Source organism: Struthio camelus, chromosome 4 (assembly GCF_040807025.1).
Source record: "Struthio camelus isolate bStrCam1 chromosome 4, bStrCam1.hap1, whole genome shotgun sequence".
NCBI lineage: Eukaryota > Metazoa > Chordata > Aves > Struthioniformes > Struthionidae > Struthio > Struthio camelus.
Genome location: NC_090945.1, coordinates 86914891 through 86971205, shown reverse-complemented (window position 1 = coordinate 86971205; position 56315 = coordinate 86914891). Strand labels below are relative to the sequence as shown.

The following is a 56315-nucleotide window of genomic DNA, read 5'->3' as shown; positions in this document are numbered from 1 at the left end:
CTGCACCCCGACCCTACCCCACCCCTATCTCTACCCTTACTCCTGCCCCTGCCCCTAGTCCTACCCCTACCCTGCCCACAACCCCAGTCCTCACCCTACCCCTACCTCTAGCCCTACTCCTGACCCTACCCCTACCCAACTGCTTCCCCTACACCTACCCTTACCCCTAAACTTACCCTTACCCTTACCCCCACCCCTAACCCCTACCCCTTACCCCCTACCCTTACCCCCTACTCTTACCCCTACCCCCTACCCTTACCCCCTACCCTTACCCCCTACCCTGCCCCCTACCCTTACCCCCACCCCTTACCCCCTACCCTTACCCCTACCCTTACCCCCTACCCTTACCCCTACCCCTTACCCCTACCCTTACCCCCATCCCTTACCCCTACCCTTACCCCTACCCTTACCCCCTACCCCTTACCCCTACCCTTACCCCCTACCCTTACCCCCTACCCCTTACCCCTACCCTTACCCCCATCCCTTACCCCCTACCCCTTACCCCTACCCTTACCCCCTACCCCTTACCCCTACCCTTACCCCCATCCCTTACCCCTACCCCTTACCCCCTACCCTTACCCCTACCCCTAACCCCTCCCCGCACCCCCGGGGCACCCCCCGCTGCCCTCCCGCCCCGCTGCCAAGGTGAGGGACGCAGCCGGCGCTGCCTCTCGCGCTATTTACAGTCAACACGGGCTGCCCGAGGGGCGCCGGAGCCGGAGCCGGCCGGCCGGGGCCGGGTACAGCTGCAGCTGCAGGTGCAGGTACAGCTGCAGGTGCAGGTACAGCTGCAGGTACAGGTACAGGTGCAGGTACAGGTACAGGTGCAGGTACAGGCAGAGGTACAGAAGCGCTGCGGCGCCGAGCCGAGCCGGGCCGAGCCGAGCCGGGCCGAGCCGAGCCGGGCCGGGCCGAGCCGAGCCGAGCGGAGCCGGGCCGAGCCGAGCCGAGCCGAGCCGAGCCGAGCCGAGCGGAGCCGAGCCGAGCGGAGCCGAGCCGAGCCGAGCCGAGCCGAGCCGAGCGGAGCCGAGCCGGGCCGAGCCGGGCCGAGCCGAGCGGAGCCGAGCCGAGCGGAGCCGAGCCGGGCCATGGCTGCGAGGGCCGCGGCCCGCCAGCACCTGCACGCCGTCACCCGCGGCTACGGCGGCAGCGCCCGGCTCAGTGAGTGCGGCGGGCACGGAACGGGACGGGACGGGACGGGACGGGACGGGACGGGACGGGGCAGCGGGGGCCGGGAGCGCCGGGCCGCCTCCTGCCCGGCGGCGGCTGCAGCCCCGAGCAGGGCAGCGGGGGCCGTCGGGGGCCGGGGGGCAGCTCCAGCCCCGAGCGGGCAGCGGGGGCCGTCGGGGGCCGGGGGGCAGCTCCAGCCCCGAGCGGGCAGCGGGGGCCGTCGGGGGCCGGGGGGCGGCTGCAGCCCCGAGCGGGCAGTGGGGGCCGTCGGGGGCCGGGGGGCGGCTCCAGCCCCGAGCGGGCAGCGGGGGCCGTCGGGGGCCGGGGGGCAGCTCCAGCCCCGAGCGGGCAGCGGGGGCCGTCGGGGGCCGGGGGGCGGCTGCAGCCCCGAGCGGGCAGTGGGGGCTGTCGGGGGGCAGCTGCAGCCCCGAGCAGGGCAGCGGGGGCTGTCGGGGGGCAGCTGCAGCCCCGAGCGGGCAGTGGGGGCTGTCGGGGGGCAGCTGCAGCCCCGAGCAGGGCAGCGGGGGCTGTCGGGGGGCAGCTGCAGCCCCGAGCGGGCAGTGGGGGCTGTCGGGGGGCAGCTGCAGCCCCGAGCAGGGCAGCGGGGGCTGTCGGGGGGCAGCTGCAGCCCCGAGCGGGCAGCGGGGGCTGTCGGGGGGCAGCGGCTCCGAGCAGGGCAGCGGGGGCCGTTTGGGGCCGTCGGGGGGCGGCTGCAGCCCCGAGCAGGGCAGCGGGGGCCGTCGGGGGGCAGCTGCAGCCCCGAGCAGGGCAGCGGGGGCTGTCGGGGGGCAGCTGCAGCCCCGAGCGGGCAGCGGGGGCTGTCGGGGGGCAGCGGCTCCGAGCAGGGCAGCGGGGGCCGTTTGGGGCCGTCGGGGGGCGGCTGCAGCCCCGAGCAGGGTAGCGGGGGCCGTCGGGGGGCAGCGGCTCCGAGCAGGGCAGCGGGGGCCGTTTGGGGCCGTCGGGGGGCGGCTGCAGCCCCGAGCAGGGTAGCGGGGGCCGTCGGGGGGCGGCTGCAGCCCCGAGCAGGGCAGCGGGGGCCGTCAGGGGCCGTCGGGGGGCAGCTGCAGCCCCGAGCAGGGCAGTGGGGGCCGTCGGGGGGCGGCTGCAGCCCCGAGCAGGGCAGCGGGGGCTGTCGGGGGGCGGCTGCAGCCCCGAGCAGGGCAGCGGGGGCCGTCAGGGGCCGGGGGGCAGCTGCAGCCCCGAGCAGGGCAGCGGGGGCTGTCGGGGGGCAGCTGCAGCCCCGAGCAGGGCAGTGGGGGCTGTCGGGGGGCGGCTGCAGCCCCGAGCAGGGCAGCGGGGGCTGTCGGGGGGCGGCTGCAGCCCCGAGCAGGGCAGTGGGGGCCGTCAGGGGCCGGGGGGCAGCTGCAGCCCCGAGCAGGGCAGCAGGGGCCGTCGGGGGCCGGGGGGCGGTTGCAGCCCCGAGCGTGCAGCACAGGGGCTGAGATGCACCTTCTCTGAGCATAACTTACAAGGGCTGGGGCGGGGAGGTGCCGCTCTCGGGGACGTTGTGGGGACCGTCCTGCAAGACCAGGACCTTCCAGCCGCCTCCGGGTGCCCGCGCGGAGCGTGGCCGTGGGAGGGGGCTGGGACGGCGCTGAGCGAGGTCTCTGCCTCCGAGAGCTGCGGGGCTCGCGCTGCCCCTGGGCTTTGGCGTACCGGCGCGGGTGCTGGTGCTTGGGTCTGTCCAGCAGACGTCCGCCTGTCTGCAGAGCTGGGATTGCCCATGTGGGGGTCTCCTCCTGCGCCAGTGCACTCAGCCAGCGGGTGCTGGCCGGCCCGTTTGCACCCTGACGCCCTGCTCGGGGCGGTCTGGGGCTGCATCCCACCAGCGCAGAGGGGCTCGGGGGGAGCCGTGACCCACAGGCACCCCGAGGTCCACGCAGGACGGGTCGGAAGCGTCAAGGACACAGGCTGCAGTGTTTCTGCCATGGCAGCAAGGTCAGGAAGGCTCCAGAGAGCTTTGCTCGGTGCCCTCGGCCCCAATCCGGACGGCTCCGGGCAGGCGCAGTCCCTGCTGCGCCCTCTCGGCGAGGCTGAGCCGAGCCGGCTGCACCCGGGCGGGCGCCGCTGCCCTTGTTTGCTGTCAACACGTGGAGCGGGGAGCAGCTCGGGCCGAGCTGGGCCGAGCCGGCTGCGGGCTCGTGGCTCCGCATTGCTCCCATCCCCGTTGCACTCCTAAAGTGCAGACTTCTGCGCCGGCCGGGAGGAAGAGGGGGGCAGGGGCCGAAGGCCGGCGGGGCGGCAGGGTTAGGCACCCTGGGGCAAGGCTGCTCGGGAGCAGGCTGCAAATGGCCCTGCTGTGCCCCGGCACGGAGGGGCTCCGGCTCCCATCTGCAGCCCCCCGCGGTCCTGCCCGAGCTCCCAGCCGGACCCCTCTCACCTCAACAGCCTGGAGGTGGCTGCTGCTACCTTCGTGGCTTTTCAAGGAAAAAACGCTCCTCTTCCTGTCTGTCCTGACTGCTGCCAAGTACCAGCCCTGTTTTTTAAAGAGGGAGCTGCATTTTGCCCCAAATCACTTGACTCCAGGCACTGGAGGTGCAGCAGCACGTGTGCCGGGAGCGTGTCCGGGCTCCCAGGGGTGTTGCACGTGTCCCGTTGCGCCGTGCAGCTCCGTGCACCGGGGGGAAGGAGGAGACATCGGAGAGGTGGGTCCCGGAGCAGGAGGGAGCGCTTGGGGCTGCCCAGAAAACACGCTGCAGCGGAAGGGCGAGGGAGGAGGAGGAGGAGGAGGAAGGCTCGCAGCGGCGCGGGAGACCTGCCTGGGTGCTGGGAAAGGGGGGGCCCGGGTCGGTGCGCGCTAATGCATGCAACTGGGTCAGCGCAGCCCCGCGGCAGCGCCGCGGCCGCTTCCCGCCACGCGCTCCCCAGCCGCGCGGGGCGCCCGGCTTCGCGGCGTGCCTCCGCTCCAGGGCCGCCATGCGGCCGCGGGCTGGGGCAGGAGACGGGAGGGCAGAGCAGCGAGGAGCGGCCGGAGCTGCCGCCGGCCGCTCTGCTGGGGCCGGCTCTCCTGAGAGGCGGCAGAGGTATTAGCAGCTGCTCCCGAGCGCTGCAAATCCATTAGCACGAGCGAGTGGAAGAAGCACTTATCACCTTCTGGCCTTTGGCTTGACCCATCTTGACGGGGGGAAAAAAGCAGCCCAGCAAACAACGCAGCCCAGCAAAGCGCCGGCTCCCCGCGCCGCCCGAGCCCAAAGTCGCGGCAAGCCGCTGGCGCCGGGAGCAGCGGTGCTTTCCTTCGGCCGCGGCGCTGGGCTGGGACGGGCACGGGGAAGGTGCCCTTTTGGGCTGCGGCGGGTGGGATTTGGGACACGGCATCGGCTCCTGCCGCCACGGGAAGCGGGAGGGGGAACCCGGAGCCCCCTGCGGCACCGGGCGCCCGGCCCGGAGGCCGAGCCGCGGGTCGGAGGAGCAAGGCGTTTTCATCTCTCCATCGCCTTGTACCGCCCTCCCTTTGCGCTACGCCGCCCGGCCGCTCGGACTCGATTTAAAACCGAAGAGAGCTTGCCGGGAGCGCGACGCTGCGTCCCAGCTAGGCAGAGCCACCGTGGACGCGTCCAAATTTCGCTCCCCGAAAGCCTCAAAGGGTATTGCCGGGAGCTGAGCCCCGGGGCTGCCGGTGCCCTCCCGAAACGCCGCCGGGGAGGGAGGCAGCAATGCCCCAAGGCGCTGGCGAGCGGGGCTGCGCGGCTGCAGCGGTCTGCGAGCCCGTCGTACCCCTTTCCGAAATGCCGTCGGCCAGCCGTGAGCACGTCTGTCATTTCGGATAAATCAGTTTGGGCCGTTATCAAAGAAACTAAGATACCGTAGCAGAATTGCCCAAAAAAGGACGGCAAATTGCCATAGAGCTTAAAGCACCTGGAAGCTTAAGAATGACATAATGCAGCTCCTGAGGGTGCGAAGCGGGAGGGAGGCCTGCGGCGCGGGAACCGGCTGCCGCCTGCCTTTGCAAGGGGCTTCGGGGGGCTGAACCGGCGTCCCGGCCGGGCTGCTGGGCAGCAGAAAGCATCTCTAAAGCCCATCTATAAAGCCGCTTTCACCGCGGGCGTTGCATCCGTCCCGCCGGCGCAGCCACGCCGCCGTTCCCGGGCGGCTCGGGGGGAATCCCGAGGCCGGCAGCGATGCGCCCGCAGCCGAGCGGCGGGTTACTATTATCCCTTTTCACGGCGACTGAAGGCCCTGGGCTCAGCTGGTGCCTGCTCCACCAGCCCGCCGGGAAAGGGTCCTGCAGGCCTGCTCCTTGCCACCGCCCCCGCCAGCCGAGGGCCCGGGCCCTGTTTTGTCTGATAGAAAATGTGACAGCAAGCCCAGCATTTCTTTTTTTTCTTTCTTTCTTTCTTTCTTTCTTTTTTTTTTTTCCTTTCCCTCCTCCTCCTCCTCCTCCTCCTCCGGGCTGGCTTGTTTGGTTCACGCTTGGCTGCTGCTGCCATTCTTTGCCCTCCCTCACATGACCGTGCAGGTGTGTATGGGAACCCTCGGCCGCCGGCCCTAATTAGTGGCATAGTGTGTGGCCCCCCGCCGGGCTTTTCACGGGCTCCGGCGGGCTTGGCCGGCCCCGTGCGTTTGACAGCGCTGCACAAACTGACGCGTCGCACAATGGGCAGGTTGCGGCGGGGGGAAAAGCCGGTCGCTTAGGGACTGTCGGAAAAGTTTGAGGAAAGCGCCAGTGGGGACGCCGCTCCGCCGGCCGCGGGCGAGACCCCTCCGCGGGGCGAGCCGGGGATGCTCCGGAGCCCGGCTCATCCTTCCCGGGCGGATGGCGTGCGGCGCAGGGTGGGTTTTGCCCCCGCTGAAGTTAAGCGGGGATCTGGGCTCACCCCTTTGCAGGAGGAGGTGGTGATGGCCAGAGCTTCGAGACCTCAAGGAGGCATTTCCAGGCTGGTCCGTCCCTGCAGCGCTGTCGTCTTCCCCCTCTCCGGATCTGCTGCTCAGGTCCTGCCGCGGGTCCCTGGGGCGGCAGGATGCTGGCGATTGCTTTTCCCGAACGGCAGATGGGGAAACTGAGGCAAGCGCCGAAGAAGCAGCTTGGCCACCCTCGTGGGGAGCAGGGCTCAAACGCACGTCTCCGGTGCCGGTGTCTGAAGGGGGAAGGCAGAGCTCTGGCCGCTGAGCCAGGTTTTGTGCTCCAAGAAGTCTCCATCAGGGCATCAGCACCGGATTTGCACCCTGTCTGGGATCCGGCCTGCGTCGTGGCCGGTGTTGCAAGGTGATTCAGAGCATTTTGTTTAATCGCGTCTGGGCTGGAATGTGACGAAAGAGGTAGTTCTTGGTCCGGGTGCCTCCCCAACAGCGGCGCCCAGGGACTGCACAGCTGCCGACAGGACACTGCCAAAACAACAAAAAGGCCAGAAGCACCCATAGCCACCCCGACCGGGGTGCACAGATGGACCACAACCTTCCCTGGGCTGGAGGCGTTCAGCACGTCCAGACCCATCGAGGCAATGGCCCACCTAGTCCGGGACTCTGTCCTCGGCGCGGCAGAGACGTGGCGAGGTCTGCAGGAGCTCCTGGTCCTTTCCGGAGGCCGTGTCTCTGTGCCTCCCGCTGCAGACACCCAAGCCGGGTGCCTGGGGAGGTCCCAGCCAGCTGGCATGCCCCGCTGGGCAGGTCCACCTTGGTCACTAGGTCAGCACGTGCCCTCTCTGGTACCTAAGGGTGTACGAGCACGGCAGTTGGGTTGGGTCTCGGCATCGCCGGCAGATCGGCAGAAGCGAATCCCGACGGCATGGCAGAGAGCTGCCTGGGCTCCTGGTGTCCGCAGGTGGGACCAGAGCCATCCCTGGGACCGCTGAGACTGCCTTTTCTAGAGTTTCACACGAGGCTGAGAACGTGAGAAGGTTCAGAGCGTAAGAGGCTCTGAACGTGCTTGTGAGCGCTGAGGCCGCACTTCGGCGCAGGTGACTAGGGGACATGGAGCGCCTCATGGGCGGTGAGGGGCCCATGGAGCTGCAGATCTTGTCCTGGAGGCCAAACCAGACCATCACGGAGCGTGCTATGGTGACAGTCTGCTGGCTTTGGCCCTGAAATTTGTCTCAACCCAAACTCGGTCATTGCAGAGACTGTAATTTCCTTGGTGTCCCTTTGACATCCTCCACGCTGCGGCCAGGGTTAGAAGAGGAACCTTCCCCCTTGGTGACGCTATGTGAAAATGGCATCTCAGAAACAAGACGGACAGAAATGCCATCCGGCTGCAAGTTGGACGCGGCACCAGAGTTTGCTTTGCACTTCTCTGCGGCTTGCTCATCCCTGCTTGGCCTCCTCTGAGCTCGTGAGCTTTTGGGAGAGAACTTGCCCCCAGCTGGAGTTAGTCGTCCTGGGTGCTGAGAGCTGGGGTGCTGAGTTCCTCCTCGATTTCCTCCTTGCCAATCAAGGCAGGAGAGGTTATTTTGGGCCTTTTTGCTCCTTGCCTTCTAAGGCAGCGCTCACTGCTGTCCATCCCCATCTGGAGCACGTGGCTGCTCGAGGTTCAGGCTCCGTGAGCAGGTCTCTGCTGGGTGCTCGCTACTGGGATGTGGAGGAGGCAAGTGTCCCTCTCTCTGTGCCTACAAGGAGGAGAAGCATATCCTCCGGGGCAGAGGCGAGGAAGGTTTCGGGATATACTTATCCCCTCAACTGCTAGAGTTGCAAAAAAAGTAGCTCTTGGGTCAGCACCTTCTTGAGGTCCAAAAGCAGCAGGTCCTGCCGGCGTCCGCCGGTCCGACTCCTGCCGCGAGCAGCCGAGCGCCGCCGCCGTCCCTCCCTTCCGGCCGAGCCGTCGTCCCCACCGCCGGCCGGCCGGCGGCCGCGGGAGGAGGCACCGTCCGTGGTGGGAGTCAGGCACTTTGCAGCAGAGCCCTAAGAGCCCGTCCCGGCCGGAGGAGCCACCTTAGCCATGCCGGGCAAGGGGGGAAGAGGGCCGGGGCGGATGATTGGAAACAATTAGTGCTTCGGTGTCGTTGGGTCGTGTCGTCTTTGTCAACATGGCCAATTTCCTCCGCCTGCGCCCTCCCCCTCCGGTGCCCTCCTCCGCGGCGGGAGTTAATAGTGCGTGAGCGTCAGGGCTAATGGAGATTGCATGTGACAGGAGCTGTGAATTTGGGGATGGGGGTGTGGAAAAGGCCAGGTTGAAAGACTTTCTTTTCTCTTTCCCTCTCCCTCTGTGCTCCGGCCTCCCCCACGGGGCAGGCGGTGCCCCTCCACCTTTCTCCTCCCAGCCCACCCACCCCGCCGGGGTTGGGTTTTTCATAACAGCTCAACATCTTAATTATCTGAATTAGTGTTTTCCGGTAGCGAGGGGCTCACCCTCCCCTGCTCCCGCGCCGGCTCTCCCCTTCCCTCTCCTCCTCCTCTCCGCGGTTTCCCTTCCTCCCTGCGTCCCTCCGCTCCCTATTTCCTAGTAACCCGGCGGAAGAGTTTCGCCATCGCCCCGGCACCCTTTTGGTGGGCCATCGCTTGCTGTTGGGGTTTATTTATTTTTGTGTGCCGGTAGGGCCCTTGCATCGCGGCGCGGGGCCGCGGAGTCGGGAGGTGGCTGCGGGAACGGGGCCGGAGCGGCGCGACGGGGTCCCGCGTGCATGGCGGTGGGGGTCCCGCGCGCGCCCCGGCTCCCCGCGTCTCGCCTGGCCGCTCCGCGCGGCCGGGGCGCAGCGGGGCGGCAGGTGCCCCGGTTGCAGCCAGGACATGGGCACAAGGCAACACGGAGCCTCTGGGCTTGCCGGCGCGCCCCGCGCGCGAGCCCTCTTCACCCTTCCCCGCAGCACGATGCGCTGCAGGACGCCCGAGCCAGGGGATTGCCGTTGAATTTCTGGGGAGGGGAAAAAAAAAGCAAAAAAAAAACCCAAAACCCCAAGAAGCAAGAAAGTGGCACCAAGTGACAAATCTCCGCTCGCTCTCTGGTGCCGCAGGAACCGGAGCTGGGTTCCCAGGAACATTTTTCTGTTAATTCAAAGCCTTTACGTGAGCTGAGCTTTTTCGTGGGTTTGTTTATCTTCGACCCTGAAAGGCAAAGCGGACCGAAAGGAAATTCCCAAGGATGGCTGGTGAAGCAAAGCCCATACGAGAGATTTGCAGCTGACTTTTCAGTGGAAACTGTGAAGAGCAGAGGATTGTGGGGCTTTTTTTTTCAGCGCTTTCTGTCTCCACGTACCACCGCCCGTTCCTGCCTCCCCCTCGGCAGGCATGCCTTGCTATCCGCCCTTCCCTCCGTCCGTCCTTGGGAGGCCAACCCGCCGGCCCTTGCCTGAGACACCCAAGGCGCTCGTCTGCCTCTGAACGCGTTTTACGGTTTAAAGTTCAGCACGTCGTTTCTTATGATCTGCTTCCCTCGTGGTATTTTCATGCATTTTCCTTGTGCTTGTCTACTACTGACCCGCTATGCAAGTCATGTCCTCCTGGGACATGTCCTTTAAGCTACTTCTCTCTCCTCTGTCAGAGTCTGTTTGCAGGACTGTATCTCTCCGTACGTGCATGGGTTTTATCCCTGTCATCATGCTGTCTGGGTGTCTGGGGTCTAGTGAAGTTCCTTGTACGTGTCTCGGGAGCGTCAACCTCTTCTAGGGTCAACATTTTGCTGGGCAGAGATTTTGTGTTGGATTAGCCTCGCGGTAGATGTTTTCCTTTCCTTGGATGCTGGGTTGGAGTTCATGGGACGAAGGGAGCGTCAGGGCTGAGAACTGCTTTTGGGGGTACAGAGGAGTAAAGCTTTGTAGTGTTTCCTGGGGTAGTCCCTCTCTGCTCTGTCCCGGTCCCCTTTGGCTGGTGGAGACCCAGCGTTTGAGGAGAGCAAGCCCAGGACCCCCTCCCTGGAGCTGGAGGACTGCAGCCCAGAGGTGGGAGTTGAGACCCTTGGGTTAAATTTCTCCCTCTGTCCTGGGGATGTTGGTGTCCTTCTGAGAGCATCTCTCCGAGTTAACCTTTGCTTTTTGTCTGTTTGGATGACTGGTGCTTTGGGACCATCACCCAACAAGCAGTCCCAAAAACAAAGGCGTGATGAAGAGAGGAAGGACAGCGACAGTGCACCGAAGGGCAGCTCGGCTGCAAATAAAGACGAGCGTGATGAGAGCATGAGATGTTCTCCTGGAACATCATCTCCAGGAAACCCAGCGCTGAGACTCCCTGTGAGTCCGGGCAAGGGTGGCTTCGTTGCCTCAGTTTCCCCATGAGAAAGTGATGGGAACAACGCTTCCCCTGAATGATGGTTGGAGGGCAAATATATATAAGATAGATAGAGAGCCTGGTGGACGATTCAGTGCCACAACCGCAGGGGACCGGGTGGGCGCTGCAGGGGCAGCGTTACCGGACCCCGGATATCTTTGGTGGGAGAAGACGGGCCGGTGCGGTGGGAGGGAAGCAGGAGGGTCCCGCAGGAGCTGGCAGCTGTCACTGCTGGGACGGAGACCACCTTGCTCGGGGGGGAGGGACGACCCTGCGTCCCCTGTGGGTGGTTTCCGAACAGTTGGGGCTGGGGAGGAAAAGAAGGGCGAGAAGAAAAGAGCCCAACAAAACCTCCCAGGGGAAGGGAAGCGGGCGAAGCGGCCGCGGATATTTGTGAAGAAGTTGGAAAGGGGAAATAAAAGGCCGAATGGTCACTTTGGGAAGAAAGGAGACAAAAGGCGGGGAGACTGGCGGCTTAGCGCCAGCTCCCCCGGCGTGCCAGCCCCCCCAGGCTGCTGAGTGGGCGGCCGGGCGGCAGAGCGGGAACCGGCGTAATTGGGGGACAGAGGGAAGGCTAATTGCCAAAATGGCAGGGATTAACGGGAAGGTGAGCATCTCGCCGAGGCGCCTCGGCGGGCGCGTGGACCCGCGGTCCCAGCGCCGCGCGGGGACGGCGTGCGGGCGAGGGAAGGCGGACGCGTGCCCGGGGCCAGGTTTGCCGGGGAAGCGTCCAGGTTCCTGGTCCCGCTGCCCAAGGCGACCCCGGTCACCTGCTCCTGCTGCTTGCTGCAAGTCAAGGGCGGTGGCCACCGAAGGGCGAAGAGGAGCCCGTTTCGCGGAAAGGAAAGTCCACGGGTCTGGCCCGGCCCCGCTTGCTGAACCCAGGCCCGTGCAGAAAGCCAGTGTGGACGCTGCGGCGCGGGTACCCGCTGCCCGCGGCGGGGACCACCCATCCCCGCAGCCGCCGGGGGGAGGCCCGCGAGCTCGCCAGCTGGCCGGGCCTCTCCAATCCTATTAGGATCATGAGTAAATCAGAGAACTCGGTGTGAGAAGAGAGGGCAGAGGGATGAAAGGGCCCTCCGGGGTCAGCAAAGCCAGGCCCTGCCATGGCAGGCGTTGCAGCGTTTGACACATTGGTAAAATGATCAAGGAGCAACTTAAAACCAGATCGGTTCCTCAGCACCTGCACTTTGCCTGGGAAGCGCGTTGCTGACCCTTGCTCTCCGGAGCCTTAGAAACCTTCCTCTGCTAATTTGGACTTGCAAACCCGTTTATTTCCATTTGTTTTCCCTGTGTTTAACTTCACAGGTGGCTTCCCTGCCTGGGGTTTATCCCTGATACCCTTATAGTCACTTCGGAGCAATCGTGTCCCCTGGGAACCTCATTTTCTTGGCTAAACCCACGAGGGGCTCACAGATGTGCTCACCGCCCCGGCGGCCCTTCTCTGCCCCTCCTCGTTTGCCCTCATCCTCCTCAAACGAGCGGGCGCAGAGCAGCACCTCCGTTGCAGACGCAGGCAGCGTTGACACCCACCGGCAGAGGAGGTCTAGGTGGTAGGACCACGTCTGCCTCGGTCGTGGTGGCCCCACGTGGCCCCACGTCATTCCCTTCCTGGGGACGGGGGGGACGCCAGGCTCGGCCCCCGTTCGCGTGGTTCCTGGCAGGGGACGTGGCCTTGCCTGGGGTGGCCTAAGGGCAAGGCGGGATTGTCTTGCCCATGCCGGGATTTTCCTGGGGCTGGGGAGCGACCCGCGTGGCTGCCTCCCTTGGCGTGATGGTTTGGACGCAGGCTGCTGCCGGATGCAAAACCCGAGGTTGCTGGCTGCAGGCCCGGAGATGTCCCGGCTGCTTTTGCAGCGAGGACAGCGCTGGCTCGCTCTCCCGGCAAGCGCCGGTCCTGGGGCGGGCTGCAAACGCTCCTTCTCCTCCCCTGGTGGCTCTGCTCTGCTTGGCTTTTGCCACCACTAGAAACGAGATCCTCGTTAGTGAAGGCTGAACGACAGCCTGACAGCTCCGGCCGGCCGTCTGCCGCAGCACGGCCGGCCGGCCGGCCGGGACGGCGGAGCGACGCCGCGGCTGGCGAGCGCCCCTGGGGAGGCAGCGGGTGGGGAGAAGGTGAGGACCTGCCTCGCGCCCACCACGTCCCGCCCGGGGCCCGGGGCCGGTGTCCTTGTCTCCCCCAGCTTCTGCCCCGTGACCTTGTCCTTCAAAGGGGGAAACGTTTGTCCCAAACCAGGGGACGACAGAGAATGTGCTGGCTCTGATGTCCCGGAAGCTGTTTGGGGAGGAGGTGTGGACGGGGAGAAGCCTGACGTGAGGCTGAGATGGTGACAGCAGAACAGTCAGCCGGTCGCGCTGGGGGTCAGACGTGGGCAGAAGGATGCTTTCGGAGCACACCTTTCCATGGGGCATAAAACCGAAGAGAGACGCGTCTTTGGGTAGCAATTCTCGCTACATAAAACCAAGAGTGCATTATGGGGAGAGACGGGAAGGCCCCCAGCTCTGCAGCGCGTCAGGACGGCCCAACTTCGCTTTGCTCCAAATAATGAAACCATAGTTTGAAAAGGGTGCAAAGCCAAGCCTTGCTGAAGCGCTGCCCTGCGTTTCCTTCTGGGAAAGGAGCCAGGTACCTGCAGGAGCTGCCGAAGTGGCTGTGAGGTCAAGTGGCTCTAATATCGCCTCTTACGGTAGTTGAGTTATATTATGTTGTATTGCGTTGTATAATATATATTTTTACATTATATTGTATTGTATGATATTATATGGTATTGGATGGCAGAGGCAACCAGAATGACATTATGTGTTATCAGTGGGACCTTCCCCGGGCACAGAGGGTGCGTGAGGCCATCTCCAGCGACGGGGGGAGACTTGGGGTTTCACTCCACAGGGCTGGAAGGGCAAAAGGGGTTGCAGCTCTCCCGGGTAGCTATGAGGTTTTGGAATTTTGTTCCTGCCCCACATCCAAAGGGTCTCCAGACTTTTCTGGGGAAAACAAGACCTTCCCTGTCACCCAGTAGCCTGGAGCCTCATGGCTGCAGTCTCTGCTAGGACCTCAGGAGGTCAAGACGGTGCTCAGAGGTGGTGAGAAGCTCATGGGTCCTCCAGGCAGAGCTGGGACCTGCTGCGTGACCGCCCTTCTGAACCTGCTGCTGGGGCCGGTGGGCTTCTCCCAGCTCCGTCCTTGGCCCAGGGGATGCTCAGATCCTCCTTCGTTGCTGGGACCCCTCTGCCCACCCCGTGCCCGTCCCTGGTCCCCGCCACCGGACCCAGCTCCAAAGGGCTGGGGTAGAGCCACGGGGGGCAGGCGCCATCTCGACTTTGCATCCTGCTCTTCGCCTTGGTTACCCCGCCGGCCGCTCTGCTCGGCGCTTGGCGGGGGGACGGTGCAAAACGATGTCTGGGTCCGAATCAGGTCCCCCCGCACGCGTGCGGATTTGTTCCCGCGGCAGGAGCAAGGCAGGGAGGAGGTTTCCCTTTTGGGGGTGGAAAGATGGCGGAGAGGGGGCAGGTTGCAAGCCGCGGGGATGCGGGGGCGGCGGGAGCCTCCGCTGCCGGCCGGCCGAGCCCTTTGAGGCCAGCGGCGCGGGTTGTGACCTTTACGGAAACGGTGGCCGTGCGTGTCAGGCCGAATGGAGAGGCTGCTGCGAGGCGGGGGCGGCAGGGACGGCGGGGATGCAGGGACGGCGGGGAGGGAAGGATGATGGGGACACAGGGACGGCGGGGACGCAGGGATGATGGGGACACAGGGACGGCGGGGACTCGGGGACGGCGGGGATGCAGGGATGATGGGGACACGGGGACGGCGGGGACTCGGGGACGGCAGGGATGCAGGGATGATGGGGACATGGGGACGGCGGGGACTCGGGGACGGCGGGGATGAAGGGATGATGGGGACACGGGGACGGTGGGGATGCAGGGATGGTGGGGATGCGGGGATGATGGGGACATGGGGACTGCGGGGATGATGGGGACACGGGGACTGCGGGGATGCAGGGACAGCAGGGATGCAGGGATGATGGGGACACGGAGACGGCGGGGATGCAGGGACAGCAGGGATGCAGGGATGATGGGGACACGGGGACTGCGGGGATGCAGGGACAGCAGGGATGCAGGGATGATGGGGACACAGGGACGGCGGGGACTCAGGGGCAGCAGGGATGATGGGGACACGGGGACTGCGGGGATGCAGGGATGGTGGGGATGCGGGGATGATGGGGATGGCGGGGTGGCGGGGACACAGGGATGGCGGGGAAGCATGGATGATGGGGACACAGGGATGATGGGGACACGGGGACAGTGGGGATGCAGGGATGATGGGGACGGCGGGGACTGCACGAGCGCCTGGGCTGCGCCAGAGGCCAGGCAGACGAGCGGGTCGAGCGGGTCGAGTGGGGACACCCAGTGCCGCTGGCAGCTCCGGCCGCGCGTCCCTTTCCCCCTCTCCGGGGGCTGCGGCCCCGCTCGCCCCGAGCCGCGATACAGCTTTTGGGTTTTTTTAATAGAAATAGGTGTAATAGAAACCTGTGGCTGGAAAGGGAAAATATTGACTCAGGCAAAAATCTTTAAATCTTCTGGCGAGGAGCCGGTGACGCGGAGGCTTTCGGTGCTCATCGAGGCCGGCTGTTAGTACCGAGTCACTTCTGACTTAACGTGTCGTTTTTGTGCTGATCCTGCAGCAGGTGCAAAAATGAAACGAAAGAAACCTGCGGTTGAAATGCTCCAGGATGACAAGTTTCATTTTCTTTTATCCCAAAAATGTCCTCCCCCCCGACCCCGGCACCCGCTTCCGTTTGAATGTTCCTGATTCCTCTTCTCTCTGCAAAATTTGTATTTTTTCCAGCGTACCGGACGGTGTGCGGCGTCAACGGGCCCCTCGTGGTGCTGGACAACGTCAAGGTAAGAGGTGCTGGACCCAGCCCGGCTGCCGCCGAGGGCCGGGCCGGGGCGAGGGGCAGTGCATCCCTCGTCCCCTGGGCCCCGTCCCCTCCTCTCGGGGGTACGTGAGCCGGCGCCGAGCTCCCTCCTCCGGACAGACGCTGCAGCAGAGCCTCGGCCGAGCAGCAGCAGCGCAGCGCCCGGATCCTGCGCCGCGTGGCGTGCGGGGCTCGGGCCCGCACCGAGCAGCAGTGTCTGCGCAGGACCGTGCACGTGTGCACTCACGGTGTGCGCATGCACCCGAACGTGTGTGTGAGGGCATGTATGCACGCGAGAGCATGCCCGAGTGCGTGCATGGGAGTGTGTGCGTGCATATGTGCATGCACACATGTGTCTGTGTGCGTAGATGCATGCACACACGTGTCTGTGTGTGCATATATGCATACATGGGCGTGTCTGTGTGCATATGTGCATGCACATGCGTGTCTGTATGTGCATGCACATGCATATGCATGTACATATGTGCATGTACATGCGTACCTGTGTGTACATGCATGCCCATGTGTCTATTTGCATATGTGCATGCACACACGTGTCTCTGTGTGTGTATTTGCATGCACAAGTGTGTCTGTGCGTGCATGCATGCATACATGGGCATGTCTGTGTGTGCATACATACCTGCACATGCATGCCTGTGTACATATGCGCATGCACATGCGTGCATGTGTGTACATGCATGCTCATGTGTGTCTGTATACATGCAAGCACGCACGTGTCTCTGTGTGTGTATGTGCATGCACATGCGTGTCTGTGTGCCTACGTGCATGCACACGCGTGTCTGTGTGCATGCATGTACATGTGCATGTGAGTTTGTCTGCGTTCCCTGCCGGCTCGTGCCTGCCGGCGCGGGGCTGCACCCCGGTGACCCTTTGGCAGGCTTTTGGCCAGCGTCTTGGCCCGGCAGCGGTTGCTGCGCGTGGGCGACCGCTGCCCTGGCTCTGCCACGCTGCCCCAAGCCGAACCGCCTGCCCGAGGAAGCACGTTCGAGAGCGGCGCCCGGGGCTGCCCAGGCGCCTGCGTCGGCAGGAAAGCAGCAAACGCCGTCGGCGCTCTGCCGAGGGACCCGTAGCTGAGCCGGCCACTGCCCCCTTTGCGTAGCCCCTGCCGTGCCAGTCCCCGCGGGATGGAAATTAATATGCTCCGTTAAAGGACTCGATCCTGCAGGCGTTTTCTGCGCTTCGGTGTCCTTTCTGCAAAAGTCTCTAGTGCAGAATGGCGGTCCAAAGTTCACAGCACTGGAGGCCGTCCCGGAGGCTGAGAACGAGCCGGGCTTTGTGGGGCAGAAGAGGAGGCAGCCGTTGGCGGGGGGCCCAGAGCGCCCGGAGCGGGGTGCTGCACTGGAGCAGGGTGCTGCAGCGGAGCAAGGCTCCATGCCAGAGCAAGGTGCTGCACTGAAGTGGGGCACCGCACTGGAGCAGGGTGCTGCAGTGGAGCAGGGTGCTACACCAGAGCAGGGCTCTGTGCCGGAGCAAGGTGCTGCACAGGAGCAGGACACCACACCAGAGCAGGGTGCTGCACCGGAGCAGTGCACCACACCAGAGCAGGGTGCTGCAGTGGAGCGGGGTGCTGCACCGGAGCAGGATGCTACACCAGAGCAGGGTGCTACACCAGAGCAAGGCTTCATGCTGGAGCAGGGTGTTGTACAGGAGCAGGGTGCTGTACAGGAGCAGGGTGCTGCACCAGAGCAAGGCTCCATGCCAGAGCAAGGTGCTGCACTGGAGCAGGGCACTGCAGTGGAGCAGGGCGCTGCACTGGAGCAGGGCGCTGCAGTGGAGCAGGGCTCTGTGCCGGAGCAGGGTGCTGCACCAGAGCAGGGTGCTGCACTAGAGCAAGGCTCTGCGCTGGGGCAGGGGGCTGCACTGGAGCAGGGCACCACACCAGAGCAGGGTGCTGCACCAGAGCAAGGCTCCATGCCAGAGCAAGGTGCTGCACTGGAGCAGGACACCGCACTGGAGCAGGGCGCTGCACCAGAGCAGGGTGCTGCACCAGAGAAGGGCTCCGTGCTGGAGCAGGGTGCTGCTGGAGCAAGGTGCTGCACAGGGTGCTGCACAGGAGCAGGGTGCTGCACCAGAGCAGGGCTCCGTGCCGGGGTGCCGGCCCCAGGGGTCATTCAGAGACCCCAAAGCAGGATGTGAGCCTGCTCCTCCACCACCCTCTTGGGTCCCTGTTGCCGGAGAGGGCTGAGCCCCGCGCTGCCACGCACGCTCCCGCGGCATCGCCCTGCGAGGCGGGGGGAGCGCCCCTTGCATCGCCCCGCCGCCCCGAGCGCCCTGCGCAGCGCCCGGCAAACAGCGCGGGCGGGATGCGGGAGCGAGGGCAAATCCGGGGTGGAGGTTGGGTGGGGGGAAAGCAAAGACCCCCCCCCTCCCGCCTCCACCGCCGCGACGTGACCCTCCGCTTCTGCTCGTCCTTCCAGTTTGCCCAGTACGCCGAGATCGTGAACTTCACGCTGCCCAACGGCGGCAGCCGCAGCGGCCAGGTGCTGGAGGTGGCGGGCTCCAAAGCCGTGGTGCAGGTGAGCGGGGCAGCGCCGAGCGGGGATGCCCCGGCCCCCTGCGCCCGCCGGCCGCCGTGCACCCGGGCGGCTGCCCGGGGACCTCACCGGCGAGCCGCCAGACTTCACTCCTTTAATGCCTCCTGGAGCTTTGCAGCGCCCTTTTAATCCTATTAGCGAGTCAGCCTCGGGGAAGGGGGGGGGGGGGATTGTTTTTTTAAAAAAGGCCAAAAAACAACAAAAAAAGAGTTCTTTTGCAGAAGCGGCGCGGGCGAGGGCAGCGGCGCGCCCACGGCCTCCCACGCCCCCTTCCTCCGCCGCCCGGCCCGTCTCCGAGGGGCCGCCCCGATCCAATTAAAGCAGCGGTCTGGAGGTTAATTAATGCAAACGGTGTCAAATATTACACCGGCCAGAATGCCGGTGGCTCCCCTTCTCTGCTAGATGCACCGCCCCGATGGGGACTTGCTGCGGGGCTGCGCACAGCCCTGACGCTGCCCGACTGTTGCATTCGTTGCATGAATGAGAGCGCTGTTTTAGCCCCCGCCCTGCACCCCATCCACCTCGCCCTTTCTGGTGGGGCTTTGCGGGCTCTTCCCGGGAGGCTTCGCCCGAGCCGTGGGCTGGCTCCGAGGTGGTGGCTGCTCTCGGCTGGCAGAGGGGCGAAAGGAGACCCGCAGGGCCGGTCGGGCAGCCGCCGCGGCCCGACAGCTCCGGCAGCAGCCGGCATGAAAAGCGCCGCACCGGGGCCGGGGCCGGCAGCGATGCTGCCTTCCGCTGAGCTCCTTTGAACCCGCCGTTAATCCTCACTAATTGCCACTAACTAGCCTCTTGCCCCCGGTCTCTGCAGGTGTTTGAGGGAACATCTGGGATCGATGCCAAGAAAACCTCCTGCGAGTTTACCGGGGACATCCTCCGGACGCCGGTGTCCGAAGACATGCTCGGTAAGCCCAGCCCTGCTCCCCCTCGCCCCCCGCCGCCCCCCGGCCAGCGGAGAACGGACACATCTCGGTGCACTGACTGTGCAGCCAGGCGCTGGCGGCAGGAGGCAGCCGGGGACGGCGAGGAGCCTGAGCCCGGCGCTCTGCGCAGGGCCTGGCGCCGCCTGAGCCCGGTGCCACCCTGGCTCGGGGGCACCTTGCACCGCGGGACTCCCATTTCCCAGGCACTTTGCTTTATGGACTGGTTTCGTGCCCCGGGCTTCGCCGGATCGCCTTCGAAGCTGGCGATCCCGCGCGTGGGCCGCTCGCTGCCGGTCGATGCCGAGCCTTGGGCTGAGCGACCCGCAGGTGCTGCTCCCGGGGTCGGCCTGCCTGCGCGGCAGCCCGGCAGCCCCGGGCGACGGCTGGTGCCTTGGGTGCTCTCGAGAGGTCTGCGGGGACCTGGGTGCTCCTGAGTGTGTCCAGCTCGCTCCTGGCTGGCACCGGCAAGGCTGCAGGTTCCCATGGCATCCCCGGGTGCCAGGTCCTCTCGTTTGCACCCAGCGATGCCCAGGGTGGTACCTGCTTGTCTCCACCTGGCAATGCCCAAGGTGGCACCCAGTGATGCCCAGTGCGGTACCTGCTTGTCTGCACCCAGCAATGCCCAAGGTGGCACCTGGTGATGCCCAGGGTGGTACCTGCTCACCTGCACCCAGTGATGCCCATTGTGGTACCCACTTGTCTGCACCTGGCAGTGCTGAGGTGGCACCCAGTAATGCCCAGGGTAGTACCTGCTCATCTGCACCTGGCAATGCCCAAGGTGGCACGTGGTGATGCCCAGGGTGGTACCTGCTTGTCTGCACCTGGCAATGCCCAGGGTGGCACCCGGTGATGCCCAGGGTGGCACCCAGTGATGCCCAGTGCAGTACCTGCTCGTCTGCACCCAGCAATGCCCAGGGCAGTACCCGGTGATGCCCAGGGCGGTACCTGCTCATCTGCACCCAGTGATGCCCAGTGTGGTTGGTATCTGATTGTCTGCACCCAGCAATGCCTGGGGTGGCACCCAGTGATGCCCAGTGCAGTACCTGCTTGTCTGCACCTGGCAATGCCCAGGGTGGCACCTGGCGATGCCCATTGTGGTACCTGCTCATCTGCACCCGGTGATGCCCAGTGCGGCACCTGGCGATGCCCCAGTGCGGCACCCAGAGATGCCCAGTGCAGGACCTGCAGCAGTTGGGATATCCCGCGGCCACCCTTGGGTGCTCGCTATTCCTAGGGTTTGCCCCCTGGCCTGGGCACGCTCGGGGGAAAGGGGCTGCCCAGCCGCTGGGAAGCGCGGGGAGAGCGGCCCCGGCGGCCGGTGACGAGCTGCCTGCCCGCTTTGCAGGTCGGGTCTTCAACGGGTCTGCGAAGCCCATTGACAACGGCCCCCCGGTGATGCCTGAGGACTTCCTCGACATTAACGGTGAGCTCGGGCCCGCCGGCTCCGGGCCTGCGGGTCGCCGCTTGCTTTTTGGTGCAAGCCGTGCGTGTCCCCGGGGCAGCGACGCTGAGCCCAGCGCCCGGCGCCCACCCCGGCGGCGAGCCGGCGGACCGAGCTCAGCGCCGCAGGGACTTTGCAGCGTCTTTCGGCGGCCGCGGGCCGTACCCGGGCGTCTCGGGGGCCACGGGAGCCGGAAGGGGGGCCGGGGGCCCGAAGGCTCCTCCCAGCTCCGGGCCCGGCCGGCGCAGCCCGCCGGCGTACCCCCGGCCAGGCGGCGGGCGCGGGCTGCGGGCTCGGCCCCGACCCCTTCGGGTGCCCCGGGGTGGCGACAGCGGCGCGGGGATGCCGTCCGGCTGACCCGCGCCCGCTGACCGCGCAGGGATGTGGCTGGACGGCCGGACGTTGGTGCCAAAAAAGTGTTTTCTTGCTTATCTGCGTGAGTTGGGGGCTCTTTTGCCCCAAAGCGCGTTGGCAGCGGCCTCACTCGCCCGCCGCGTTGCAGGGCAGCCCATCAACCCCCACGGCCGCATCTACCCCGAGGAGATGATCCAGACGGGCATCTCGCCCATCGACGTGATGAACAGCATCGCCCGGGGGCAGAAGATCCCCATCTTCTCCGCCGCCGGCCTGCCGCACAACGAGGTGGGTGGGCGCCGGGGCCGCGCCGGGCGCGAGGACGCGGCACCGCGCTGCACCCGTCGCTGTCCCCGTCCCCGCTGCAGATCGCCGCTCAGATCTGCCGGCAAGCCGGCCTGGTGAAGAAGTCCAAGGACGTGATGGACTACCACGAGGACAACTTCGCCATCGTCTTCGCCGCCATGGGGGTGAGCGCGCGGCGGGGATGGCGCAGCCGGGGCGAAGCCCCAGGAGCCCAAGTCCGCCGGCTGCGGGGACGGGGGGCAGGCAGCCGGCCCGGCTGCCCGTGCCTCGGTTTCCCCCGCGTCCGGCCGCTGACGGAGCTGTCCTCCGCCGGGCACAGGTGAACATGGAAACGGCCCGCTTCTTCAAGTCGGACTTCGAGGAGAACGGCTCCATGGAGAACGTGTGCCTCTTCCTCAACCTGGCCAACGACCCCACGTGAGTCGGGCACGCTGCCTTCCTCCTCCTCCTCCTCCTCCTCCTCCTCCCTGCCCAGTGCTGCTGGGACACAGGGCTGGTGCATGGTGCCACGAGCAGGTTCGGGGGGTCCCGCCGTGCGCGGGGACCCCCGAGGCTGCGGGCTGCAGCAGCGCCGGGAGCCCTCCCCATCCGGCGCGGTGCTGAGCGCCTCCGGCTCCGCCGAGCCCCCTCCCGCAGCTGGGGGCCCACGTGCGGGTGCGTGCACACGCGTGGGTGCGTGCACGCGCTCCCAGGGCGGTGGGTTTTGGAGGGGGGGGCAGGGGGGGTTCAGCCCCGCCGCAGGGCTGCAGCACCGTGCCGCCACGCCGAGCCCTGCGAACGGCGCGGGGGCCACGGCGTTTGGGCGCCGCCGCCTCGGCCGACGCTGCCCGCCGCCTCGCCGGCAGCATCGAGCGCATCATCACGCCCCGGCTGGCGCTGACCGCCGCCGAGTTCCTGGCCTACCAGTGCGAGAAGCACGTGCTGGTCATCCTGACCGACATGAGCTCCTACGCCGAGGCCCTGCGCGAGGTCAGTGCGTGTCCCCCCCCGCCACCGCCCCGGCCGCCGCGCCAGGGGCTCCGCTCCCCGCGGATGTCCCCCTGCGCCGGCGCTGCAGCCCGGAGCAGGCACGGCCCGCGGCCCCCCCCCCCCCCCATCGCCCTGGTCCCGCAGGTCTCGGCGGCCAGAGAGGAGGTACCCGGGCGCCGCGGCTTCCCCGGCTACATGTACACCGACCTGGCCACCATCTACGAGCGGGCCGGGCGCGTGGAGGGCAGGAACGGCTCCATCACGCAGATCCCCATCCTGACCATGCCCAACGACGGTGAGCAGCGCCGCGGGACGGGGGCGCTGCCCGGGTGCGAGCCGGCAAACGCGTCGGCTCGTCACGAGGGAGTTTCGGGAGATCTTTCATGGTTTTATCTGAGAAGCTTTATAGAGAAAATGTGCCGGCTTGTTTTGTTCCCCCCCCCCCCCCAGCAGCTCCTTTGCACCCCCGCCAATGAAGCGGTGCGCTGGGTTTGGTGTTACACGGGGCTGAAGAATGTGCTTTGGGTGACCTCAAACCGGGGCTGCATGGGTGCATGCATGGGTGTGCGGGCATGTGCGCGTGCATGTGTGCTCAGGTGTGTGCAGGCACGGCTGCAGGGGCGTGTGCGTGCATGTGTGTGCGTGCAGGCATGTGCAGGCATGTATGTGTGCATGCGTGTGTGCAGGCAAGTGTGCATGCGTGTGCGCTCAAGTGTGTGCAGGCATGGCTAGGCAGGCATGTGCGTGCATGTGTGTGCAGGCATGTGTGTGCAGGCATGTGTGCACGCATGGCTAGGCAGGCATGTGCATGCATGTCTGTGCAGGCATGTGTGTGCAGGCATGTGTGCGCAGGCATGTGTGCAGGCATGTGTGCATGCATGTGTGCTCAGGTGTGTGCAGGCGTGGCTGCACAGGCATGTGCATGCATGTGTGTGCATGCATGTGTGTGCATGCATGTGTGTGCAGGCATATGTGTGCGTGCATGTGTGCTCAGGTGTGTGCAGGCATGGCTGCACAGGCATGTGTTTGCATGTGTGTGCATACATGTGTGTATGTGCATGCCTGTATGCATGCATGTGTGCAGGCATGTGTGCGTGCATGTGCACGTGCATGTGTGGCTCAAGTGTGTGCACGTGTGGCTAGACAGGCGTGCGCATGCATATGTGTGCATGCATGTGTGCAGGCATGTGTGCAGGCATGTGCACGTGTGTGTGTCCATGTGTGTGTGCAGGCATGGCTGGGCAGGCGTGTGGCTGCATGTGTGTGCATGCATGCATGTGCCGGCATGTGTGTGTGTGTGAGTGCATGTGTGCATGGGTAGGTGCATGCATGTGTGTGCAGGCGTGTGCATGGGTGTGGATATGGGTGGGTGCACATGCATGTGTGTATGGGTGGGTGCATGCACGTGTGTGCAGGCACGTGTGCATGGGTGGGCGCATGCATGTGCGTGCATGCATGTGCATGTGTGTGCATGCGTGTACACATGGGTGCGTGCATGCGTGTATGTGCAGGCATGTGCGCAGGCATGTGTGCATGAGTGCATGCATGCGTGTGTGTGTGTGTGTGTGTGTGTGTGCATGCCTGTGTGCACGGGTTTGTGCCTGTGTGTGTGTGTGTGTGTGTGTGTGTGTGTGTGTGTGCGCACACCTGTGCACGCATTTGTGCGTGCAGGTGCACGCGGGGTGGGGTGTGTGTCTGCACAGGTGTGTGCATGCATGTGTGCACGGGTTTGTGCCTCTGTGTGTGTGTGTGTGTGTGTGTGTGTGTGTGTGTGTGTGTGTGTGTGTGTGTGCGCACACACCTGTGCACACATTTGTGCATGCAGGTGCACGCGGGGTGGGGTGTGTGTGTCTGCACAGGTGTGTGCATGCATGTGTGCACAGGGGTGTGCATGCCTGCAGGCACAAGAGTGTGTGTTTGCACACACATCTGTGCACACATATGTGCATGGGGGGGGTGTGCACGGGTGTGTGTGTATGTGTGTGCGTGCGCATGCATGTGTGCGCAGGTGTGTGCATGTCTGTGTGCGCATGCCTGTGTGTGTGTGTGTGTGTGTGTGTCTGTGTGTGCACACACATCTGTGCACACATAGGGGTGCGTGCGGGGTGTGTGTGTGTGTGTGTATGTGTTTGCACAGGTGCATGCACGCATGCGTGCACAGGTGTGTGCGTGCCTGTGTGCCTATGTGGGTGCCTGTGTGTGTGCACACACATCTGTGCGTGCATGTGTGCATGGAGGTGCGCACCGCGGGGGTGTGTGTGTGCACACGCATGCGCAGGCGTGTGCATGCCTGCGTGTGCCGGTGTTTGCACAGGTGTGTGCATGCATGTGCAAGCTGGCACGCGTGTTTGTGTGCACGCACAGTGCGTGTGCACGCTCACGTGCAACTCCGAAGCAGGAATTGGTTTGCCCCGTGGCCGGGGGGGGGGAATCGCTCCTCCCCATCTGCAGACCGGCTGCGCTTTCCCGGGGCTGCGCTGCTCCGTCCGCCCCCGTGTCGGGGGCCCGCTGGCCGCCGCCGCCGTGCCCCACGGAGGAGCAGCCGGGCGAGCTCACGCCACCCTGCCTTCCCCCCCCCAACCAGATATCACCCACCCCATCCCCGACCTGACCGGCTTCATCACCGAGGGGCAGATCTACGTGGACCGGCAGCTGCACAACAGGCAGGTCCGTCCCCGCCGGCGGTGCCTTCGCCGAGGGATGCTGTCCCCAGGCTTGGGGGGGGGGGGGGGCTTCGCCGGCGGGCTCAGACGCAGCCCCCCCCGGCCGGGCCCCGTGAACCTGCCCGTGCCCTGCAGATCTACCCCCCCATAAACGTGCTGCCCTCGCTGTCCCGCCTGATGAAGTCGGCCATCGGCGAGGGCATGACCAGGAAGGACCATGGCGACGTTTCCAACCAGCTGGTGAGGACCGAGCGGGAGGGTCGGGCGAAGCGCTGCCCAGTCGCTCCGGGGGGAGCAGGGGGCAAGCAGGACCTCGGCGAGGCGCCGGTGCCGGCCGCGCTCAGCAGCATCTCGGCCCCCCGGGGAGAGAAACGGGGCTTGCGGCGCCGCTTTTTGGGCACCTCCTCGAGGAGGAGCCGGCGTAAGGAGCCGGCGCCGCGGGCAGCCCCGGGCACGGTTTGGGGGGGGGTCCCGGTCTGACGGCCGCCCGCCCGCCCTGCAGTACGCCTGCTACGCCATCGGGAAGGACGTGCAGGCGATGAAGGCCGTGGTGGGCGAGGAGGCGCTCTCGGCCGACGACCTGCTCTACCTGGAGTTCCTGCAGAAGTTCGAGAAGCACTTCGTCGCCCAGGGTGAGGGGCGGCGGGCAGCACCCCCGGCCGCCCGTGCCCACCGGCCGCCCTCGCCTGCAGCGCTCTCTGCCCCCCTCGCAGGCCCCTACGAGAACCGCACCGTCTTCGAGTCCCTGGACGTCGGCTGGCAGCTGCTGCGCATCTTCCCCAAGCAGCTGCTGAAACGCATCCCCGAGAGCATCCTGGCCGAGTACTACCCGCGCGAGGCCAAGGCGCCGGCCCCGCGGCCGGCCGGCCCCGCGCTGTGACGCCGCCGGCGCGGGCACCGGCAGGTCGGAGCAAGCCGCTGCCGCCTCCCGCAAACCTCGGGCCGCTCGTCCCCTTCCCTGATCCCCCCGCAATCCCCCCTGATCCTGCCCCCTCGGCAGGCCGCCGAGGGAGGAGGGTTTCCGCAGCTTTACCCCGCGTTTCGTGCTGCTCCTGCCACCTGCGTCCCCGCTCTGCGGGAAGCCTTGTTCGCCCCGCGGGGACCTGGCCCGGTGCGGTGACCCCGCCGGCTGCAGCGCGGGAAACCCGCTCCGCTCCGTCCTGGGCGCCGCCTGCCTCTGCCCGCGCATCCCGAAACGGCGAGAAACCCTAATAAAGACAGCGTGCTGTGCAGCGCTCGCGCACCGCCGACGTCGCCGGCCGCGGCTCCCTGCCTGGCGGCGGCCGGAGTTTCACTTCCCCGGGTTGGGGGGGTTGGGGGGGGGCGGAAAGCCGAGCGCCGGGGAGGAAGGCAGGCGGCTCGGCCGAGCCGTCGGCACCCGGCGCCATGGACTGGGCTGGCGAAAGCGGGAGGCCGCTGGCAGGTAGGACCCCCCCCCGCCCTCCGCCAGCAGGCGCGCTCCGGGTGGTCGCGGGCTCGGCGGGCTTCGGGCGCCGCCGCGGCGGAGGGTGCGAGCGGGCGGCCGCGCTGCCGGCGACACGGCTCGTGCCCGGCCAGGAGGCACCCGGCAAACCCCGCGGCACGTTGTGCCCGTATAATCCCAGCGTAGCCGCGCCGGGCTCGAGGGAGGGCCGAGAGGGTCTGTGGCCGTCACCGTGGCCTCTGGGCGCCCCGAGCGTGACCGGGGCGGTGTTGCCAGCCCAGAACTGGGGCAGAACCGTGGCGGTGGGGGGTATTTTTTCTCCGTGCCCGGGGTGGTCGCCCCGAGAGGGGAAGGAAGGGTGAGTCGTAAGGCGGCGCGCGCCTCCGTCCGGCTGTGCCCGCGCCCGCTGCTCCGCGCTGCAGGACTGCACAGCCCAGCCACCAGCCGTGGCGGAAAGCTTTTGCTGGCTTCGATGCGCTCGTACAGCTTTAAAGCGACAAACCCCGCTTCTCCCCCTTCCCCGACGGTGCTTTGGAGGCTGTTAACACAGCTAGAAGCATGAAATTTGGCTGCGACGTTAAGCCGCGCGGCTATGCGGTGCCCCCGGAGCTGCCGAGCTGTGTCCCCTTTTGCATATTTACCAGATAAAGTAATTTAAAAAAAAACAAAAAACCCAAAAAACCCCCATCGCTGAGCCCGCGCAGCGGAGCAGACGGCGCTTGCAAGCCCCGACCTGCCCTGGGTCACGTCCTCGGCTGCGGCCAAGGCAGCTGGTGCCGTCCGAGCGGTGCGGGCACCCCGGCACCCGCTGCCCTTTGCGCCGCAACGGGGCGCGCGCAGGTCCTGCGGGGACCGCTGGCTCCGGCGGGCGGTTTAGGGTCTCGGCAGCGGAGGGGTTGGATTAAAAACGGGGGAGATTTAGATTCCAGAGCGCATTCCCCACCAGATTAGACCTGTTATGGAAAGGGTCAGGGGCAGGTGCCGAATTCCTGCCCTGCCACCCGACAGGGCCCCGGCGCGCCGCGGCCCGTGTCCCCGCGGGAGGGGGGCAGGTCCGGGAGATGGGAGCTAAAGGCGCAATCCAGAGCGTTGCTGGGCCTGCGTCGCCCCTCCGGGAGCCCAGCGGTGCTCCCCGTTTCGCGCTCTGCCCCCGGGAACTGCCCCAAAGCTTGAAGGGAGCCGGGGGGCGCGACCTCCTGCCCGTAACTCCTCACCCTCTCCTGGCCTCCTCCTCCTCGGGACCGTGGCCCCAAGGCAGGGCTTGCTCGGAGCGGGGAGCTGGTGGTGCTGGGGCAGCGAGAGAGAGGAGCCCTGGGGCCTCTCTGGCTCCCTGGATAATCCCGGTCTCCTGCTGTCTCAGCCGCAGCTTCCCACCACTGCTTGAACCTTCGGGGCTTCCTAAAGCTCCTCCTTTCGAGGCAGCCAGCGAGGCTGATTTAATGGTGGTGAGTCCACCACATCCTTAGGACAGTGATTCCAAGAGCTGCTAGGAAAAAAAATGTGTTATTTCATGTGAGAGTCGCTCTCGTTTTAGCTCCTCATCGCTGGAGCTTTTCCCCCTTTCCTGGTAGGTCAGAGGCATCTGCTCTCAGAGCCCTCTCCCCATGCGGGGACTCACGGTTGGTGGTGGTCACTCCAAAAACGGCCATGATGAGGGTCCCGTAACCTCCAACAGCGGGTAACGGCCGAGGCCCAGCAAGGGCAGATACACAGCGGCACATCTCCAGCCTCCAGCAAGCTGCAGGGCAAGGGCTTCTCAGGGCAGCAGTGGTGGCTTTGTCTTTCATGGTCTGTGGTGGCCTTTTTCTCCACAAACCTGTGTGATGGCTCTTGGGACAAAGCTCCCCCCGCTTCCCACGGCAGTGAGCACCGGAGCATGACCACACACTGTCTGACGCGTGTCGCCTTCTGCTCACGTTGGTCCTGCCATGCAAATATGTCACTTGACGCAGGTCCTGGGGGAAATCTCCCATCGTTGAGTAAACCCGCCTCTTACTCCTGTCCTTCATCTCGTGTCTGTCCCCAGTTATTTGTCTCCTCGAGGACCTCACCCCATGGCAGCTTAGGTTTTAAAGAGCTCTTAGCGAGGGACCACCCTAAGTCAGCGGCTCCGAGCCACCATGAACAGCTCGGCGATTTCATCCCTGAGCGGAGCCAGGACCTTACTAGGCCTGGCGATTTCCTGCAGTTCTCCGTGTCCGTCTGCTCTGCAACGATCTCCTCCACGGGTGCTTCCACTTCAGACAGATCTGCCGCTGCATCCTCCGTGAAGAGCCGTCCTGAGAGCCTGAGGGGAACGCGTCCAGGAAAATCCACATAGCTTTTTTCTGCTATGCTCTTATTTTCTGTGAGCACCCATCTTCTCTGAGCAACCCTTTTACTCCAGATCGCCTTTGGTCCCATGTCCAAGTAGCCTTTTTTTAAAGATGAACTTTTTATTGCCAGTTCTTGTTTTTGCAAGGTGTTCTGCAAAGTCCTTTTTTTTGGTCCTACTTTATTGATTTCACGTTCCCGTCGGTTTTCTTTACGAGGACACGACCTCCGCGGTCTCAAAAGCGTGGTGTAACATCTACGGGGCCTCCCTTCTCCCGCTGTTTAATCACGCTGGATTTGGGCAGCTGGTTTCTTTTCCTCTCGTCAGCAGAGCTGACAGCCGGCAGCGTCCCCGGCCGCCCTGTTTGCACAGCGGGTGAGGTTTTCTGAAGAGGGAAGAAACGGTGGAAAAGGCAGGAAACCAGTCACACACAAGTCATGAGACCGGGCGAGACATGGGACATTTGTGGTCTTGGCTCTGTGCTTTTCTTAAGCGGTAAAAACTGGCTCCTTCTGCCGTTGCTTGCCCAGGTAGACACCTTCGGCGCCCAGCGGGCCCCCGGGCCGCCTGGCAGAGACCCGACAGGGCAAAGAAATCCCACCCTGATGCGCTGTGTACTGTGGTTTTTCCCAATCTCTGCTCTTCAAGCTGCTCCAGGCTGGCAGCGGAGTTTGAGGCTGGTTTAAGGGGCATCTGCAATTCTCCGTCCTCCGGCACTGCTGGGAGCTGGGGATTTCGGGAACCGTGAGCGAGCGCTGCAACGACCCGACCCCGCGCGAGCTGCCAGCGCCCGGCGCCGGCTGCACGGTGCCACCGCCTCGGCGCCTGCGGCAGCTCCGGCTCTCGCTTGCTTAACCAAGGCGGGCTCCCAGCCGAGCCCCTTTGGGTGGCAGCCGTGCCTGGAGGCCACGCTGCTCCAGGCCGGGCTTGTTCAGAGCTGTCTGCCGACCCGCCGCGTGCATCGGGCCGCTCTCACGTTTGGCCTCCGGAGGTGCTGAGCATCCTCAGCCCCCTCAGGTCACGGTGTCCGGCTGCGCTCAGCACCTTCCCCGCTTGCAGAGTGGGGCAAAGCGCTGCCGGCTAGGAGGAGGCTGAGAACAGCGAGTGCAAACGCGTGCAAGTGTCCCCCGGGTTTCTGCCTGCCGTAGCAGCTTTCTCTTGTGCTTTCGGTTCCCCCGCAGCCATCCTGGAGTCCGAAAGTAGTGAGGGAGAGGAGGAAGAAGAGGAGGAGGAAGAAGAGGAGGAGGAAGAGGAGGAGGAGGAAGAGGAGGAGGAGGAAGAGGAGGAGGAGGCAGAAGGGGCTATGGTACAGGTATCTCTCTCGGGCTCACTTTCTGTTTTACTTCCTCCTCTTGCCAGCGTGACTCAGAGCTGCCACGACGCGGGTCCCCCATCCCCGCGCCCCCCCCGCCAGCCAGGGTCCCGCGCGCTCCGCACCGACCTGGGGCCGGCTCCGGCCGCGGCCCCGTGACGCGGCCGCGCTGATCTCAGCGGGCGTTGCAGCCACAGTCAGCATCGCATGAGGAGGTCTCCCGCCCCGCGTCCATCGCAGCCTGCCCGTTACGCAGAGCCCTCGGGATCCGGCGCTGCCGGCCGGAGGGGACCGCTGGCTGGCGGCCCCGCGGGAGCCGACACCGGCTCTGGGCCTGGAGGTCTCTCTCGGAGGACTTCTACCGCCGAGAGCCCGACTGCTTCAGCGGAGACTGCTCAAAAGCAGCGTTTCACCCCTCCAGCCCTTTCCAACCCCCCCCGCTCCCGCAGGGCCACATCCAACTTTCGCCACCATCCCAGGTAGTTTCAGTTCGCTAAGGAGCTCAGCGTTTCCTTGTCTCTGATGGCCTCATGCGGTTAGCGCAGCTGCCGAGCGTCCCCACCGGGGCTGGCAGCGCCCCAGCAGCTGCGGAAACATCCTGGGCTCTCTGAGCTGCCCCGGCGCGGTGCAAATGAGACGTTGGGCAACACTTGTCTCCCCCAGCAGCAACTGACCCTGATCCAGGAGATGGACGAAGCAAAGGAGAAGCTGTCTGAGTTTGAGCAAGGTGAGTCCTTCCTCTGCTGTCCATCTTCGGTGTGCAGCTCGGCACCGGGCGCCGGGAGGTCCTAGTTCTGATTTGGGTGCTGGGTTCCACCTCCATCTCAGAGCAGAAGAAACAAATTCAGTCAAGGCTCTACCCAGCTCACCGGGGAGCCCCAGCAGGAAAGGTCTGGTAGATGTGTCAGTCAGCCTCCAGCCGGGGCCCTGCAGAAGGATGGGACCAGCTCTGGCCCGGGACCCCCCAGAGCCTCCTCATGCCAAGCACAACGAATTCAGCCGGCCCCGCGGGGCCCCTAGAAGTCGTTCCCTTGGGGAGCTGGCATTCAAAGCTGGCTAAACTCTTCCGAAAAGCGTCATTCCCCATAGGGCATGAAGGGTAAGAGCAGGCTCAAGCCGGCTCTGGCCCCTGGGCGAGTCCCACTCGACCCAGTCGAGCTGCGCCTGGCAGAGCAGGACGGCTGCCGTGAAACCCGTGAGGTTTCCTCTCCCATCCTTGTCTCCTACCCCCTTGCCCCCGCCATGAGCCTTAGCTGGAGCAGCTGGGCTACGCCGCAGCGCCTTCCTTCCTCCCAGGCACCCAGGACCGTGCAGCGAACGGCCTTTCCGTGCAAGGGTGTAGACACCATCCGCTAGTGCCTGGGTGGGAGCGCGGGCAGGGGTGCAGGCAGCGGCCGGGCTGGGACGCACGCTGGGAGGCCGAGGACGGAGCAGGTGCCCGAGTCCGACCTCCTTCGTTGACAGCATCGCAGGCGCTGCTGGCCGAGCTCTCGGCGCTGGAGACAGAGTTCGAGATCGAGAAAACGTGTCGCCAGCAAGCCGAAGCGTACGCAGCCCAGGTAAGGCCGGGCAGCGCCCGCCGCGCGGTGGCACGCCTGGGACCAAGCACCCCCGCGAACGGGGTGAAGCAGCTTCTCACGCACACGCTCCTCGGGTTTGCTTTGCTTTGCTTTTTCTTTTTTTTGTTTTTCTGCGACAAGTTTCTACTGAAATCGGCAAAACAGCTAGCGAGTGCCAAGCGCTGATTGGGAAGCGCTGCCACCCCTCCGGGAGCAGGGGCTGGGGGCCGAGCAGCGCGGGGCCCTGCCACGGCGGGCTGCACGCTTCCCTTCCTCCCTGCCGTCACCCCCAAACGGGAGCCACTCAAGGCAAACGCAACAGGGAAGCGTTTTCCCACCGAGCCAAGCCGAACTCGTTGCCCCAGGGCAAGGAGAGGACCGGGCCAGTGCAGCTCTTCGCTCTGCGATTTGACCGGCGGGAAGAGATGTTTCTTTGTCCTTGAAAACCATCGGTGACCAGGGCTCCTCGCTGGCTTTTTCCGGCAGTTCGGGGTGTAGCGGCTGGTGCAGCGCTGCCCGGGCGCCCGTGCTCAACCCGCCTTGCTGCGAGCGCCCTGAGCGCGTCTCCTCCTTCGGGCTCCATCTCTGCCCTTCCGCCGTGCGCGAGCCCCCCGCTGCCTTTTTCCCTTTCCCCTGCTGCATCCAGCTTGTTTGGCATTAGGAGCTCGAAACTTGAGGCTGCCGCGTGTCCCTGCCGGAGGGGACCCCTCCGTGCCCGGCAGCCCGAGACCAGGAGCGAGCAGCGGGTCAGGAGCGCATCAGTCCAGGCGTGGGGAAAAACAACCCGTTGGTCTTAGAGGCTGAGCCTGAGGGCGCTGCGCCGGGGTAGATGCGGTGTCACCTGCCGCCCACGTGCCCTCGATGACGGTCCGGGCTCCGTCTCGCCCCCCCAGGTGAAACGGGAGAACACGAAACTCAAGCGGCTCAGCCTGGCCCTGCTGCCCACCGTGGGCCAGCTCCCCGAGGAGGTGGCCAACGCGGCCAACGAGGAGGAGCCCGGCCCCGACCCTGCCCAGCACTGCGGGCAGCAGCTCCGAGGTGAGATGAGCTGGGGCTCCCAGCCCGGCCTCAGCCTTGCTGGCACCAGGGGACGTCCCAGGAACGCCGGGCAAGGCGCTTGCAGGGCTGCGCTGCCCGGGTGGCATCCCCGGCTGCCGGCGCTGAGCTCTGATTTTTGCCTCTCTACCTCTAGTTGATCCCATTTTGGGCAGGTTTCCAAAGCCTGAGTTCGGCCCTAGATGATCAGGAGAGAGTCCCTACTCTGCACACTCTCAGCACATGCATGACGGTTCAGGCGGTTCCACTTCATGACGTGCTCAAATTAGCTAATTAATAGTAATTATGACAGACCCTATACTGATTCTAAATTAACAACCGCTGAGCAGAGAGTGAGCTCAGCAAATCCAAGAGAAAACCAGACCCCTGCCGAAGCCGGTCCGTGCAAGGGCAGGAGCCCGTCCTCTCCCGGGCAGCCAAGCCACCGCGCTGGCCCTCAGCTTGCCGCAACGCCCTGGCCCCTCTGCCTTGGCCCGGTGCCACCTAAAGTTGCTCAGTTCGGTCCTACAGTTTCACTTTGTGTCCTGGCCGAAAGGACAAAAAGAAAATGATACTAGGAAAAAAGATGAAATGAAAATGCTGCTGCCCGAACTTCTTCTTTTCCATCCTCTTTCTCCATACTCGGAGTTTCTGCTGCCTCAGCCGTTTGCCGCTGACTTGCCCATCGTTACGGCTCGGAGCCGGAGCTGGGCTGGGGCGTCGCGCCGCTCCAGCGGTAGCGCCGGTCCTGGGGATGCCTCGTCCCTTAGGGACTGCTGGGGAGCTTCCTACAGGGAGCAGGGACCCTGGGGAGCTGCTGGGGAGGCCTGTGAAGCAGTGCAGGGGCTGGCAGGGTCTTCTTCCAGAAGCAATCCAGAGTAACCCTGCTGCAGGTGGTCCCCAAAACCAGGTGCAGGTCCCTCCCCTGGTGGCGAGAGGTCCAGCTCCCCGTGGGAGCTGGCTCCAGAGCCAGCCTGCTCCGACGGTGAAAAGCCATCTTTGCACTTCCAGCCTCGGTCAGACCAGCACTGCTGGTCCACAAACCACTGCAAAATTTGGCATGATTTCTACCAGGTTAATGTCCCCCTGGATCTGCTCCTAGAACCTGCTTCCAACAAGGTCACTAGCGACAGGGCCAGGAAGGTCCAGGGACACCCAGCTGGGCATGGGGCTTGCTACAGCTCCCGCTAGCCTGCACTAAGCCCCTGGATTTGGGAGGCTGCAGCAGGGCCGTGGTGCTGAGGGGGCTGCAGGAGAGCTGCCGACGTGCCCTGAGGGTCCACCAAGCCCAGACCCCCAAGCTGGTGCCTGCAGGGAAGGACTGTCCCCTCGGCCCTGTCTGCTCCACCGCAGGAGCGGCGGCAGGGGAGAGGGCTGCCTTCCCCTTTTCTCACTCTCTTTCTCCTCCTTTGGCTCCAAGACCTGCAAGAGAGGATCTCCTGGCTGCTGGCGGAGAAGAAGGATCTCGCCGCTGAGGTTCAGGAGCTGCAGAGGCGGAACCGAGAGCTGCAGGAGCAGGTACCACCCGGCAGCCCCCTTCCCGCTCCCGGCCACCCCGGGATGCCCACGGCCTCGCCAGGGCTCGGCTCCGGGACGCCCCGGCCGAGCGCACCCATCTCCTGGGCAGCCTTTGCTCAGAGCCGGTCCCCTCCTTGCCAGCTCCTGGCCACCCGAGCTGTGCACAGTCATTTCTGGGGACCAAGGACCCCTCTCTCGGCAGCCCCTTCCCATCAGGCAGCCGCTGGGGGGGCCGGGCTGGGCACGGTGGGAGGTGCTGGGCTGCGCCCGGCGCTAGGAGCGTGTCCTGCCCGCAGCTGGAGCGGGAAAGCGCGGAGCAGCAGGCGCTGCGGGCGGCCCTGGACAGGAACCAGCGGGCTCTGAAGTCATTCAAGAGAGGTGAGTTGGAGCAAGGCCCCCCTGCCCCGGCCGGCGTGCCGAGCTGCCTCGGGGGGAGCCCCGGAGGGAGCTGGCTGGCTGCCTCCCAGCGCAGCCCAGTGCAGCCCAGCGCAGCCCAGCGCAGCGGAGCAGGCTGCAGCCCGAAAGCCAGAGGCAACCTGCAGCGCCGGGAGCTGGAGCTGGACCCGGGGCTGCGGCTCCTCCATCCGCCGGGGCACTGGCTGCCGGCCGGGCCCCGCTGAGCCCCCTCTGCCCTCCCCGCCAGTGTCCCAGATCGTCACCCAGGATTACTGCCAGGCGGTGCAGCAGCTGGAGCTGGAGCAGGACCTGCGGCTGCACGCCGAGGCCTTTGCCCACAAGGTACGGCCCCTGCCCGCACGGCTCTCTGGGCAGCCGTGAGCAGAGATGAGTGGGGGGCACAAGCGGGTTTTTTTAGCCCCCAAGAGGATGGGGAGGCTCCTGGGGGGGGGGGGGGTGGTCCCTGCCCGCAGCACCCAAGAGACGAGAGCTGGCTCCCCTGCTGCACGGAGCCTCATGAGCTGCCTCGTAGTGCATCCCTGCCCGCATCCCTGCCTGCATCCCTGCCTGCATCCCTGCTCGCATCCCTGCTCGCATCCCTGCCCGCATCCCTGCCTGCATCCCTGCTCGCACCCCTGCCTGCACCCCTGCCTGCTTCCCTGCCCGCATCCCTGCTCGCACCCCTGCCTGCACCCCTGCTCGCATCCCTGCCTGCACCCCTGCCCGCATCCCTGCCTGCATCCCTGCTCGCATCCCTGCTCGCATCCCTGCTCGCATCCCTGCCTGCATCCCTGCCTGCATCCCTGCTCACATCCCTGCTCGCATCCCTGCCTGCATCCCTGCTCGCATCCCTGCTCGCATCCCTGCCCGCATCCCTGCCCGCATCCCTGCTCCCACCCCTGCCTGCATCCCTGCCCGCATCCCTGCCTGCACCCCTGCTCGCACCCCTGCCTGCACCCCTGCTCGCACCCCTGCCTGCATCCCTGCTCGCATCCCTGCCTGCACCCCTGCCCGCATCCCTGCCCGCATCCCTGCCTGCACCCCTGCCTGCATCCCTACCTGCACCTCTGCTCGCACCCCTGCCTGCATCCCTGCCTGCATCCCTGCCCGCATCCCTGCCTGCATCCCTGCCTGCACCTCTGCTCACACCCCTGCCTGCACCCCTGCCCGCCTCCCTGCCCACATCCCTGCCTGCACCTCTGCTCGCACCTCTGCCTGCATCCCTGCTCGCATCCCTGCCTGCATCCCTGCCCGCATCCCTGCCCAGCCCCAGCCCCGCCGCTGGTGCTGCCCACGTCCCCGTGACCCCTGTGCCATCGTGATCCTCGGCTCGTCCCCGGAGCAGCTCCCGGCGGGCCATCCTGGGCGCCGTGCCTCCTCCCCTCTTTGCCCAGGAGCAATGCACAGCGGGATGGTTTTAGCAGCTGGCAGGTGAGAGAGGGAGCAACCAGCCTCGGGCCATGCTGCGAGCTGGCATCGGAGCCAGGCCTGCAGCCCCCAGCTCCTCCGGACGGTGCCCTGCTGCCGAGAGCCGGTCCCCTCGCTCCCCCGGCGCAGAGTCAGGGACAATTCACCAGCGCAAAGGGACGTTTTACCCCATGGGTCGGGTGGAGGGGAGCCAGCCGGCCGGGATGAGACGGTGCGGGTTGGTCCCCGTCTAACCCCCGGCGCCCTGGGCAGATGCTGGTGGAGAAGAAGGAAGCCAACAGGCAGAGCGCGATCCTGATGCAGAGCGTGGGGCCCAACGCCCAGCTCCTCCGGGCCCTGGAGGACGTGGGCAACCTCACCCGCATGCTGGAGGAAGCCAAGCAGGAGCACCGGCAGCAGGTAAGGGCGGGGGGGGGTCCTGCCGCCTGCGTACCCTGACGGTCCCTGTAACAATCTCATTCGGGGCTCGGGCTGCTCCCCGCAAGCCCGTTTCCTCCAGCATCCCTCGGGCAAGCTGTGCAGCAAACACCCATCGGATAATTCCCCTAATTCGAGGTGTCTCGCGGGTGGCTGGCTGCAAGCACGACCGCTGCAGTCCCTCCGTGGCTGGCTCGGGAGCCGCGTCCCCGGCAGGGAAGGGGTCCAGCTCCTGGAGCCCCCACGGGCGCCCGGCTCTCCCTGCCTCTGCCCCGCGTGCGCCTGTGCCTGCAGGTGAAGAGGCTGGAAGAGCAGCTGGGGACGAGACCGGAGCAGGAGGAGCTGGACCTGGCCCGCGCTGCTCTCGCCGTGGCCGAAGAGGAGAAGGTGCAGCTGAAGCAGCAGCTGCAGGAGGCCCAGAAGCAGCTTGCGGAGCTGGAGGAAAAAGGTGACCGGATGCTCGTGGTGCCGCCAGCCCCCGGCTGCCTGCCCGGGTCGGGGGGCAGCTCTGCGGGGGGTGGTGGGGGCCAGCGCCCCTCGCCAGCCCCCCGCCACCCTCTCCGCCTCCCTTGCAGTGCACTCACTGGAGGGGACGCTGGCCAGAGACCTGCCGCCGCAGACCGACCCCCTGGAGCCGGCTGCGCCGCCGCCGCCGCCGCCACCGCCGCCGCCACCACCGCCGCCGCCGCTGCCACCGCCAGGACCAGCTGCCCCCGTGGAGTAAGCGCCGGCGGGGCCGGTGCCCCCGGTCGCCCCTGCAGCCAGCCCGGGAGCTGCCGGAGCAGCGGAGGGGCCGGGGGACGCCGTGGGGAATCAGCCTGGGGAAGGGATGCAGTTTAGCCGCAAGGTTAAACACCCTGTGCACCCAAAACAGGCCGGTGCTGCCACGGGTCCAGCTCCGAGCAGGGTGGGGGGGGCCTGGGGGTGCCCAGCCGGCTCCTCGCCGCGGAGGCCGTGCGGACGGCAGGATGTGAGCTGGCAGCACTTTGCTTATTGCTTTTTGGCTGCTCCGCGGCGGGCTGGAGGCGACGGGGCCGGGAGCCGCCGGCGGTCGGGCGCTCACGCTCCTCTCTGCCTTCCAGTCCCCTCTCGGCCATCCGGCAGCGGAAGGGGCTGGCGAACGGGAAACGCGGTGAGTCCTCCCGGCCGAGGGGGCCCCGGCGCAGTGGCATCCTCGTCCGCAGCGCCGGCGGGCTGAGACCCGGCCCCGTAAGCGGTGGGCAGATGCCTCGAGGCAAGGTTCCTCGCCCAGGCGGGGTGCGGGTGCAGCGGGCTTCGGGCTTGGGAGCGGGCAGGGTGCTGGGCTCAGCCCCACGCTTCCCTAGGCAGGGTGCTCTGGGTCCCAGCACCCCCACAACCCCGTCGAGATACCTGCCACCGGGATCGTATCTCGCCCCCCACCCCCTGAGCAGGAGCCCTGAGCCCTGTCACGAGGTGCGTGGGGTCTCAGCGGGGCACCCACGACCCCGCTCAGAGCACCCGCTCGCCTCCCTCCCGCTGTGCAGGCGATCGGGGCGCTGACGATGCTAAAGCTCGAGCCGTGCAGGAGATGATGGACCGCATAAAGAGCGGGGTGGTCCTGAGGCCTGCGAAGGAGCGGGCGCCCCTGGGCCAGGTAGGTAGGGGCCGGGGCTTGGCCCCCTCCAGACACCCCCCCGTCCCACGGGGGAACGTCTTCCCGGCGAGCCCCGGCGCTCAGCTGGGTTGGGGGACCGGCTGCTCCCGGCAGCCCCGGGAAGCATCCAGCTCCCTGCGCACCCTTTTAGGGTCTGATGTCGAGGGAGAGGGGAGCCAGGACGGGGGTTTCGGGGTCTTGCACCTTGCCGGCTGGGTTTATGGGGCAGGTACTTCCGAGCGGTGGCAGCGTTGCCTGGCCCAGGGGACGGGGACCACGGCGGGAGGCAGGTGGGAAGGGGACCCCAGGGGACGGCAGGACGCGGCTGCATCTCCTCCCCGTCCTCCGCAGGGTCCGTCCGCAGCAGCCGGCAAGCGGAAGAGCGCCGCGATGGAGCTGCGGGGCGTTTTGGTGAGCGTCGCTGTCCCCGGCCCCGGGGGGCAAAACCGGCACAAATGGGACACCCCCTTCCCTGTCCCCGCGCTGCACGCCTTCGCGCTGGGTCCTTCCCTCGGAGGGTGCAGAGCTGAGCAGCGGGCGCCCGAGCCGAGCCGGTGCGGGAGACGCGCAGCAGGCGCTTGGCGCTGCCTGGCATCTTCCTTCGCGCCGCGCTCCGGCGCGGGCAGGACTCCCCAGACTGACTTTTGCAGCGTGCAAAGGTCTCGCCGCCTTCGCAACCGTTTGCAGCAGCACGGGGCTGCGTTAGGTCTGCCCGGACTCGGATGCGCCGCAGCCGGTGGGCATCACCCCAGCAGCCGCCGGTGACGCTCCCGCCGCGGTACCGGGTGGCTCGCGGTATTTGCCCCTTGGAGTCCCTGGGGCGGCCTGGATATATCGACATCAGCGTCTCGGCTGTTATTTCCTAGGGCGCCATGAGGAAGAGCAGCAGGACGCCGAGCTGGCGGAAGAGCAGCCTGAAGGGCAGGGACAGCCAGCTGGACGCCATCCTGCAGCGGCGACGCAAGGCGCTGGACTCCTCCGCGTCCGCCCCGGCCTCGCTGCCCGGCTCCGAGCCGGCCGCCGCCGCCAGGAGCCCGGCGCGGGCTCCGGGTGCAGGGAGCCCTTCTCACCCTGGTACGGGGTCGGTGCAGAGGGGACGTGGCGGGGGGAGGCTCGGTCTGGACCGTCAGGGTCTGGATGAACCTCCGGATCATCCCTTTGGGAAGAGCTGCCTCGGTTTTGGTCCGCGCGGGGCCGGCCAGGGCGGCTCAGAGCCCTCCCGACGCGTCGCCGCTCCCCGTACGCCCCACGAGACCGGCGGGTGCCCGCTCCGGTGAGCCGACGTGCTCTCAGCCCTGGGTGCACCCCTGGGTGCCGGCTGCACCCAGCCCGCCGCGTCCCACCAGGGATGCGGTTCAGCTGCCCCGGCAGCGCTACCCACCCCCGGGGATGCTCCAGCCGCCCGTTGGTCCCGTGTCACCTCTGCCAGCCCCGTGCCTATGTCCGGGGCCCCCCGGGGAAGAGCACGGGCCACTTAGAGGTGGCCCAGGCTTCGTGTTGCGAGCTCTCCCACCCGTTCTGAGCGTGAGAACCAGGAGGGGCTGGGGTCTCCCGCACCCGGCCCCGGTCCCCACCTCCCCCCGGCCCACTCCCCGGCCACGGCCGGCCCCCACGTGCCTGGCGGCCCTTCCCGACGCGCCGGCTCTGCCCAGGGGACGGCTCCGTTCGCCCGGCTCCGGCCGCCGCCGGCTGGCAGGAGAACGGCGACGCGGGCCGGTTCAGAGCCAGGTCGGTGGGAGGCCTCCCGAAGAACCGGCCCGCCATCCGTTTGGCCGAAGGAAGGTTCAAGCCAGCCTAGAAAGCAGCCCGCAAACCAGCCCTTCTGCTAAAACGCGCCTGTAAAGAAGCCGGAGGAGAAATCTGTCCGTACCACTTAGGGAGACCGCGAAAAGCAAAGAAACAGCCACCCCGCCAGCTGCCTCCTGCCCGAAGGGCTCTGTCCGGACGCGTCCTCCAGGGCTGCCCGGACGGCGTCACCTCTCCGCCAGCCCAGCAGACAGCTCTTCGCTCCAGGCAAATCAGCTCAGGAGCGGAAGTTTGCCTGAGATTCGAGCGAGTACTTCTTTCAGCCGCTGTCCGACGGGTGATGCTCGGAGCAGCGAGACGGTGACGAGAGCTGAGGCAGCGAGTCCCAAGTCAGGTCACCGCAGGACTCGTCCAGGTCCTTGAGCAAACTTGAGCTGCTTCTCCCTAAACATGGATAAACGCACCGGACGGGCAAGGCGGGGGCAACGGCAGGCGGACGTTGCTTTGAGGACATCTGCCGCAAGCTCTTACGCTGGCTTTCTAACAACCTGTATCCTCTTGTGCTTTAATTAAAAGGGAGGCTGTGCCGGGCTCCCCGACACCCCGCGTTTGCTTGCCCTGTCTCAAGTGTCCCGCGGGGCAAATCAGCCGGGCGAGGGGCTGGGGTGGGGGGCGCGACGGGACGGGGCAACGGGGACGGGACCGCTCTCGGGGGGACGAGATGGAGCACGCTGCGGGCAGAGCCCCGACAGAGCTCCTCCGCTGGCTCCTTTGCGGGGCGTCCCGCGTGCCGTCAGCGGCACGCTTTGGGGCTGCGGGCAAAGCAACCCAGCCCGGTGCGGTGCCGAGACCGGAGCTGAGCTCCGCATCTCGGACCAGGCTTAGCTGTATGGGTAAAAAAACAACGGGCTGCTGCAAGCTGGTCCTGGCAAGACACCCGGGTAGGACCGCGACATGACCCCCATGGTCCTGTCTTGCATTAAGCTCTCCTGCTCGCCCCACCGGGGCGACGGCCCGTGTGCTGCCCCCTTCCCCTGCCGACAGCCATCAGCTCCTTCCCACCGGCGTGGAAACGCTTCTGCATCATGCAACCACGTTGCCTCCTTTCGCGGCAACCTGCAACGCTCTCGGCGCTACCCGGCGGGGGCGGCGGGCCCGGCGCCCGAGACCGGGCTGGCTGGAGGTCTGCCGAGATGGGGAACAGCGTGATTACCCTTCTCTGTAGCCTTTGGGGTCTCCCTTGGGATTCCCAGGAGCGGAGGAGGCCTAAGAGAGTCATGAATGTGGGTCAAATCCTGCCGCTCCCAAAAAGGGGCTGGAGGAAGCAAGCGCCATGAAACCTCAGTTATCCGTGTTATCTGTGCGCTGATGAACGCTCCCCTTCAGAAACGCCAGCTGGTGATCTCCGTTTTTTTCCCGCTACAGCTCCTTGGCTTTTCATGTCAAAGGCACGTCTTCCCCGAGACGCTAACTGGGATGGAGGGAGCCTTGCTGCGGGCAGGAGCCCTTCCTCCGCGCTGCTGGGCAGGGCAAAGCAAGCGAGAGCATCGCAGCCCTTCGTGCCGGCGGTTTGAGTCGCAGGGGAAATTCCCTTTCACTTTTTGCAGAGCTGGCTTTGTTGCAAATAAGAGCTGGCAGCGAGGCCGAGCGGGACCCGTTTGCCCAGCTCTCGCGCACGAGAAACGCAGAGTCGTTTTTTGCTGAGAGCACGATCTTATGAAGCGCTTCCTTCTTCACCACCAAACGGTGCTACCGCGAAAATCAGCGCTTTTTATAGCTCGGACACAACTACGATGTTATACGGTGGCTAACTGCGCTCAGCTGCACGCACGAGCCTGCGTTATTCATTGCCGCTTGTGATAAAGCCGTTCAGCTTCTGCTCGTGATTTCTGTTGGGCGCTGGAAGCACATAGGGAAAACCACCGCATCGTCATTAAAGAAGTGCTGGAAGTCTGCAATTGCACTGATTTCGGTGAAAGCCGAAGCGACTTTGCAGCCCCGATCTCAGCACCGGGACAGGACCCAGCTCCTAACGTTAGTACTCCGGGGTGGGCACCCTCTTCCCTTTGCCGTGCTGCCCAGCCGACTGTGCGAAGTGATACCGTCGCTCTGGGAAGAGATCCTGAAAAACGCGATCCCAAGACGGAGCAGCCCTGGGCACCGGCATCTCCCGCCACCCCGTGGGAAGCGCCGAGCCCCAGCCCGACGCAGGAGCGACGGCGGGGACCGGCCCGGGGAGCCGCCGGGGAGCCCGAAAGCCTGCCCGGAGCAGGACACGCTTAGTGGGACAGGGAAGATGATAGTGCTGTCGAGGAGAAGAGCGTTTACACGTGCGGGATGTGCGCCGCTAAACAGGCAGCGAGGGGCCACAGGCTGAACGCAGACGCAAAGCCGCTGGTTCTAGCCTTGCTGTCTCCTCAGGCATCAAGCACATGTATATATTTGCAAAAGAAGGAATCATTTTCAATTTAAAAAATTCAGGTAGACGTTTAAAACGCGAACGTTGGTGTTCGATTCCCCCCAGAGCACCTTCGCTCTTTGGCCCTCCTTCCAAACCTGTTTTCCTGGGGCTTCAAAAGCTTCAGGTCTCACCCGCTTTGGAGAAGCAGGTGATCGCGCGCCAGCACGTTTGCTCCTTGCGCTGGGCCGGGGGCCTTTCGGGATGGGGAGCGCCCGGGGGTGTTAAAGGTCCCTTCCCCAGCGGGAGGAGACCCCCTTCCTCGGGACCCCGCTGCGGTGTGGGGGCGGCCACCGCCAGACCCCAGCGTATCGCCTGCGAGGCTTTTGCGCTCTGCTGCCAAGCCATCCCTCGTGGAAACGCCTCTGTGGGCGAGACGGGAGGAGATTCACCGAGCTCCTTCCCACCCGGATGCTGCTGCGAGAAGGCACCAAGGTCTGTACAAAAGTCTCCCTAAAAAGGGCTGGAAGCCCCGTCCTGGGGGCCTGGAGACGAAGCAGGCAGGACCCTGTGCACACCTTCCTTTCCCGGCCCCTGATGAAGCCAAAGGAGTGAAAATGTCATAGCGAGCGGTCAGGACTGGTTTTGAGGAGCAATCTGGGTGTTTTCAGAGGGAGGAAGCCCAGCGGGACGCCGCTCTGCGAGGCGCCTGGCGAAGGGTGTCCGGGCTGCTCGACGCTGGAGCTGACACTGCGCTACGGGCCAGGAAGGGGGTATTTTGGGCAAGCCCACGGCAGCTAGCGAAGCGTGAGCCCTCCTAGCATGGCCACAGCGTGGAGACGAAGGCCAGCTGGAGCCACCTTGGGGCCGGGACCGCTCGCGCCACCACTGCCACTTCACCCGAGCTCTCCCTCCTGGCTGGGGGAAGGCATCCACCACGCTTCCTCCTGGGACTTAATTCTCCTCCATGTTAAAAAGGTATACTTTATTTGTAGTTTGAATTTATGTACCTTCCACTTCCAGGCAATGATCTCATTATGCCTTTTTGGGCTAATTAAAGAGCTGTCTGGTATCAGCGTAAACGCTCCTGTTCTGCTCGGATGGCCCAAAGGAATAAGGACATGTCGCAAAGCCCATCGGATAAAAGTTGCTCTGCTGACCCCTGCGTACAGCCAGAGAAAGAAAGAGCTTTTTTTCTATAAACCCGGCGAGAAGGCGCATCCCTCCCCACAAGTCGTCTCTGGTGGCTGCAGGACGCGCTCCGTGCAGATGGCCACCGCGGTTTGCTGGGCTGCAGCGGCTCTCCATTTGTGCACTTTTTCATACAGTCTCTTTCTCATTCTTGAAGGTCTACACGACTTTAACTAAAATATTTAAGGCAAGAAGCTTATGTCTCTAATTACTGAGCATTTCTCGTCCTGGTCTTTTGATTCTCTAGATACCTGAAGGACGTCATGTGGAAACGAGACAAGAAAAACGCTGCTTGTGAGAGGGACGAGCTCGACATCACGAAGGATGGATGTCAGCTTGTTGAACAGATCCTCTTAACCGAAAAAGGAGGTAACAGCCCCAGGGACCGCAGCATGGGGGACGGCTCGGTGGCCTCCGTCGTCTTCGGTTCCCAGTTCAAAACCCCAGAAACGAGTGGGGAGCCGGGCCAGCGCCCAGTCCATTAGAGGACACGGAGGGAAGACCACAGGGGTCCAGCTCTTCCCTCTCATGAAGCAGAATTTCTCCAGGCTGGGCTTTTCAGGTGATTCCCATGACAAGGAACCTATCAACTTTTGGGCAAAACTGTCCCATCCACCATTGAACTATCAGCAAGAACTGTTTCGATCCCAGCCAAATTTGCCCTGCTCCTTGTTTTCCACTCCCCAGGGCAACCGTTCGGAGCCGTTCAGCCTCCTGCACTCCCACTGTCTGGGAAATGTCACGGTCTGAGCCCGTTACTCATTTGCAGCGTGCCCTTTCTTAATGCCATGCCGTGCACTCTTCCTCCCCACTCGCTATCGAGTGAATTCCTCTCTCTTGATTACACCCTCCAAAGACCCATAAAAATCAATGCCTGCTCCAGCCTGAACCCGGCACTGGGCTCATCAAGAGGCCGAGCACGCTGCTCCCAGGAGATGGTTCTCCTCGTTACGGGACAGGATGCTGCAGCAACGCGCTTGACTTCTGGATAAATAACCAATTTCACTCGTGCAGCAAGAATCTCTGAGAGCTGCTTATTGCTAAGATCCCCAGAGCCTTTTCTTCTCCAGGCTGAACAGGCCCAGCTCCCTCAGCCTTTCCTCATAAGAGGGATGCTCCAGTCCCCTCATCATCTTTGTAGCCCTCCGCTGGACACGCTCCAGGAGCTCCATGTCTTCCTTGTACTGGAGAGCCCACAACTGGACCCGGTACTCCAGGTGAGGCCTCCCCAGGGCTGAGGAGAGGGGCAGGATCACCTCCCTCCACCTGCTGGCAACACTCTGCCTAATGCAGCCCAGGATCCCCTTGGCCTTCTTGGCCACAAGGCCACACTGCTGCCTCATGGTCAGCTTGCTGTCCACCAGGACTCCCAGGTCCTTCTCTGCAGAGCTGCTTTCCAGCAGGTCAACCCCCAGCCTGTCCTGGGGCCTGGGGTTCTTCCTCCCTAGGGGCAGGACCCCACACTTGCGTTTGCTGAACTTCAGGAGGTTCCTCTCTCTCCAGCCCGTCCAGGTCCCTCTGAATGGCAGCACAGCCCTCTGGGGTATCAGCCACTCCTCCAGTTTTGTGTCAGCCTTGAACTTGCTGAGGGTGCACCTGGTCCCGTCACCCAGCTCACTAACGAAGAGGTTAAACATTATCAGCTCCAGTACTGACCCCCGAGGAGCATTGCTAGCGACCGGCCTCCAGCTGGACTTCGTGCCGCTGATCACCGCCCTGCGAGGCCGGCAGCTCAGGCAGCTCGCAGGGTTCAGGACTCCCTTCGTCTCTCCGAAAGGAGGTCGCGTGTTGGGGGACGCACAAGCTGGGTGCGAGCGCACGACACGGCCAGGGCTGCGTCGAGTTGGCGCTGCCAGGTGCCAGGCCGCCTGAACTGCCCTCACCTAATGTGCAGCATCAATGGAAGAATTACAGAAAGAGGCCAAGAAAAAGAGGTGTTTTAAACGTCAGCTGTTTCAGCTGTGTGTTTTAATAGACCGCTCTTAAGTATTTAAAAGCGGTAGCTCACACTTCTCTTTTTAAACTGAAACTTCTTGCAAACACTCTGAGGGTGCACTCTGAAGTATCACTGCCTCACCCACACGAATGACAGGAGACTGAGTGCCCCATTTAGCAGCTTTTCTTGGGCCCTTGTATTTTATGGCAGGAAGAACAGGAAATTTGGAAGGAGGAGGCAGCATTTCCTAGCTGGCAGGCTCCTGCAAGAGGGTGCATCTTCACGAGGCCAACCCATGCCTGCGCCCCGACCCTCTTCCAGCAGGGAGGCAGCCCAAATACCTTCTAACTCAACCATGTGCCATCTTCTCCCCTTGTAACTTAAGGCGAAAGAAGAAGGCCCAGCACCTCTCAGAATCAGTCCCCAGTAATGTTATCTTCTCCTCACATAGTTGGAGCCTTCCGCGTGGCTTTTTCTGGTGCTCACCTTTTAAATATTCATATGGTTTTGCTTGCTATAATTCCATGATGAGATTTTTATCTTAATCTGCTTCAGCTGAGAGAAGTGTTTCATTAATGTCTCAAATACCTTATGATCACAAGCATTATCCAAGAAAAATGGACTTGTCACCTGTAAAAATACAACATAATCTACCCTAGTTTTCTGCTTAAGTGAACGGGGACATGAGGACTAAAAAGACTCACTGGAAGGGATGTTATAGCTACTGATCTTCCCTATTTACATCCTATTCACCTGCGCAGGGGCACAGGAGCCTTGGGGGCTTTGCTGCTACTGCTGGGCCTGTGCCCCTTGGAAGAAGGGCCTGGACCAGCCCTCCATCGTGCCCTACTCTTCCAATCATGGCAAGGACTGCTTTCAAGGGCTCCTGGCCTGTTTTCCCTTCCTCCAGCAGCATGTTCAGAGTGACAGAAACTAAACTTACGTGCAGAGCACTCAACAGCTGACCTGAGGTTGGGGAGCAGACGGGCAGCAGAGCTTGCCCTGCCATCCTCAGCAGCGTCCTGCAGGTAAAGCATCCCACCTTCTCAGGGGCTTTGCAACTTCAGCATTTCTGTGCTCAGCCGATCCCTGCGGTCGTTTTGCAACACTTTCGTTTGCCCATCTGGTTGTGCCTGAGGCAACGGAAACGGTTAAACACAGTCTGAAGCACAGCTGTGAACACAGGGCTGGAAGGAACTTCCTGGCATATCGCATCCTGCTCCCTGCGACCGCAGGCACTGCGCCCTCAAATCCCTCCAGTGCCCTCTCAAAAATCCTCACTTCTCCCATCCAAGAGAATGAAGGGAAATGGCTGGAAATCTATTTTTCAACCTAAACATAGGCAAGTTTAGACCTGTCCGTCAGCTTCAGTGAGCAAAAGCATCTGGACTGCATGCTGGTCCTGCTGCTTATAAACGAGGGGGAGGAGGGACAGGCTGCCTAGGTAGGCGAGGAATTTAAAGCTCTGCTTTGCCCCCACATACTCCAGCAAGCTGAACTCCAGCTCTGCAAGGAGAGCAGCACCGTAACAACAGATAAATGCAGGGGCAACCTCGTGTCTCAGCCGAACCCCAAAGTTAGAGCATGCACCCCTACGGAGGCAGCGACGCCTCTGCTCCCAAGGAAAGGGGAAGCCTACCTAAACACTCCTGCAGGAAACAAAGAGCCAGGGCCTTCATCCCCCACCCTGTGGCCTTGAAGGAAAATTGCAACGAGGCACCAGAGCCCAGGGACCAGCTTTTCCAAGAGCTTTCTACAGTGCTATGGGCAAGCCCGATGGTTTCTCCCATCCCTTCCCACGTCCTCGGCTCTGTTCCACACATATCCTTGCGTCTTCTTTCTGCATGTGTTATCCACTACTAATCACTCATCTCTACTTTCAGTGTCCCCATTAACAGAAAGAGACTCAGCTTATATTAAAGAGCCTCCCTGTACTGAAAACATATTCTTGGTAACAAACGCTCTCAGAGCGCAGGCTGCACTGATTAACATCTCTCAAGGTCTCACTGTGATGTATTTCTGGAGCCCTCAGATCCTCTTGATAATTCTCTCATTTTCCACTATTTCTCTAGAAAAGGTCACAGTTCACACAGAAGGCAATTTCCTCACGTCACACAGACTCCTGCAGCAGGTGCTGACGGATTCAGCTTGGGAGCTGAAAGGCTGAGAGAGTTAAGACAGACACCACCTCATCCAGCTTCTTGGATAATAAGGCAAACTTCACCTACAGCCTTTATTAAACAGAAGAGTTTCTCTCAAACAGAAATCACACTTCTATTAAACTCAGCATAAGAACAGACACTAGTGTTAGTGGACCCCCTAAACAAACCCAGGGGCGTGGAGCTCTTGACATACAGAGGAAGGCTGTGTGTTAAGGGATAAGCACCCCATCTTTGCCTTTAGCCACAATTGACCACAGGAGACAACAATCTGTTTTCTCACAGATGCCTCAAAAAGCCTTTCAGGACTGCAACTGAGCTGCTAGAGCAGAGGAGTTACAGCCACAACCACAAACAGCCTTGGCTCCTGGTTAACACGGAGAGATTTACTTCTGGCATAGACTGAAGGTGACCAATAAAGAAACACAAAAAGAAGAAAAAGATTTTTATAATTACGAGAAGAAACAGGAACAAAGGGTTTCCCACCTCCTTCTCAGAAGGGTCATCTGCTTTTTGTCTTGTGGAGATTATGGAGGTCTGGTGAATTTAGTGGCACTGAAAATGCCAAGCAAATGAAACCCAGTGGAGACTGAGGTGATTGCTGTTCAGTTTCTTGCTCTCCTGACACCTATCCATATTAAGTGGAGATTTGTTCTCTGAGCAACACAGCTTCCCAGTGCCTTAATCAAACAGCAAGAACTACAGCAGCTTCCAGGCCATTAAGGGAGGCTTCCAGCAAAACCAGAGAAGACAGAAGTGGGCACTTCCGATATTAAGAACAAAAACCAAAAAGTGACATCAAGTCCTTCCAGGTCACCTTCCTACAGCATCAGAGAGCAGTGAGAGATTAACAGCCTGGCCATCTTTGGGAGACGCAAGGCCGAGCAGCACTTCTGCGCCCAGGTACCGGCTGGCCCTCGTCATCGCATTCACATCACGGATGTGTGCTGTGCAACAAACAAGTGCGGTGGGATGCCAGCATCCTCCAGCGCTGGCAGACTTCCAGGCGCGAATACGTGGGAGTTCAAGAGTTTGGTTACTTTATTCTGTTTTTAATTAAAGGCTCTGTGTAAACCTCAGTTAAATGTCAACTGCGTTCTGCTGCAATAGTGAGGGAATGTTTTCCCACAGCCAAACTACATCATACAAAGACTTCTGGCTTTAAGTAAGAGCAGATGACAATGCCTCACAGGTCTCTGAGCAGGATGCACAGCGTCAGGAGGTTGGGCCCTCCTTGCACCCAGCTGGAACAAAACACCCTCCTCACAAACAGTCCCAGGGGATCAGCAGAGCTGTATAAAAAGGCAACCTCTCGCCTTTGCGCATAGCCCTCCCCACGCATCTGTCCAGTGCTGCTGGCACCTCCAGCCATTGCACAGTTTATACACTCCTGGCAAAATCCCATGAAGAGACATTGAGGAGGGTTCAAGTGAGGCTTGGGGACAGAGCCGTCACGCAGCCCTCCGCACAGTTTGGGTCTGCCCTGCTCCTTCACCACTGCCGACACCACCTACGTGTGGGGCTCAATATATCTTCTGTCGGCTGGGCAGGATGGCCTCCTTGATGAAAGAGAAGATGAGCAGGATACCAGAGCGCTTGCCCCTCTTTCCCTTAGTGAAGTAATTGGAGACCACGTCATCTGCGGAGAGAACAGGAGAACAATCAAACACAAAACCACTGTGTCAAGGCAGCTCCAGGACAGATCATCTGATTTCAGGGCAACACACAAGCCACCTCTGAAGCATTATATTTTCACGTTTGCTCAAATCTGACCTATCTGAATGTTCCAATAAGCCGCCGGCAGGTAGCTCAAACCCTTCTTCAGCTGTAGCATGTAGAATCCAATGAAGGCGACAGGTCCCAGGACCAGAGAGATGGAGCCCCAGAAGGCAGCACTATCGCCACAGAATTGGACATAAACCCAGAACACCCCTCCACTCTACTCATTCATTCCCCACCCATCAGACTCAGCAGAAACGTCCCTTTCCTTCCTTTGCTTTTGGAAGGATTTACCCTACCTCGCTTGAGCCGCTCCCGCTCTTCCCTCATCTGAGCGGAGGGAACGGGGCTTGCTGAAAATAGCACATCGTCAAAAAGCACCAGGTGTTTGCCAGGACTTTGGAAGCACTCACCTCCAGGCTGCACTGTGGAAGGCAGGACGTTCTCTCCGGCCGATAAGGACACAAAAAAAGCAAAGGGAATTAACCACAGGCAGAACGTGAAGTAGGCAAGAACCTGCAGGCACAGCAAGAGAAGCAGTGAAAGCCAAGTCACGACAGATCCTCTGCAGCACCCGGTCACTCGCTCAGTGGCCCTGCACACTGACCTCTTATTCGAGCAGATGCCCACAACTTGCAGTGCTGCCGTAGTCCAGCTGGAGAACGGCAAAAACGGCATGTCTGATCCACCCCTTCCTTCCTACCCCCAGAGTAAACTGCAAACGGGCCACGTCCCAGGGGCCCAGCCGAGAACTGCTCCCTGCTTCGCGTGATCTCCAACTGCTCTGTGACAGGAGCTGCGTGGGTGGGAGGGAGACCTGGAGAGTAGCCCTCCCGCTGACTCAAACCTCATGCAGATCTCTTTCTTCGCAGAAAAATCACTCCACTGGGCCTGATCTGTGGGCGCATTCGGAACGCTACCTCTGGCTGCACACACTAACAAATTGGTCTGCTTTTGTTTTGTGAACCTTGCCAAGCTCACGCAGCTGAGATAGGGAGCTGAACCGGCCTCTGGCTTGTGCACTCGTTGTGAGCAAAACTGCAGCATCCTGGGAAGTAGCTATGGGATAAAGAACTCACTCAGCAACTTCCAAGAAAAGAGAGGGAAGCTACCAAACATGCAGAGAAAACCCTTACTTTCTGTCCTAGACTTCTCAAAACCCTCACTGCACTCAAAAAAAATCAGAATCTTAAAGAGCATAAAGCATAATTAAACAAATAGGAAATTTACTGTGCTGTTGTGACTAACTAAATCCTCCTCATAACTTCCTGGGACTAAAAGCAACAGTCAGGATCTGGGTTTACTCCCATTGCAATGACGGCCCCAGGGTAAGACATTAATTTAGCATCATTCAGAAGAGCACCCAAATTACTAGTTATGAGAGTACTGACCAGCTCTGATCTATTTTACTGCTGAGAGGTGATGATCTATTACAGTTGCACACCAGCTTCCTTGTGCACTGAAATACTGAAAAAGTGTTAAATTTCAAAATGCCTTTTTTTTTTTTTTAAACTTCCATTAAGTGGCACCTACTGTTGGGCCAAAACAGACAGGACCCTTTTTGAATTTGGGCCTTAATCTCCCTTGGTACCCTCGGTGTGAGGGCGGTGAGACAGCTGAGTCAGGATGTCAGAGACATAAGAACAGTGAGGGGCGATAATTCCAAAAGGGAAGTGATTTGTGGTCAGCTTGCAAACAATTTTTTTTCTACTTCTCCTAACTTGTAGCACTTCAGAAAAAAAAAAAAAAATCCGCATCAATGTTTCTGCCCTTCAATTGGCTGAGAAAGCACCAAGTCCACACTCAGGGGCTCCAGGAAAGACCTTGGAGCTTCCCAAGTACTTCCAAGGGAACTAGCAGAGAAAACCTCCAGAGAAGTTCTGAGAAAAATATTCTCAGCATGTCTCATAGCTGATTGAAAAAGGGGCAGAAATCCATTTTCCTCTTCTCCCCTTCCCACCAGCCTACAGCCACATGCTGCTCAGAAGAATAAGGGATTAAATCAGCTCTTTCCAGAGGGAGTCTCTTACCTCAGAGAACAGGTAATACTCTTCAGCAAAGTACTGGAATGCTAAGTAGTGATTCAGTATAACCAGCACTGCCAAAGAAAAACAAAGTAAGTCTCCAGTCCGGAAACAATAGCATCCACTTATTTCAAGGTCCCCTAAGGAGGGCAAACACCTCTGTTACCACAGATCCCCCTGAGAAGCAGCTTGCCACAGTCACAATTCCCCTTTCCCAACAGCCCATATATACCTGGAAGCTTGCTATTGCTAAAATGTTTTCTGGTTGCACAAGCGTCTAGTGAGAAATAGTGTGAGCAGTCAGAGCCCCTGAGTCCTAGCTTCTTTTTATTACTCTATACGACCCTAGGCAAACCCCTTTTCCTCCTAGTACTACGCTTTATTCACACTGTCCCAGAGGGCATTCTGGAAAGCCCAGCCTGGTACTTGCTAATGCTGCACAACATTAAGAGAGAAAGCGAAAAATCTTGTGTCCGTGACAGCTGCTGCAGAGACAAGCTATTCTGCATCTGTAAAACAAGTCAAGCTGAAATGCAGCCAGGACAGTAGGGTTAACACCATTTAGCTCTTAAAGACCAAGAATCTGAGCTTCCTTTGCCTTTTTATCTGAGATGCCGATACAGCACCTCCAATCCAGGAGCACCGTCTCCGTATAGTCCAAGGCAAGAGACAACCCCGACACCAAATGCCACATGCTACACTGCTTTCCTGTCTTCTCCGGCCTAAGAACATACCAAAGACACAAAAGGGAAGAACTATTAGTGAGAAACCAGGTCTGCTAAATAACCCAGCTCCTGAAAGATGTACCACAGGAGAGCTACGCTCATTTTCAAGTAGCAGATAAAATCCTGCCCACTTGAATGCTTTGAGAAGATATTTTAGTCATACACAGACGGCACCCTAAAATATGCATAAGAACTCCAGAAAGTCATGCTGGAAGAAATTTCACCCATTCAGTACTTAACGTGTCACTACAGATCATTCAGAAGCAGAGATTTAAAGTCGCATCCCAGCACAGCGCTCTAAAACACGCAGGAGAATCAAGAACTCATGTTGGAAGGAAACCACTGAAACTAGTCAGTGCTACCAAAATCAGTTGAAACGACAGAGCTACTGGCACATCATCTCAGATTGAACAGCACACCTAGTCGTGAGTTCAGTCTGCGAGAAAGCTCTGCCTATGTATCAGCTGAGCGCAACAGATAAAGGAAACGGAAGGATGCTCATAGCCACGCAACCTCGAGGAAGCACAGCGCAAGACTGTCAATGAGAGACAAAGGTTAACGTATTGATCGGTTCAGCGCTCTGCTCTGCTGCCTCTCAGATGCCCAAGGCGTCACAAGCATCTTGCGGAGACATAGCTGAGATCATTTTAAACCTGAAGCATCCACTGTAGAGCCCGAAGCCAGCTCCAGCCCACCAGAATGCCGGACCCAGCAAGTCCCTGTCCACGGGGCTCCTTGGGTGCGGGCAGAGAGCGGACAGGGAGCCCTGCGTGTGGTCAGGCAGTCTGGTTTCCCACTGCCCCATTTCCCTGGACCTCTAGGGCTCTCCCTACCCTTGACCCACAGCACCTGCCCCATGACCACTGCATGCGCAGCCTTGCGCCAAGCGCAGGCCTGATCCCACGGCTCTGTGTGCGCTCAGATGCCGAAGGGACCGCGGCTGGAACCACCTGCAAGGTGTCGTGCACTCAAGACACACGGCCCTCAAAGCCTCTGCAAAAAGCAAAGCAGCCTGCTTTGGCCAGAATATCAGTGCTGGTAGTTTAAACTGCAGCTCAAACACCCGAAACAGTCCTGTGCTCAATTAACACCATGGCTTACCCAAGCACAGCAAGGAAGCCTGCAGCAGACCCAGGAGCGGAAACAGGATGGCCACAGAAACTTGCAAATACCACAGGAAAGGTTTAAATGTGAAAGATAAAAATCCTTGACTTAAGATCTGTAAGGCGCTTTTTAAACTGGATTTTCTACAGTGATCTTGATGAATTTCTGGATATAGCCTTAGATATTTATTTCAAAGCTTTCTTTTCTCTAAACATCAGCTCCTTATAGCGATATGTTATGTACTGTCTTTACAACATACAGTCCAACATGACATCATGCTACAATGTACACACTATCATGGGGGGTTTTCACTTCGCTTTCAAAATCTACCTATTCTTTATCATAACGAATGCACAGAACATGAGATCTCTCGATGGCGGTCTCCAAGAAGCGCAGCGGAAGCTGAGCTTTGGCCTAGCGCACAGAGCAAGTCCTGGAATTTTCCCCAGCACTGCCACGTGACTTTGGACGCGTGTCCAGGGGAAGCAGAGCTGACTTGAGGGTGAAGCCTAGCCCTGAGACCAGCACAGCCATAGGCCTTTTCCTGCTCTGCTGCTCACTCCCAGTGTTGCAGCCCAAGGTGAAAGGAAACACAGAAATGAAAGGCACTTCCCAGGCCACCCAGCCCAGCCCACAGTTATCACTGGCAGCTGCATCATAAAGTGTGATTAAAAGGTACTGTACAAAGCTCAAAGTCCTGGCTCAAGCCTTCCTAAAGCCACAGAGGCTTAACAACAAAACCCCAAACTTTGCCACCCTCTGGCCAGAGCTCACACTGCAATGCGGGGGAGGAGGGAGGCTTTCTTTATCCCCAGGGCCCACTCCCACTGGAAAGACTTGCCACCCTTCCCTCCCCTTCCGCAGCCCCACTCACCACAGGACAGTATAAAATTTGGAGAGGTCAGCATGATGAAAGGGAACGTCTGCAGCAAGCCAAAGTACACCAGGTTGGTGAAGAGGCCCACGCCCACCATGAAGCCGGGAAAGTGTTCGAAGAGGTACAGGCCCACGAGCACGGCCGTGGAGAACTGGAACACAGAAGGGGTGCTCAGCCCCACCGGCTGACAGGGGGACGGCAAGCACCGAGCGCCTCCAGGCAGAGCCGTGCCTCCCCCGGCACTTCCGCGCTTCCCTCAGCTCCCACCCAGAGGCTCCATTTCAGATCTTGGTATCACACAGAGGAAACGCAGCTAAAGATCTTTTTCTTCTGCAACAAGCTCTTAGGCTAAAGAGGCAAAGCGCAGCTGCGTTCGCACCTCACGCCCCCAGATCCCTGCACGCTTGCTGCCGGCAGGCTCCCCAGCTGCACGTGGGCAGCCTGGCAGGCACGAAAGCAGGAACCCTGGCGTTCTCAAGGTCACTTTCCTGCACTCCGCCAAGAAACACGTCTTGCACCTTCTCCAGAAGCGGGAAACGGAGAGCGTCCTCCGCTCCCCTGAGGAAGGCTGCCAGCAACGGCTAATGCAAATGGCGGCCCTGAGGGGACACGGTGAGCTCTCACCGACTTGGCACCGCTGCCCATGCCCACACACCTCCAGTCGGCGTCGGGCCTGCGACGCAGCGGCACGCTGGGAAACGGCCAAACTGCAATCCCTCGTTCCTTCTGTGGCTCCTGCTAGGACACCTGCGCCTCGCTTTCCCCAGCTAAGGATAAAATGGGTTGCCCAGGAAGGGTTAAGCAGGATCATCACCCTCCCAATGCAAACAAGGTACAATTTAGAGGCTGTTTACACACACAACAGTCACTGCCAACCTCTCCCCTTAGGGCTGCCGCCAGCAGAAGCTTCCTGAGCCCTCGTACCCTGGACACAGAGCAGGGAGATAGCTATTTTAGCCAAAACCAAAGCAGACATGCTGCGTGACAGTTGTCCTGCTGTGAAGCCCTTCCCCAGGGGAAGCTGGCTGAGTCCCTTCGCTGGCCTCTTTTCACACTAAAACACTTCAGCAGACAACCCCTGACATTGGCTAGCACCCTGTTTCCCTGGGTTTGGCAGCTCCCAGCTCTGTGCCTGCCCCAGAGCTCTCCCAGCAGATTGCTGAGCGCACCGGGCTGCTTCAGGACTAGGCTCAGGGCTGCCGGTGTTTCCAGAGGGCCTGGATGCAATTACCAGCCGCTTGCTTCTGCGAGTACGGTGAACGCCGGCACCCTGACGGCACAGGGCCGAGCGCTCAGGCACTTACCCAGATCATGTATTTGATTATTCTCCGGGTGACGACGGTGTACTCCTCTATCAGCTCCGCCAGGTAGTAGAGCCCTGCCGCTGCAGGGAGAGAACAGCTCGCTCAGGCTCGGGGACCGTGGTACAAAGGCCGCGGGGGTGCTGACCGCAGGGCCCCCCGTGTGCCCAGTTTGGGAACACCTGAAGGCCAGGACGGGGTCCCCCAGCCCCTGAGACACCCCGCACCTCGGGGACACCCACGCCACCCCAGAGCCCACAGGGGGAAGCAGCAGAAGCAGCTCAGGGCCACGCGATGTGCCGGACCTGCAGCCCTGAGCCCAGTGCCCCTGAGGGCGCTCAGGGAGCTGCAGGCCTGGGCTGCCCCCACCGTGCGTTGGCAGGCAGGTGATATATCGCGACAGAGCGCAACAGGGCAGGTGGCAACAGGCCCCCCGGAGAGAGGGACCCCAGGATGAGCCCAGTTCCCCGGGACCCCCCCGGGCCGGCCCAGCTGGTGCCCCAGGACCCCCCCGACCCCGGCCCGGCCGGTGCCCCGGGACCCCCCCCGACCCCGGCCCGGCCGGTGCCCCGGGACCCCCCCCGACCCCGGCCCGGCCGGTGCCCCGGGACCCCCCCCGACCCCGGCCCGGCCGGTGCCCCGGGACCCCCCCCGACCCCGGCCCGGCCGGTGCCCCGGGACCCCCCCCGACCCCGGCCCGGCCGGTGCCCCGGGACCCCCCCCGACCCCGGCCCGGCCGGTGCCCCGGGACCCCCCCCGACCCCGGCCCGGCCGGTGCCCCGGGACCCCCCCCGACGCCGGCCCGGCCGGTGCCCCGGGACCCCCCCCGACGCCGGCCCGGCCGGTGCCCCGGGACCCCCCCCGACGCCGGCCCGGCCGGTGCCCCGGGACCCCCCCCGACGCCGGCCCGGCCGGTGCCCCGGGACCCCCCCCGACGCCGGCCCGGCCGGTGCCCCGGGACCCCCCCCGACGCCGGCCCGGCCGGTGCCCCGGGACCCCCAGGCCTGGTCAGTGCCCCGGGACCCCCCCCACCGGCCCGGCCCGGCCGGTGCCCCGGGACCCCCAGGCCTGGTCAGTGCCCCGGGACCCCCCCCACCGGCCCGGCCCGGCCGGTGCCCCGGGACCCCCAGGCCTGGTCAGTGCCCCGGGACCTCCCCCCCCGGCCCGGCCCGGCCGGTGCCCCGGGACCCCCAGGCCTGGTCAGTGCCCCGGGACCCCCCCCCCGGCCCGGCCCGGCCCGGCCCGGCCCGGCCCGGCGGCGGCCCGCTGGCGGTGCGCGGGCGGCGGGGCTCACCGATCGCCAGGGTGACGAAGGCCACCTGGATGAGCAGGGACAGCCAGCTCAGCACGTAGATGAACCACATGGCGCGGCCGGGCCGGACCAGGCCGCACCGGGCCCGGCAGCGCCGCTTCCGCTGGGGCGGCGGCGCGCGGCGCTGACAACGCGGCGCCGGAACCAGCGAGCGCCGCCGCCGCCGCCGCCGCGCAGCGCTGGGCTGCGCCACAGCGACCCCTGCTGGAGCGGCGGGGCGCCCGCAGCCGCGCGGGGACACGGCGCCTGTACAGGGACCCGGCACCGTATAGGGACCTGGCACCGCATAGGGACCCGGCACCGTATAGGGACCCGGCACCGTATAGGGACCTGGCACCGCATAGGGACCCGGCACCGTATAGGGACCCGGCACCGTATAGGGACCT

General features: G+C 63.1%; 3 protein-coding genes across 13 annotated transcripts; 2 read left to right on the top strand and 1 right to left on the bottom strand.

The window, feature by feature from the left end:
- The first annotated feature begins 16005 nt into the window (after positions 1–16005).
- Positions 16006–25653, top strand: ATP6V1B1 (ATPase H+ transporting V1 subunit B1). Of its 2 annotated transcripts, XM_068943911.1 has the most exons (13): positions 16006–16617; positions 17651–17749; positions 18576–18669; positions 20033–20110; positions 20631–20770; positions 20851–20952; positions 21108–21205; positions 21634–21757; positions 21902–22052; positions 24342–24424; positions 24556–24660; positions 24923–25052; positions 25134–25653. In XM_068943911.1, the coding sequence occupies exons 1-13, from the start codon at positions 16447–16449 to the stop codon at positions 25298–25300; spliced, it is 1542 nt and encodes a 513-aa protein (XP_068800012.1). In that variant the 5' UTR covers positions 16006–16446; the 3' UTR covers positions 25301–25653. The 2 variants fall into 2 exon arrangements, with proteins under 2 accessions (XP_068800012.1, XP_068800013.1); XM_068943912.1 differs by lacking the exon at positions 24923–25052 and having other exon boundaries at positions 25134–25651.
- A 56-nt stretch (positions 25654–25709) lies between these two features.
- Positions 25710–39789, top strand: LOC104151135 (shootin-1-like). 9 transcript variants are annotated; one of them, XM_068943910.1, is made up of 16 exons: positions 25710–25843; positions 29339–29469; positions 30133–30196; positions 30934–31028; positions 31922–32066; positions 33484–33581; positions 33878–33959; positions 34225–34319; positions 35658–35804; positions 36117–36270; positions 36398–36542; positions 36905–36954; positions 37328–37437; positions 37789–37848; positions 38304–38511; positions 39090–39789. In XM_068943910.1, exons 1-16 carry the CDS (start codon positions 25807–25809, stop codon positions 39233–39235), a joined length of 1767 nt encoding a protein of 588 aa, XP_068800011.1. In that variant the 5' UTR covers positions 25710–25806; the 3' UTR covers positions 39236–39789. The 9 variants fall into 9 exon arrangements, with proteins under 9 accessions (XP_068800011.1, XP_068800010.1, XP_068800008.1 ...); XM_068943909.1 differs by having other exon boundaries at positions 29339–29419; positions 29450–29463; positions 30136–30196; positions 38304–39232; XM_068943907.1 differs by having other exon boundaries at positions 29339–29419; positions 29450–29463; positions 38304–39232.
- Positions 39790–47297: 7508 nt separating this feature from the next.
- On the bottom strand, positions 47298–56111 carry TEX261 (testis expressed 261). Of its 2 annotated transcripts, XM_068943899.1 has the most exons (7): positions 55912–56065; positions 54621–54700; positions 53314–53467; positions 51237–51332; positions 50617–50684; positions 49000–49102; positions 47891–48506 (listed from the first exon to the last, which is right to left on the bottom strand). In XM_068943899.1, exons 1-7 carry the CDS (start codon positions 55979–55981, stop codon positions 48391–48393), a joined length of 687 nt encoding a protein of 228 aa, XP_068800000.1. In that variant the 5' UTR covers positions 55982–56065; the 3' UTR covers positions 47891–48390. The 2 variants fall into 2 exon arrangements, with proteins under 2 accessions (XP_068800001.1, XP_068800000.1); XM_068943900.1 differs by lacking the exon at positions 51237–51332 and having other exon boundaries at positions 47298–48506; positions 55912–56111.
- Between the last annotated feature and the right edge of the window lie 204 nt (positions 56112–56315).

Coding starts and splice junctions, on each gene's coding strand:
- LOC104151135 (XM_068943901.1), top strand. CDS start 25,807: ATGGACTGGGCTGGCGAAAGCGGGAGGCCGCTGGCAG. Junction 32,067..33,483: donor CTGCGGGCAGCAGCTCCGAG/GTGAGATGAGCT, acceptor TTTGGCTCCAAG/ACCTGCAAGAGAGGATCTCC. Junction 35,805..36,116: donor AGCAGGAGCACCGGCAGCAG/GTAAGGGCGGGG, acceptor CTGTGCCTGCAG/GTGAAGAGGCTGGAAGAGCA.
- ATP6V1B1 (XM_068943911.1), top strand. CDS start 16,447: ATGGCGGTCCAAAGTTCACAGCACTGGAGGCCGTCCCGGAGGCTGAGA. Junction 20,953..21,107: donor TCGTCTTCGCCGCCATGGGG/GTGAGCGCGCGG, acceptor CGCCGGGCACAG/GTGAACATGGAAACGGCCCG. Junction 22,053..24,341: donor CCTGACCATGCCCAACGACG/GTGAGCAGCGCC, acceptor CCCCCCAACCAG/ATATCACCCACCCCATCCCC.
- TEX261 (XM_068943899.1), bottom strand. CDS start 55,981: ATGTGGTTCATCTACGTGCTGAGCTGGCTGTCCCTGCTCATCCAGGTG. Junction 54,701..55,911: donor CTTCGTCACCCTGGCGATCG/GTGAGCCCCGCC, acceptor CTCTCCCTGCAG/CGGCAGGGCTCTACTACCTG. Junction 48,507..48,999: donor TTCCACAGTGCAGCCTGGAG/GTGAGTGCTTCC, acceptor TTCTCTCCGCAG/ATGACGTGGTCTCCAATTAC.